The sequence below is a fragment of the Triticum aestivum genome, chromosome 6B (assembly GCF_018294505.1).
Source record: "Triticum aestivum cultivar Chinese Spring chromosome 6B, IWGSC CS RefSeq v2.1, whole genome shotgun sequence".
NCBI classification, from domain to species: Eukaryota; Viridiplantae; Streptophyta; class Magnoliopsida; order Poales; family Poaceae; genus Triticum; species Triticum aestivum.
In genome coordinates, this window is record NC_057810.1 from 728,072,766 (window position 1) to 728,144,854 (window position 72,089).

The window sequence follows — 72,089 nt, forward strand, 5'->3', positions numbered from 1 at the left end:
TGATGTTGAAGAAGGATGGTGGGAACACCAACTTGAAACTGACAAGACATTGCACTAAGTCATTTTCTAACCTTGGTATGATTTCTAGATCAACAATTGAGTGTCCACATACACATCCATCATGGATGGGGCATGCATGAATTATTTGTATTTAGGTAGCTCCCTCCCTCCCTACCGCCCTCCCTCCCGTAATTTGTTAATTAACCACCACATCACCACTGCCGTTTGGATTGATCGATCATAATTAGTCCAAATCAATCTCGGCGTCTTCCTCGTGCAACACGTCGAGTGGTGGATGAGCATTTCCTTTTGCATGCATGTTTATGTCTGCGTCTGCGTCTGTGTTTTTGAAAGAAAAAATGGAATGAAGAAACATTCGTGATTGACAAAATCAAGCAGAGTTGGCAGCTGGGTGAGCTGAAAATGACATGTCTACTATTTCCATGCAATGTGGCATTGTTCGGGAAGCGCGAGGCTCATATATAATAGTCCATCTCGTGCACTTGTTAAGAAATTAATAATTGCACTCCATGTTCCAGCCAACCAACCTCGCCCTCTTAATTCTTAATTCTACTGAGAACCCTAGGTAGCTACTACCTTCTCGTCCTGGTTTATTGGTCCCATACTATTTTATGCCAAATTTTGATAATGAATTTAATTAATAAATTGTAAATGCATGTTACAAAGCGACGATTTTTTATGTTCAGGGATATCGGGCTTACTAAGAGACGAGAGATATCCATTGAGGACATAAGTGAGAGAGATGTAGAAATGGGAAGGATAGCACACTAGGGGTTGGGACATGCGGCTGCGGTTGGGACGTCAAAGGATTCTACGTAGTTTCCACAAGCCTGATCACTAACCAATTCTTTAAAAAGAACTGACGTTGATACTTGAGTATGAATTCAATTCTTTCTAAAAACACACAATGATGCATTATTTCCTATGAATCGACAGTGATACCTCTATATAAATTGCAGATCCAAAGCAACTTGTAGTGGTGACTTTTTGTATCAATGGAACAATAATCTGTGTTGAAAAAAATAAATTTAGCAAAAGTATGTTGCAATAAGATGCACTTATTTAAACACACATGTTTCTATGTGGTGACCCTATGCAAACGTACATCTAAGATCAGATGTATAGATGCTATTTTAACTTACATGCTTATGCATGCATTATTGTGTCATTGGCATCATTACTCTCTATGAAAGGGGGATAGGCTGATGCTTCTAATCAATCAAGTAAAATGCATCGGTCCTTGTAATCAACATCGTTAGTCTTGACAAGCAGTGGATATGCTGATGTTCCTTAATTAATGAAGACAAATTAATGCATTGTTATCATCAACATCCTTAATTTGGACAAGGAGTGCATATGCTGATGCATCTTATAAATTAACTATGAACAAAATGCATGCATTGTTATAATCGACATGGCATAAGCTATGCAAATGGGAGTGCGCTCATACATTTGTATTAATACACACACATACCTTGAACACAAGATCAACGCCACCAGAAAAGCAAAGGTTCTGTTAGGTATAGCAGCCTTTTCTTCCCTAAAGGTTGGCATGCATTTTTTATTATCGCATACATTTTCCATTAAATATTTCAGTAAACTGATTACTGTTTGGTAGCAGATAATGCTTTCGATTATGACATCTTATAGGCTTAGTGCATGTTTCCCATCTCTTTATCAGTTAATATTAGAGATTATTATGACTTATTATTAGTATTATTCTTATTATTATTATAAAAATGAAACACCATGCATGTTTCTCTTGATTATCTATGTATTTCTCCATTATTGACGCTTGTCGTTAATTAACAGTTTCGAAAGGGAGGAAGGCTCGGGTAATTGCGTGATAAGGGTAGTCATGCCTTGTCCGGTGCCTGAATCGTGGCCGGGTTTGATTGGTACTGAACCGAATGCAGCAGTTCAGATCATCCATCAGGAGAGGCCTGATGTCAGAATTGCCTGAGTACTCCCAACAGGAGAGGCTCCATCCCCACCACCACAAGACCAAGTACGCGTCATCATTTACAATGGTGTCGGCCCGGCGCCTAATACATATGTGGTTGTTGCTCCTGCTCCATACATTGGCTAGCTAGCCTGCCTTACATGGCAGGCTATATCTTTTGTGCCTTTATTATTAAAGGCTAGAATCGATTGAATAAAGTGAGCGAGTGTGATATCGATCTCCACACAATAATAATTATAGAAATTCTATGTGGGCATTCCTGAATTATATTGTTTACTCATATATGTATTAGTGTGATAAACCTACAAATATTTCAATGAGTGTAATATTTGGCAATGGAATAATGAATAATGTATTTTATTCTTTTTTCGATGAGTGGCTTGCTTTATCTTGTATGTCTCATAATATTTGCGCCATGTCATACTCAAGTATCAATGTACGTTTTCAGAAAGAATTGAATTCATACCCAAGTATCAATGTCAATTCTTTTTAGAGAACCGATAGTGATAATGCTGGATTTCATGCTGAACATATTGATATATTATATGTTTTTTTCCGACATCGTATGCAAAATTTATAGCCATTTTACTTTTTCATAACACTTTTTTTGCAAAACATGTCCAAATTTAAGTTTTTTAATTTTCCTAACTAGTAGATGTAGTAATATAACTTCATCTTGAAGGATTTTATTTTTTTGAAGTTTTTATCATTTTCTTTTGTTTTTTCCAAAACAGAAATGGCGATACACGCGCGGGGGGGGGGGGGGGGTAGAGTTCGAGACACGAATCCCTTTAGTCCCGGTTTGAGATACGAACCAGGACTAAAGGGCATCACACCCTTTAGTCCCGGTTAGTGTCTCAAACCGGCACTAAAGGTCTAATCTTTAGTTCCAGTTTGAGATACGAACCAGGACTAAAGGGCATCACACTCTTTAGTCCCAGTTCGTGTCTCAAATCGGGACTAAAGGGCTCATTTAAACCGGGACTAATGCCGTTAGCTGCTCGAACCGGGACTAATGCTCACATTAGTCCCGGTTCGTAATGCCACCGGGACTAATGTGTATATTAAGCTGTGACCAAAGCCCTGTTTTCCACTACTGGTATTCCCATTTATCTCGTACCCTTGGAAAGTCATTATATTCGAAGCTGGTAACTGGGATAGCATGTACGGGTCATCTTCAACAGCGGCGTCATGCATGGCACGTGTCTGCAACCAACCGGTGAAAGTTCCCGTTTTTTCACGTGTAATCCAGTCGTCAGACTACTCTGGGTATTTGGAGCGTAGAATATTCTTGTGTTCCTCCATATACGGGGCCACCAAGGCAGAATTTCATAGGAATGTGCAGTGTGCTTGAGTGAGAGAATGCCCATCCATACATATTATTTGTTTCAATCCTAGCGTGCCATTTCCTCCCAGTCTGACTTATGCCGCGATTCAGGAACACCAATCGGCTTTAGGTCAGGAATAAAGTCAATACAAAATTCAATGACCTCCTCATTTTCATGGCCCTTGGAGATGCTTCCTTCTGGCCTAGCACGGTTATGAACATATTTCTTTAAGACTCCCATGAACCTCTCAAAGGGTAACATATTGTGTAGAAATACAGGACCCAGAATGTTAATCTCTTCGCATAAGTGAACTAGGACATGCGTCATGATGTTGAAGAAGGATGGTGGGAACACCAACTTGAGACTGACAAGACATTGCACCAAATCATTTTCTAACCTTGGTATGATTTCTAGATCAACAATTGAGTGTCCACGTACACATCCATCATGGATGGGGCATGCATGAATTTTTTGTATTCAGGTAGCTCCCTCCCTCCCTACCGCCCTCCCTCCCGTAATTGGTTAATTAACCACCACGTCACCACTGCCATTTGGATTGATCGATCATAATTAGTCAAAATCAATCTCGGCATCTTGCTCGTGCAACACGCCGAGTGGTGGATGAGAATTTCCTTTTGCATGCATGTGTATGTCTGCGTCTGCGTCTGTGTTTTTGAAAGAAAAAAATGGAATGAAGAAACATTCGTGATCGACAAAATCAAGCAGAGCTGGCAGCTGGGTGAGCTGAAAATGACATGTCTACAATTTCCATGCAACGTGGCATTGTTCGGGAAGCGCGAGGCTCATATATAATAGTCCATCTCGTGCACTTGTTAAGAAATTAATAATTGCACTCCATGTTCCAGCCGACCAACCTCGCCCTCTTAAGTCTTAATTCTACTGAGAACCCTAGGTAGCTACTACCTTCTCGTCCTGGTTTATTGGTCCCATACTATTTTATGCCAAATTTTGATAATGAATTTAATTAATAAATTGTAAATGCATGTTATAAAGCGACGATTTTTTATGTTGAGGGGCATTGGGCTTAGTAAGCGATGAGAGATATCCATTGAGGACATAAGTGAGAGAGATGTAGAAACGGGCAAGATAGCACACTAGGGGTTGGGACATGCGGCTGCGGTTGGGACGTCAAAGGATTCTACGTAGTTTCCACAAGCCTGATCACTAACCAATTCTTTAAAAAGAACTGACGTTGATACTTGAGTAATACTTCAATTCTTTCTAAAAACGCACAACGATGCATTATTTCCTATGGATCGACAGTGATACCTCTATATAAATCGCAGATCCAAAGCAACTTGTAGTGATGACTTTCTGTATCAATGGGACAATAATCTGTGTTGAAAAAAATATATTGAGCAGAAGTATGTTGCAATAAGATGCACTTATTTAAACACACAGGTTTCTATTTTGTGATCCTATGAAAACGTACATCTAAGATCAGATGCGTAGATGCTATTTTAACTTACATGCTTATGCATGCATTATTGTGTCATCGACATCGTTACTCTCTATGAAAGGGGGATATTCTGATGCTTCTTAATCAATCAAGTAAAATGCATCGGTCCTTGTAATCAACATTGTTAGTCTTGACAAGCAGTGGATATGCTGATGTTCCTTAATTAATGAAGACAAATTAATGCATTGTTATCATCGACATCCTTAATTTGGACAAGGAGTGCATACGCTGATGCATCTTATAAATTAACTATGAACAAAATGCATGCATTGTTATAATCGACATGGCGTAAGCTATGCAAATGGGAGTGCGCTCATACATTTGTATTTATACACACACATACCTTGAACACAAGATCATGGCCACAAGAAAAGCAAAGGTTCTATTAGGTATAGCAGCCTCTTCTTCCCTAAAGGTTGGCATGCATTTTTTATTATCGCATACATTTTCCATTAAATATTTCAGCAGACTGATTACTGTTTGGTTAGCACATAATGCTTTCGATTATGACATCTTATAGGCTTAGAGCATGTTTCCCATCTCTTTATCAGTTAATACCAGAGATTATTATGACATATTATTATTATTATTATTATTATTATTATTATTATTATAAAAATGAAACACCATGCATGTTTCTCTTGATTATCTATGTATTTCTCCATTATTGATGCTTGTCGTTAATTAACAGTTTCGAAAGGGAGGAAGGCTCGGGTTATTGCGTGATAAGGGTAGTCATGCCTGGTCCGGTGCCTGAATCGTGGCCAGGTTTGATTGGTACTGAACTGAATGCAGCAGTTCAGATCATCCATCAGGAGAGGCCTGATGTCAGAATTGCCCGAGTACTACCTCCAGGTGAGGCTCCATCCCCACCACCACAAGACCAAGTACGCGTCATCATTTACAACGGTGTCGGCCCGGCGCCTAATACATATGTGGTTGTTGCTCCTGCTCCATACATTGGCTAGCTAGCCTGCCTTACATGGCAGGCTATATCTTTTGTGCCTTTATTATTAAAGGCTAGAATCGATTGAATAAAGTGAGTGAGTGTGATATCGATCTCCATGCGTTAATAATTATAGAAAGTCTATGTGGGCATGCCTGAATTATATTGTTTACTCATATATGTATTAGTGTGATAAATCTACAAATATTTCAATGAGTGTACTATTTGGCAATGGAATAATGAATAATGTATTTTATTCTTTTTCGATGAGTGGCTTGCTTTATCTTGTATGTCTCATAATATTTGCGCCATGTCATACTCAAGTATCAATGTACGTTTTCAGAAAGAATTGAATTCATACCCAAGTATCAAGGTCAGCTCTTTTTAGAGAACCGATAGTGATAATGCGGGATTTTGTGCTGAACATTTTGATATATTATATGTTTTTTTCCGACATCGTATGCAAAATTTATAGCCATTTTACTTTTTCATAACACTTTTTTGCAAAACATGTCCAAATTTAAGTTTTTTTAATTTTCCTAACTAGTAGATGTAGTAATATAACTACATCTTGAAGGACTTTATTTTTTTGAAGTTTTTATCATTTTCTTTTGTTTATTTCAAAACAGAAATGGCGATACACGCAGGGGGGGGGGGCGGTAGAGTTTGAGACATGAATCCCTTTAGTCCCGGTTTGAGACACGAACTAGGACTAAAGGGCATCACACCCTTTAGTCCCGATTAGTGTCTCAAACCGGCACTAAAGGTCTAATCTTTAGCTCCGGTTTTAGATACGAACCGGGACTAAAGGGCATCGCACTCTTTAGTCCCGGTTCGTGTCTCAAACCGGGACTAATTAAAGGGCTGATTTAAACCGGGACTAATGCCGTTAGCTGCTCGAACAGGGACTAATGCTCACATTAGTCCCGGTCCGTAATGCAACTAGGACTAATGTGTATATTAAGCTGTGACCAAAGCCCTGTTTTCTACTAGTGGTATTCCCATTTATCTCGTACCCTTGGAAAGTCATTATATTCGATGATGGTAACTGGGACAGCATGTACAGGTCATCTTCAACAGCGGCGTCATGCATGGCATGTGTCTGCAACCAACCGGTGAAAGTTCCCGTTTGTTCACGTGTAATCCAGTCGTCAGACTACTCTGGGTATTTGGAGCGTAGAATATTCTTATGTTCCTCCATATACGGGGCCACCAAGGCAGAATTTCGTAGAAATGTGCAGTGTGCTTGAGTGAGAGAATGCCCATCCATACATATTATTTGTTTCGATCCTAGCGTGACATTTCCTCCCAGTCTGACTTATGCCGCGATTCAGGAACACCAATCGGCTTTAGGTCAGGAATAAAGTCAATACAAAATTCAATGACCTCCTCATTTTCATGGCCCTAGGAGATGCTTCCTTCTGGCCTAGCACAGTTATGTACATATTTCTTTAAGACTCCCATGAACCTCTCAAAGAGTAACATATTGTGGAGAAATACAGGACCCAGAATGCTAATCTCTTCGCATAAGTGAACTAGGACATGCGTCATGATGTTGAAGAAGGATGGTGGGAACACCAACTTAAGACTGACAAGACATTGCACCAAATCATTTTCTAACCTTGGTATGATTTCTAGATCAACAATTGAGTGTCCACGTACACATCCATCATGGATGGGGCATGCATGAATTATTTGTATTTAGGTAGCTCCCTCCCTCCCTACCGCCCTCCCTCCCGTAATTGGTTAATTAACCACCACATCACCACTGCCGTTTGGATTGATTGATCATAATTAGTCCAAATCAATCTCGGCGTCTTGCTCGTGCAACACGCCGAGTGGTGGATGAACATTTCCTTTTGCATGCATGTGTATGTCTGCGTCTGCGTCTGTGTTTTTGAAAGAAAAAAATGGAATGAAGAAACATTCGTGATCGACAAAATCAAGCAGAGCTGGCAGCTGGGTGAGCTGAAAATGACATGTCTACTATTTCCATGCAACGTGGCATTGTTCGGGAAGCGCGAGGCTCATATATAATAGTCCATCTCGTGCACTTGTTAAGAAATTAATAATTGCACTCCATGTTCCAGCCGACCAACCTCGCCCTCTTAAGTCTTAATTCTACTGAGAACCCTAGGTAGCTACTACCTTCTCGTCCTGGTTTATTGGTCCCATACTATTTTATGCCAAATTTATATAATGAATTTAATTAATAAATTGTAAATGCATGTTACAAAGCTATGATTTTGGATGTTGAGGGGCATCGGGCTTACTAAGCGACGAGAGATATCCATTGAGGACATAAGTGAGAGAGATGTAGAAATGGGCATGATAGCACACTAGGGGTTGGGACATGCGGCTGCGGTTGGGACGTCAAAGGATTCTACCTAGTTTCCACAAGCCTGATCACTAACCAATTATTTAAAAAGAACTGACGTTGATACTTGAGTATGACTTCAATTCTTTCTAAAAACGCACAACGATGCATTATTTCCTATGAATCGACAGTGATACCTCTATATAAATCGCAGATCCAAAGCAACTTGTAGTGATGACTTTCTGTATCAATGGGACAATAATCTGTGTTGAAAAAAATAAATTGAGCAAAAGTATGTTGCAATAAGATGCACTTATTTAAACACACAGGTTTCTATGTGGTGATCCTATGCAAACGTACATCTAAGATCAGATGCGTAGATGCTATTTTAACTTACATGCTTATGCATGCATTATTGTGTCATCGGCATCGTTACTCTCTATGAAAGGGGGATATGCTGATGCTTCTTAATCAATCAAGTAAAATGCATCGGTCCTTGTAATCAGCATCGTTAGTCTTGACAAGCAGTGGATATGCTGATGTTCCTTAATTAATGAAGACAAATTAATGCATTGTTATCATCGACATCCTTAATTTGGACAAGGAGTGCATATGCTGATGCATCTTATAAATTAACTATGAACAAAATGCATGCATTGTTATAATCGACATGGCGTAAGCTATGCAAATGGGAGTGCGCTCATACATTTGTATTTATAAACACACATACCTTGAACACAAGATCATCGCCACCAGAAAAGCAAAGGTTCTGTTAGGTATAGCAGCCTCTTCTTCCCTAAAGGTTGGCACGCATTTTTTATTATCGCATACATTTTCCATTAAATATTTCAGTAGACTGATTACTGTTTGGTTAGCAGATAATGCTTTCGATTATGACATCTTATAGGCTTAGAGCATGTTTCCCATCTCTTTATCAGTTAATACCAGAGATTATTTTGACATATTATTATTATTATTATTATTATTATTATTATTATTATTATTATTATTATAAAAATGAAACACCATGCATGTTTCTCTTGATTATCTATGTATTTCTCCATTATTGATGCTTGTCGTTAATTAACAGTTTCGAAAGGGAGGAAGGCTCGGGTTATTGCGTGATAAGGGTAGTCATGCCTGGTCCGGTGCCTGAATCGTGGCCGGGTTTGATTGGTACTGAACTGAATGCAGCAGTTCAGATCATCCATCAGGAGAGGCCTGATGTCAGAATTGCCCGAGTACTACCTCCAGGAGAGGCTCCATCCCCACCACCACAAGACCAAGTACGCGTCATCATTTACAACGGTGTCGGCCCGGCGCCTAATACATATGTGGTTGTTGCTCCTGCTCCATACATTGGCTAGCTAGCCTGCCTTACATGGCAGGCTATATCTTTTGTGCCTTTATTATTAAAGGCTAGAATCGATTGAATAAAGTGAGTGAGTGTGATATCGATCTCCATGCGTTAATAATTATAGAAAGTCTATGTGGGCATGTCTGAATTATATTGTTTACTCATATATGTATTAGTGTGATAAATCTACAAATATTTCAATGAGTGTACTATTTGGCAATGGAATAATGAATAATGTATTTTATTCTTTTTCGATGAGTGGCTTGCTTTATCTTGTATGTCTCATAATATTTGTGCCATGTCATACTCAAGTATCAATGTACGTTTTCAGAAAAAATTGAATTCATACCCAAGTATCAATGTCAGTTCTTTTTAGAGAACCGATAGTGATAATGCGGGATTTCGTGCTGAACATTTTGATATATTATATGTTTTTTTCCGACATCGTATGCAAAATTTATAGCCATTTTACTTTTTCATAACATTTTTTGCAAAACATGTCCAAATTTAAGTTTTTTAATTTTCCTAACTAGTAGATGTAGTAATATAACTACATCTTGAAGGATTTTATTTTTTGAAGTTTTTATCATTTTCTTTTGTTTTTTCAAAACAGAAATGGCGATACACGCAGGGGGGGGGGGCGGTAGAGGTCGAGACATGAATCCCTTTAGTCCCGGTTTGAGACACGAACTAGGACTAAAGGGCATCACACCCTTTAGTCTCGGTTAGTGTCTCAAACCGGCACTAAAGGTCTAATCTTTAGCTCCGGTTTTAGATACGAACCGGGACTAAAGGGCATCGCACTCTTTAGTCCCGGTTCGTGTCTCAAACCGGGACTAATTAAAGGGCTGATTTAAACCGGGACTAATGCCGTTAGCTGCTCGAACCGGGACTAATGCTCACATTAGTCCCGGTCCGTAATGCAACCAGGACTAATGTGTATATTAAGCTGTGACCAAAGCCCTCTTTTCTACTAGTGGTATTCCCATTTATCTCGTACCCTTGGAAAGTCATTATATTCGATGATGGTAACTGGGACAGCATGTACAGGTCATCTTCAACAGCGGCGTCATGCATGGCACGTGTCTGCAACCAACCGGTGAAAGTTCCCGTTTGTTCACGTGTAGTCCAGTCGTCAGACTACTCTGGGTATTTGGAGCGTAGAATATTCTTGTGTTCCTCCATATACGGGGCCACCAAGGCAGAATTTCGTAGAAATGTGCAGTGTGCTTGAGTGAGAGAATGCCCATCCATACATATTATTTGTTTCGATCCTAGCGTGACATTTCCTCCCAGTCTGACTTATGCCGCGATTCAGGAACACCAATCGGCTTTAGGTCAGGAATAAAGTCAATACAAAATTCAATGACCTCCTCATTTTCATGGCCCTTGGAGATGCTTCCTTCTGGCCTAGCACGGTTATGTACATATTTCTTTAAGACTCCCATGAACCTCTCAAAGAGTAACATATTGTGTAGAAATACAGGACCCAGAATGTTAATCTCTTCGCATAAGTGAACGAGGACATGCGTCATGATGTTGAAGAAGGATGGTGGGAACACCAACTTAAGACTGACAAGACATTGCACCAAATCATTTTCTAACCTTGGTATGATTTCTAGATCAACAATTGAGTGTCCACGTACACATCCATCATGGATGGGGCATGCATGAATTATTTGTATTTAGGTAGCTCCCTCCCTCCCTACCGCCCTCCCTCCCGTAATTGGTTAATTAACCACCACATCACCACTGCCGTTTGGATTGATCGATCATAATTAGTCCAAATCAATCTCGGCGTCTTGCTCGTGCAACACGCCGAGTGGTGGATGAACATTTCCTTTTGCATGCATGTGTATGTCTGCGTCTGCGTCTGTGTTTTTGAAAGAAAAAAATGGAATGAAGAAACATTCGTGATCGACAAAATCAAGCAGAGCTGGCAGCTGGGTGAGCTGAAAATGACATGTCTACTATTTCCATGCAACGTGGCATTGTTCGGGAAGCGCGAGGCTCATATATAATAGTCCATCTCGTGCACTTGTTAAGAAATTAATAATTGCACTCCATGTTCCAGCCGACCAACCTCGCCCTCTTAAGTCTTAATTCTACTGAGAACCCTAGGTAGCTACTACCTTCTCGTCCTGGTTTATTGGTCCCATACTATTTTATGCCAAATTTTGATAATAAATTTAATTAATAAATTGTAAATGCATGTTACAAAGCTACGATTTTTGATGTTGAGGGGCATCGGACTTACTAAGCGACGAGAGATATCCATTGAGGACATAAGTGAGAGAGATGTAGAAATGGGAAGGATAGCACACTAGGGGTTGGGACATGCGGCTGCGGTTGGGACGTCAAAGGATTCTACCTAGTTTCCACAAGCCTGATCACTAACCGATTATTTAAAAAGAACTGACGTTGATACTTGAGTATGACTTCAATTCTTTCTAAAAACGCACAACGATGCATTATTTCCTATGAATCGACAGTGATACCTCTATATAAATCGCAGATCCAAAGCAACTTGTAGTGATGACTTTCTGTATCAATGGTACAATAATCTGTGTTGAAAAAAATAAATTGAGCAAAAGTATGTTGCAATAAGATGCACTTATTTAAACACACAGGTTTCTATGTGGTGATCCTATGCAAACGTACATCAAAGATCAGATGCGTAGATGCTATTTTAACTTACATGCTTATGCATGCATTATTGTGTCATCGGCATCGTTACTCTCTATGAAAGGGGGATATGCTGATGCTTCTTAATCAATCAAGTAAAATGCATCGGTCCTTGTAATCAGCATCGTTAGTCTTGACAAGCAGTGGATATGCTGATGTTCCTTAATTAATGAAGACAAATTAATGCATTGTTATCATCAACATCCTTAATTTGGACAAGGAGTGCATTTGCTGATGCATCTTATAAATTAACTATGAACAAAATGCATGCATTGTTATAATCGACATGGCGTAAGCAATGCAAATGGGAGTGCGCTCATACATTTGTATTTATACACACACATACCTTGAACACAAGATCATCGCCACCAGAAAAGCAAAGGTTCTGTTAGGTATAGCAGCCTCTTCTTCCCTAAAGGTTGGCATGCATTTTTTATTATCGCATACTATTTCCATTAAATATTTCAGTAGACTGATTACTGTTTTGTTAGCAGATAATGCTTTCGATTATGACATCTTATAGGCTTAGAGCATATTTCCCATCTCTTTATCAGTTAATACCAGAGATTATTTTGACATATTATTATTATTATTATTATTATTATTATTATTATTATTATTATTATTATTATTATTATATTAATAAAAACGAAACACCATGCATGTTTCTCTTGATTATCTATGTATTTCTCCATTATTGATGCATGTCGCTAATTAACAGTTTTGAAAGGGAGGAAGGCTCGGGTTATTGCGTGATAAGGGTAGTCATGCCTGGTCCGGTGCCTGAATCGTGGCCGGGTCTGATTGGTACTGAACTGAATGCAGCAGTTCAGATCATCCATCAGGAGAGGCCTGATGTCAGAATTGCCCGAGTACTACCTCCAGGTGAGGCTCCATCCCCACCACCACAAGACCAAGTACGCGTCATCATTTACAACGGTGTCGGCCCGGCGCCTAATACATATGTGGTTGTTGCTCCTGCTCCATACATTGGCTAGCTAGCCTGCCTTACATGGCAAGCTATATCTTTTGTGCCTTTATTATTAAAGGCTAGAATCGATTGAATAAAGTGAGTGAGTGTGATATCGATCTCCATGCGTTAATAATTATAGAAAGTCTATGTGGGCATGCCTGAATTATATTGTTTACTCATATATGTATTAGTGTGATAAATCTACAAATATTTCAATGAGTGTACTATTTGGCAATGGAATAATGAATAATGTATTTTATTCTTTTTCGATGAGTGGCTTGCTTTATCTTGTATGTCTCATAATATTTGCGCCATGTCATACTCAAGTATCAATGTACGTTTTCAGAAAGAATTGAATTCATACCCAAGTATCAATGTCAGTTCTTTTTAGAGAACCGATAGTGATAATGCGGGATTTCGTGCTGAACATTTTGATATATTATATGTTTTTTTCCGACATCGTATGCAAAATTTATAGCCATTTTACTTTTTCATAACACTTTTTTGCAAAACATGTCCAAATTTAAGTTTTTTTAATTTTACTAACTAGTAGATGTAGTAATATAACTACATCTGGAAGGACTTTATTTTTTTGAAGTTTTTATCATTTTCTTTTGTTTATTTCAAAACAGAAATGGCGATACACGCAGGGGGGGGGGCGGTAGAGTTCGAGACATGAATCCCTTTAGTCCCGGTTTGAGACACGAACTAGGACTAAAGGGCATCCCACCCTTTAGTCCCGGTTAGTGTCTCAAACCGGCACTAAAGGTCTAATCTTTAGCTCCGGTTTTAGATACGAACCGGGACTAAAGGGCATCACACTCTTTAGTCCCGGTTCGTGTCTCAAACCGGGACTAATTAAAGGGCTGATTTAAACCGGGACTAATGCCGTTAGCTGCTCGAACCGGGACTAATGCTCACATTAGTCCCGGTCCGTAATGCAACTAGGACTAATGTGTATATTAAGCTGTGACCAAAGCCCTGTTTTCTACTAGTGGTATTCCCATTTATCTCGTACCCTTGGAAAGTCATTATATTCGATGATGGTAACTGGGACAGCATGTACAGGTCATGTTCAACAGCGGCGTCATGCATGGCATGTGTCTGCAACCAACCGGTGAAAGTTCCCGTTTGTTCACGTGTAATCCAGTCGTCAGACTACTCTGGGTATTTGGAGCGTAGAATATTCTTGTGTTCCTCCATATACGGGGCCACCAAGGCAGAATTTCGTAGAAATGTGCAGTGTGCTTGAGTGAGAGAATGCCCATCCATACATATTATTTGTTTCGATCCTAGCGTGACATTTCCTCCCAGTCTGACTTATGCCGCGATTCAGGAACACCAATCGGCTTTAGGTCAGGAATAAAGTCAATACAAAATTCAATGACCTCCTCATTTTCATGGCCCTAGGAGATGCTTCCTTCTGGCCTAGCACAGTTATGTACATATTTCTTTAAGAATCCCATGAACCTCTCAAAGAGTAACATATTGTGGAGAAATACAGGACCCAGAATGTTAATCTCTTCGCATAAGTGAACTAGGACATGCGTCATGATGTTGAAGAAGGATGGTGGGAACACCAACTTAAGACTGACAAGACATTGCACCAAATCATTTTCTAACCTTGGTATGATTTCTAGATCAACAATTGAGTGTCCACGTACACATCCATCATGGATGGGGCATGCATGAATTATTTGTATTTAGGTAGCTCCCTCCCTCCCTACCGCCCTCCCTCCCGTAATTGGTTAATTAACCACCACATCACCACTGCCGTTTGGATTGATCGATCATAATTAGTCCAAATCAATCTCGGCGTCTTGCTCATGCAACACGCCGAGTGGTGGATGAACATTTCCTTTTGCATGCATGTGTATGTCTGCGTCTGCGTCTGTGTTTTTGAAAGAAAAAAATGGAATGAAGAAACATTCGTGATCGACAAAATCAAGCAGAGCTGGCAGCTGGGTGAGCTGAAAATGACATGTCTACTATTTCCATGCAACGTGGCATTGTTCGGGAAGCGCGAGGCTCATATATAATAGTCCATCTCGTGCACTTGTTAAGAAATTAATAATTGCACTCCATGTTCCAGCCGACCAACCTCGCCCTCTTAAGTCTTAATTCTACTGAGAACCCTAGGTAGCTACTACCTTCTCGTCCTGGTTTATTGGTCCCATACTATTTTATGCCAAATTTATATAATGAATTTAATTAATAAATTGTAAATGCATGTTACAAAGCTATGATTTTGGATGTTGAGGGGCATCGGGCTTACTAAGCGACGAGAGATATCCATTGAGGACATAAGTGAGAGAGATGTAGAAATGGGCATGATAGCACACTAGGGGTTGGGACATGCGGCTGCGGTTGGGGCGTCAAAGGATTCTACCTAGTTTCCACAAGCCTGATCACTAACCAATTATTTAAAAAGAACTGACGTTGATACTTGAGTATGACTTCAATTCTTTCTAAAAACGCACAACGATGCATTATTTCCTATGAATCGACAGTGATACCTCTATATAAATCGCAGATCCAAAGCAACTTGTAGTGATGACTTTCTGTATCAATGGGACAATAATCTGTGTTGAAAAAAATAAATTGAGCAAAAGTATGTTGCAATAAGATGCACTTATTTAAACACACAGGTTTCTATGTGGTGATCCTATGCAAACGTACATCTAAGATCAGATGCGTAGATGCTATTTTAACTTACATGATTATGCATGCATTATTGTGTCATCGGCATCGTTACTCTCTATGAAAGGGGGATATGCTGATGCTTCTTAATCAATCAAGTAAAATGCATCGGTCCTTGTAATCAGCATCGTTAGTCTTGACAAGCAGTGGATATGCTGATGTTCCTTAATTAATGAAGACAAATTAATGCATTGTTATCATCGACATCCTTAATTTGGACAAGGAGTGCATATGCTGATGCATCTTATAAATTAACTATGAACAAAATGCATGCATTGTTATAATCGACATGGCGTAAGCTATGCAAATGGGAGTGCGCTCATACATTTGTATTTATAAACACACATACCTTGAACACAAGATCATCGCCACCAGAAAAGCAAAGGTTCTGTTAGGTATAGCAGCCTCTTCTTCCCTAAAGGTTGGCATGCATTTTTTATTATCGCATACATTTTCCATTAAATATTTCAGTAGACTGATTACTGTTTGGTTAGCAGATAATGCTTTCGATTATGACATCTTATAGGCTTAGAGCATGTTTCCCATCTCTTTATCAGTTAATACTAGAGATTATTTTGACATATTATTATTATTATTATTATTATTATTATTATTATTATTATTATTATTATTATTATTATTATTATTATTATAAAAATGAAACACCATGCATGTTTCTCTTGATTATCTATGTATTTCTCCATTATTGATGCTTGTCGTTAATTAACAGTTTCGAAAGGGAGGAAGGCTCGGGTTATTGCATGATAAGGGTAGTCATGCCTGGTCCGGTGCCTGAATCGTGGCCGGGTTTGATTGGTACTGAACTGAATGCAGCAGTTCAGATCATCCATCAGGAGAGGCCTGATGTCAGAATTGCCCGAGTACTACCTCCAGGAGAGGCTCCATCCCCACCACCACAAGACCAAGTACGCGTCATCATTTACAACGATGTCGGCCCGGCGCCTAATACATATGTGGTTGTTGCTCCTGCTCCATACATTGGCTAGCTAGCCTGCCTTACATGGCAGGCTATATCTTTTGTGCCTTTATTATTAAAGGCTAGAATCGATTGAATAAAGTGAGTGAGTGTGATATCGATCTCCATGCGTTAATAATTATAGAAAGTCTATGTGGGCATGCCTGAATTATATTGTTTACTCATATATGTATTAGTGTGATAAATCTACAAATATTTCAATGAGTGTACTATTTGGCAATGGAATAATGAATAATGTATTTTATTCTTTTTCGATGAGTGGCTTGCTTTATCTTGTATGTCTCATAATATTTGTGCCATGTCATACTCAAGTATCAATGTACGTTTTCAGAAAGAATTGAATTCATACCCAAGTATCAATGTCAGTTCTTTTTAGAGAACCAATAGTGATAATGCGGGATTTCGTGCTGAACATTTTGATATATTATATGTTTTTTTCTGACATCGTATGCAAAATTTATAGCCATTTTACTTTTTCATAACATTTTTTGCAAAACATGTCCAAATTTAAGTTTTTTAATTTTCCTAACTAGTAGATGTAGTAATATAACTACATCTTGAAGGATTTTATTTTTTGAAGTTTTTATCATTTTCTTTTGTTTTTTTCAAAACAGAAATGGCGATACACGCAGGGGGGGGGGGGGCGGTAGAGGTCGAGACATGAATCCCTTTAGTCCCGGTTTGAGACACGAACTAGGACTAAAGGGCATCACACCCTTTAGTCCCGGTTAGTGTCTCAAACCGGCACTAAAGGTCTAATCTTTAGCTCCGGTTTTAGATACGAACCGGGACTAAAGGGCATCGCACTCTTTAGTCCCGGTTCGTGTCTCAAACCGGGACTAATTAAAGGGCTGATTTAAACCGGGACTAATGCCGTTAGCTGCTCGAACCGGGACTAATGCTCACATTAGTCCCGGTCCGTAATGGAACCAGGACTAATGTGTATATTAAGCTGTGACCAAAGCCCTCTTTTCTACTAGTGGTATTCCCATTTATCTCGTACCCTTGGAAAGTCATTATATTCGATGATGGTAACTGGGATAGCATGTACAGGTCATCTTCAACAGCGGCGTCATGCATGGCACGTGTCTGCAACCAACTGGTGAAAGTTCCCGTTTGTTCACGTGTAATCCAGTCGTCAGACTACTCTGGGTATTTGGAGCGTAGAATATTCTTGTGTTCCTCCATATACGGGGCCACCAAGGCAGAATTTCGTAGAAATGTGCAGTGTGCTTGAGTGAGAGAATGCCCATCCATACATATTATTTGTTTCGATCCTAGCGTGACATTTCCTCCCAGTCTGACTTATGCCGCGATTCAGGAACACCAATCGGCTTTAGGTCAGGAATAAAGTCAATACAAAATTCAATGACCTCCTCATTTTCATGGCCCTTGGAGATGCTTCCTTCTGGCCTAGCACGGTTATGTACATATTTCTTTAAGACTCCCATGAACCTCTCAAAGAGTAACATATTGTGTAGAAATACAGGACCCAGAATGTTAATCTCTTCGCATAAGTGAAGTAGGACATGCGTCATGATGTTGAAGAAGGATGGAGGGAACACCAACTTAAGACTGACAAGACATTGCACCAAATCATTTTCTAACCTTGGTATGATTTCTAGATCAACAATTGAGTGTCCACGTACACATCCATCATGGATGGGGCATGCATGAATTATTTGTATTTAGGTAGCTCCCTCCCTCCCTACCGCCCTCCCTCCCGTAATTGGTTAATTAACCACCACATCACCACTGCCGTTTGGATTGATCGATCATAATTAGTCCAAATCAATCTTGGCGTCTTGCTCGTGCAACACGCCGAGTGGTGGATGAACATTTCCTTTTGCATGCATGTGTATGTCTGCGTCTGCGTCTGTGTTTTTGAAAGAAAAAAATGGAATGAAGAAACATTCGTGATCGACAAAATCAAGCAGAGCTGGCAGCTGGGTGAGCTGAAAATGACATGTCTACTATTTCCATGCAATGTGGCATTGTTCGGGAAGCGCGAGGCTCATATATAATAGTCCATCTCGTGCACTTGTTAAGAAATTAATAATTGCACTCCATGTTCCAGCCGACCAACCTCGCCCTCTTAAGTCTTAATTCTACTGAGAACCCTAGGTAGCTACTACCTTCTCGTCCTGGTTTATTGGTCCCATACTATTTTATGCCAAATTTTGATAATGAATTTAATTAATAAATTGTAAATGCATGTTACAAAGCTACGATTTTTGATGTTGAGGGGCATCAGACTTACTAAGCGACGAGAGATATCCATTGAGGACATAAGTGAGAGAGATGTAGAAATGGGCAGGATAGCACACTAGGGGTTGGGACATGCGGCTGCGGTTGGGACGTCAAAGGATTCTACCTAGTTTCCACAAGCCTGATCACTAACCAATTATTTAAAAAGAACTGACGTTGATACTTGAGTATGACTTCAATTCTTTCTAAAAACGCACAACGATGCATTATTTCCTATGAATCGACAGTGATACCTCTATATAAATCGCAGATCCAAAGCAACTTGTAGTGATGACTTTCTGTATCAATGGTACAATAATCTGTGTTGAAAAAAATAAATTGAGCAAAAGTATGTTGCAATAAGATGCACTTATTTAAACACACAGGTTTCTATGTGGTGATCCTATGCAAACGTACATCAAAGATCAGATGCGTAGATGCTATTTTAACTTACATGCTTATGCATGCATTATTGTGTCATCGGCATCGTTACTCTCTATGAAAGGGGGATATGCTGATGCTTCTTAATCAATCAAGTAAAATGCATCGGTCCTTGTAATCAGCATCGTTAGTCTTGACAAGCAGTGGATATGCTGATGTTCCTTAATTAATGAAGACAAATTAATGCATTGTTATCATCAACATCCTTAATTTGGACAAGGAGTGCATATGCTGATGCATCTTATAAATTAACTATGAACAAAATGCATGCATTGTTATAATCGACATGGCGTAAGCAATGCAAATGGGAGTGCGCTCATACATTTGTATTTATACACACACATACCTTGAACACAAGATCATCGCCACCAGAAAAGCAAAGGTTCTGTTAGGTATAGCAGCCTCTTCTTCCCTAAAGGTTGGCATGCATTTTTTATTATCGCATACTATTTCCATTAAATATTTCAGTAGACTGATTACTGTTGTGTTAGCAGATAATGCTTTCGATTATGACATCTTATAGGCTTAGAGCATGTTTCCCATCTCTTTATCAGTTAATACCAGAGATTATTTTGACATATTATTATTATTATTATTATTATTATTATTATTATTATTATTATTATATTAATAAAAACGAAACACCATGCATGTTTCTCTTGATTATCTATGTATTTCTCCATTATTGATGCATGTCGTTAATTAACAGTTTTGAAAGGGAGGAAGGCTCGGGTTATTGCGTGATAAGGGTAGTCATGCCTGGTCCGGTGCCTGAATCGTGGCCGGGTCTGATTGGTACTGAACTGAATGCAGCAGTTCAGATCATCCATCAGGAGAGGCCTGATGTCAGAATTGCCCGAGTACTCCCTCCAGGAGAGGCTCCATCCCCACCACCACAAGACCAAGTACGCGTCATCATTTACAACGGTGTCGGCCCGGCGCCTAATACATATGTGGTTGTTTCTCCTGCTCCGTACATTGGCTAGCTAGCCTGCCTTACATGGCAGGCTTTATCTTTTGTGCCTTTATTATTAAAGGATAGAATCGATTGAATAAAGTGAGCGAGTGTGATATCGATCGCCATGCATTAATAATTATAGAAAGTCTACGTGGGCATGCCTGAATTATATTGTTTACTCATATATGTATTAGTGTGATAAATATACAAATATTTCAATGAGTGTACTATTTGGCAATGGAATAATGAATAATGTATTTTATTCTTTTTCGATGAGTGGCTTGCTTTATCTTGTATGTCTCATAATATTTGCACCACGTCATACTCAAGTATCAATGTACGTTTTCAGAAAGAATTGAATTCATACCCAAGTACCAATGTCAGTTCTTTTTCGAGAACTGATAGTGATAATCCGGGATTTCGTGTTGAACATTTTGATAAATTATATGTTTTTTCCGACACCTTATGCAAAATTTATAGCCATTTTACTTTTTCATAACACTTTTTTGCAAAACATATCCAAATTTAAGTTTTTTAATTTTCCTAACTAGTAGATGTAGTAATATAACTACATCTTGAAGTATTTTATTTTTTTGAAGTTTTTATCATTTTCTTTTTTTTTCAAAACTGAAATGGCGATACACTCGGGGGGGGGGGGGGGGGAGGTAGAGTTCGAGACACGAATCCCTTTAGTCCCGCTTTGAGACATGAACCGGGACTAAAGGGCATCGCACCCTTTAGTCCCGGTTAGTGTCTCAAACCGGCACTAAAGGTCTAATCTTTAGTTTCGGTTTGAGATACGAACCGGGACTACAGGGCATCACACTCTGTAGTCCCGGTTTGTGTCTCAAGCCGAGACTAAAGGGCTCATTTGAACCGGGACTAGTGCCGTTAGCCGCTCAAACCGGGACTAATGCTCACATTAGTCCCGATTCATAATGCAACCGGGACTAATGTGTATATTGAGCTGTGACCAAAGCCCTGCTTTCTACTAGTGGTATTCCCATTTATCTCGTACCCTTCGAAAGTCATTATATTCGAAGATGGTAACTGGGACAGCAAGTGCAGTGCATCTTCAACAGCGGAGTCATGCATGGCATGTGTCTGGAACCAAGCGGTGAAAGTTCCCGTTTGTTCACGTGTAATCCAGTCGTCAGACTACTCTGGTTATTTGGAGCGTAGAATATTCTCGTGTTCCTCCATATACGGAGCCACCAAGGCAAAATTTCATAGAACTGTGCAGTGTGCTTGAGTGAGAGAATGCCCGTCCATACATATTATCTGTTTCGATCATAGCGTGCCATTTCCTCCCAGTCTGACTTATGCCGCGATTCAGGAACACCAATCGGCTTTAGGTCAGGAATAAAGTCAATACAAAATTCAATGACCTCCTCATTTTCATGGACATTGTAGATGCTTCCTTCTAGCCTAGCACGGTTATGAACATATTTCTTTAAGACTCCCATGAACCTCTCAAAGGGTTACATATTGTGTAGAAATACAGGACCCAGAATGTTAACCTCTTCGCATAAGTGAACTAGGACATGCGTCATGATGTTGAAGAAGGATGGTGGGAACACCAACTTGAGACTGACAAGACATTGCACCAAATCATTTTCTAACCTTGGTATGATTTCTAGATCAACAATTGAGTGTCCACATACACATCCATCATGGATGGGGCATGCATGAACTATTTGTATTCAGGTAGCTCCCTCCCTCCCAACCGCCCTCCCTCCTGTAATTGGTTAATTAACCACCACATCACCACTGCCGTTTGGATTGATCGATCATAATTAGTCCAAATCAATCTCGGTGTCTTGCTCGTGCAACACGCCGAGTGGTGGATGAGCATTTCCGTTTGCATGCATGTGTATGTCTACGTCTGCGTCTGTGTTTTTGAAAGAAAAAAGTGGAATGAAGAAACACTCGTGATCGACAAAATCAAGCAGAGCTGGTAGCTGGGTGAGCTGAAAATGGCATGTCTACTATTTCCATGTAACGTGGCATTGTTCGGGAAGCGCGAGGCTCATATATAATAGTCCATCTCATGCACTTGTTAAGAAATTAATAATTGCACTCCATGTTCCAGCCGACCAACCTCGCCCTCTTAAGTCTTAATTCTACTGAGAACCCTAGGTAGCTACTACCTTCTCGTCCTGGTTTATTGGTCCCATACTATTTTATGCCAAATTTTGATAATGAATTTAATTAATAAATTGTAAATGCATGTTACAAAGCTACGATTTTTGATGTTGAGGGGCATCGGGCTTACTAAGCGACGAGAGATATCCATTGAGGACATAAGTGAGAGAGATGTAGAAACGAGCAGGATAGCACACTAGGGGTTGGGACATGCGGCTGCGGTTGGGACGTCAAAGGATTCTACGTAGTTTCCACAAGCCTGATCACTAACCAATTATTTAAAAAGAACTGACATTGATACTTGAGTATGACTTCAATTCTTTCTAAAAACGCACAACGATGCATTATTTCCTATGAATCGACAGTGATACCTCTATATAAATCGCAGATCCAAAGCAACTTGTAGTGATGACTTTCTGTATCAATGGGACAATAATCTGTGTTGAAAAAAATAAATCGAGCAAAAGTATGTTGCAATAAGATGCACTTATTTAAACACACAGGTTTCTATGTGGTGATCCTATGCAAACGTACATCTAAGATCAGATGTGTAGATGCTATTTTAACTTACATGCTTATGCATGCATTATTGTGTCATCGGCATCGTTACTCTCTATGAAAGGGGGATATGTTGATGCTTCTTAATCAATCAAGTAAAATGCATCGGTCCTTGTAATCAACATCATTAGTCTTGACAAGCAGTGGATATGATGATGTTCCTTAATTAATGAAGTCAAATTAATGCATTGTTATCATCGACATCCTTAATTTGGACAAGGAGTGCATATGCTGATGCATCTTATAAATTAACTATGAACAAAATGCATGCATTGTTATAATCGACATGGCGTAAGCTATGCAAATGGGAGTGCGCTCATACATTTGTATTTATACACACACATACCTTGAACACAAGATCATCGCCACCAGAAAAGCAAAGGTTCTGTTAGGTATAGCAGCCTCTTCTTCCCTAAAGGTTGCATGCATTTTTTATTATCGCATACATTTTCCATTAAATATTTCAGTAGACTGATTACTGTTTGTTAGCAGATAATGCTTTCGATTATGACATCTTATAGGCTTAGAGCATGTTTCCCATCTCTTTATCAGTTAATACCAGAGATTATTTTGACATATTATTATTATTATTATTATTATTATTATTATTATTATTATTATAAAAACGAAACATCATGCATGTTTCTCTTGATTATCTATGTATTTCTCCATTATTGATGCTTGTCGTTAATTAACAGTTTCGAAAGGGAGGAAGGCTCGGGTTATTGCGTGATAAGGGTAGTCATGCCTGGTCTGGTGCCTGAATCGTGGCCGGGTCTGATTGGTACTGAACTGAATGCAGCAGTTCAGATCATCCATCAGGAGAGGCCTGATGTCAGAATTGCCCGAGTACTCCCTCCAGGAGAGGCTCCATCCCCACCACCACAAGACCAAGTACGCGTCATCATTTACAACGGTGTCGGCCCGGCGCCTAATACATATGTGGTTGTTGCTCCTGCTCCATACATTGGCTAGCTAGCCTGCCTTACATGGCAGGCTTTATCTTTTGTGCCTTTATTATTAAAGGATAGAATCTATTGAATAAAGTGAGCGAGTGTGATATCGATTGCCATGCATTAATAATTATAGAAAGTCTATGTGGGCATGCCTGAATAATATTGTTTACTCATATATGTATTAGTGTGATAAATCTACAAATATTTCAATGAGTGTACTATTTGGCAATGGAATAATGAATAATGTATTTTATTCTTTTTCGATGAGTGGCTTGCTTTATCTTGTATGTCTCATAATATTTGCGCCACGTCATACTCAAGTATCAATGTACGTTTTCAGAAAGAATTGAATTCATACCCAAGTATCAATGTCAGTTCTTTTTCGAGAACTGATAGTGATAATCCGGGATTTGGTGTTGAGCATTTTGATAAATTATATGTTTTTTCCGACACCGTATGCAAAATTTATAGCCATTTTACTTTTTCATAACACTTTTTTGCAAAGCATGTCCAAATTTAAGTTTTTTAATTTGCCTAACTGGTAGATGTAGTAATATAACTACATCTTGAAGTATTTTATTTTTTGAAGTTTTTATCATTTTCTTTTGTTTTTTTCAAAACTGAAATGGCGATACACTCGGGGGGGGGGGGAGGTAGAGTTCGAGAGACGAATCCCTTTAGTCCCGCTTTGAGACACGAACCAGGACTAAAGGGCATCGCACCCTTTAGTCCCGGTTAGTGTCTCAAACCGACACTAAAGGTCTAATCTTTAGTTTCGGTTTGAGATACGAACCGGGACTACAGGGCATCATACTCTTTAGTCCCGGTTCGTGTCTCAAGCCGAGACTAAAGGGCTGATTTAAACCGGGACTAATGCCGTTAGCCGCTCGAACCGGGACTAATGCTCACATTAGTCCCGATTCATAATGCAACCGGGACTAATGTGTATATTGAGCTGTGACCAAAGCCCTGTTTTCTACTAGTAGTATTCCCATTTATCTCGTACCCTTCGAAAGTCATTATATTCGAAGATGGTAACTGGGACAGCAAGTGCAGTGCATCTTCAACAGCGGATTCATGCATGGCATGTGTCTGGAACCAAGCGGTGAAAGTTCCCGTTTATTCACGTGTAATCCAGTCGTCAGACTACTCTGGTTATTTGGAGCGTAGAATATTCTCGTGTTCCTCCATATACGGAGCCACGAAGGCAGAATTTCGTAGAACTGTGTAGTGTGCTTGAGTGAGAGAATGCCCGTCCATACATATTATCTGTTTCGATCCTAGCGTGCCATTTCCTCCCAGTCTGACTTATGCCGCGATTCAGGAACACCAATCGGCTTTAGGTCAGGAATAAAGTCAATACAAAATTCAATGACCTCCTCATTTTCATGGCCCTTGGAGATGCTTCCTTCTGGCCTAGCACGGTTATGAACATATTTCTTTAAGACTCCCATGAACCTCTCAAAGGGTTACATATTGTGTAGAAATGCAGGACCTAGAACGTTAATCTCTTCGCATAAGTGAACAAGGACATGCGTCATGATGTTGAAGAAGGATGGTGGGAACACCAACTTGAGACTGACAAGACATTGCACCAAATCATTTTCTAACCTTGGTATGATTTCTAGATCAACAATTGAGTGTCCACATACACATCCATCATGGATGGGGCATGCATGAATTATTTGTATTTAGGAAGCTAACTCCCTCCCTACCGCCCTCCCTCCCGTAATTGGTTAATTAACCACCACATCACCACTGCCGTTTGGATTGATCGATCATAATTAGTCCAAATCAATCTCGGCGTCTTGCTCGTGCAACACGCCGAGTGGTGGATGAACATTTCCTTTTGCATGCATGTGTATGTCTGCGTCTGCGTCTGTGTTTTTGAAAGAAAAAAATGGAATGAAGAAACATTCGTGATCGACAAAATCAAGCAGAGCTGGCAGCTGGGTGAGCTGAAAATGACATGTCTACTATTTCCATGCAACGTGGCATTGTTCGGGAAGCGCGAGGCTCATATATAATAGTCCATCTCGTGCACTTGTTAAGAAATTAATAATTGCACTCCATGTTCCAGCCGACCAACCTCGCCCTCTTAACTCTTAATTCTACTGAGAACCCTAGGTAGCTACTACCTTCTCGTCCTGGTTTATTGGTCCCATACTATTTTATGCCAAATTTTGATAATGAATTTAATTAATAAATTGTAAATGCATGTTACAAAGCTACGATTTTTGATGTTGAGGGGCATCGGGCTTACTAAGCGACGAGAGATATCCATTGAGGACATAAGTGAGAGAGATGTAGAAATGGGCAGGATAGCACACTAGGGGTTGGGACATGCGGCTGCGGTTGGGACGTCAAAGGATTCTACCTAGTTTCCACAAGCCTGATCACTAACCAATTATTTAAAAAGAACTGACGTTGATACTTGAGTATGACTTTCATTCTTTCTAAAAACGCACAATGATGCATTATTTCCTATGAATCGACAGTGATACCTCTATATAAATCGCAGATCCAAAGCAACTTGTAGTGATGACTTTCTGTATCAATGGGACAATAATCTGTGTTGAAAAAAATAAATTGAGCAAAAGTATGTTGCAATAAGATGCACTTATTTAAACACACAGGTTTCTATGTGGTGATCCTATGCAAACGGACATGAAAGATCAGATGCGTAGATGCTATTTTAACTTACATGCTTATGCATGCATTATTGTGTCATCGGCAACGTTACTCTCTATGAAAGGGGCATATGCTGATGCTTCTTAATCAATCAAGTAAAATGCATCGGTCCTTGTAATCAGCATCGTTAGTCTTGACAAGCAGTGGATATGCTGATGTTCCTTAATTAATGAAGACAAATTAATGCATTGTTATCATCGACATCCTTAATTTGGACAAGGAGTGCATATGCTGATGCATCTTATAAATTAACTATGAACAAAATGCATGCATTGTTATAATCGACATGGCGTAAGCTATGCAAATGGGAGTGCGCTCATACATTTGTATTTATACACACACATACCTTGAACACAAGATCATCGCCACCAGAAAAGCAAAGGTTCTGTTAGGTATAGCAGCCTCTTCTTCCCTAAAGGTTGGCATGCATTTTTTATTATCGCATACAATTTCCATTAAATATTTCAGTAGACTGATTACTGTTTTGTTAGCAGATAATGCTTTCGATTATGACATCTTATAGGCTTAGAGCATGTTTCCCATCTCTTTATCAGTTAATAACAGAGATTAATTTGACATATTATTATTATTATTATTATTATTATTATTATTATTATTATATTAATAAAAACGAAACACCATGCATGTTTCTCTTGATTATCTATGTATTTCTCCATTATTGATGCATGTCGTTAATTAACAGTTTTGAAAGGGAGGAAGGCTCGGGTTATTGCGTGATAAGGGTAGTCATGCCTGGTCCGGTGCCTGAATCGTGGCCGGGTCTGATTGGTACTGAACTGAATGCAGCAGTTCAGATCATCCATCAGGAGAGGCCTGATGTCAGAATTGCCCGAGTACTCCCTCCAGGAGTGGCTCCACTCCCACCACCACAAGACCAAGTACGCATCATCATTTACAACGGTGTCGGACCGGCGCCTAATACATATGTGGTTGTTTCTCCTGCTCCGTACATTGGCTAGCTAGCCTGCCTTACATGGCATGCTTTATCTTTTGTGGCTTTATTATTAAAGGATAGAATCTATTGAATAAAGTGAGCGAGTGTGATATCGATCGCCATGCATTAATAATTATAGAAAGTCTATGTGGGCATGCCTGAATTATATTGTTTACTCATATATGTATTAGTGTGATAAATCTACAAATATTTCAATGAGTGTACTTTATTCTTTTTCGATGAGTGGCTTGCTTTATCTTGTATGTCTCATAATATTTGCACCACGTCATACTCAAGTATCAATGTACGTTTTCAGAAAGAATTGAATTCATACCCAAGTATCAATGTCAGTTCTTTTTCGAGAACTGATAGTGATAATCCGGGATTTTGTGTTGAACATTTTGATAAATTATATGTTTTTTCCGACACCGTATGCAAAATTTATAGCCATTTTACTTTTTCATAACACTTTTTTGCAAAACATATCCAAATTTTAGTTTTTTAATTTTCCTAACTAGTAGATGTAGTAATATAACTACATCTTGAAGTATTTTATTTTTTTGAAGTTTTTATCATTTTTTTTTCAAAAATGAAATGGCGATACACTCGGGGGGGGGGGGGGGTAGAGTTCGAGACATGAATCCCTTTAGTCCCGCTTTGAGACATGAACCGGGACTAAAGGGCATCGCACCCATTAGTCCCGGTTAGTGTCTCAAACCGGAACTAAAGGTCTAATCTTTAGTTTCGGTTTGAGATACGAACCGGGACTACAGGGCATCACACTCTGTAGTCCCGATTTGTGTCTCAAGCCGAGACTAAAGGGCTCATTTGAACCGGGACTAATGCTGTTAGCCGCTCGAACCGGGACTAATGCTCACATTAGTCCCGATTCATAATGCAACCGGGACTAATGTGTATATTGAGCTGTGACCAAAGCCCTGTTTTCTACTAGTGGTATTCCCATTTATCTCGTACCCTTCGAAAGTCATTATATTCGAAGATGGTAACTGGGACAGCAAGTGCAGTGCATCTTCAACAGCGGAGTCATGCATGGCATGTGTCTGGAACCAAGTGGTGCAAGTTCCCGTTTGTTCACGTGTAATCCAGTCGTCAGACTACTCTGGTTATTTGGAGCGTAGAATATTCTCGTGTTCCTCCATATACGGAGCCACCAAGGCAGAATTTCATAGAACTGTGCAGTGTGCTTGAGTGAGAGAATCCCCGTCCATACATATTATCTGTTTCGATCCTAGCGTGCCATTTCCTCCCAGTCTGACTTATGCCGTGATTCAGGAACACCAATCGGCTTTAGGTCAGGAATAAAGTCAATACAAAATTCAATGACCTCCTCATTTTCATGGCCATTGTAGATGCTTCCTTCTGGCCTAGCACGGTATGAACATATTTCTTGAAGACTCCCATGAACCTCTCAAAGGGTTACATATTGTGTAGAAATACAGGACCCAGAATGTTAACCTCTTCGCATGAGTGAACTAGGACATGCGTCATGATGTTGAAGAAGGATGGTGGGAACACCAACTTGAGACTGACAAGACATTGCACCAAATCATTTTCTAACCTTGGTATGATTTCTAGATCAACAATTGAGTGTCCACATACACATCCATCATGGATGGGGCATGCATGAACTATTTGTATTCAGGTAGCTCCCTCCCTCCCAACCGCCCTCCCTCCCGTAATTGGTTAATTAACCACCACATCACCACTGCCGTTTGGATTGATCGATCATAATTAGTCCAAATCAATCTCGGTGTCTTGCTCGTGCAACACGCCGAGTGGTGGATGAGCATTTCCGTTTGCATGCATGTGTATGTCTACGTCTGTGTCTGTGTTTTTGAAAGAAAAAAGTGGAATGAAGAAACATTCGTGATCGACAAAATCAAGCAGAGCTGGTAGCTGGGTGAGCTGAAAATGACATGTCTACTATTTCCATGCAACGTGGCATTGTTCGGGAAGCGCGAGGCTCATATATAATAGTCCATCTCATGCACTTGTTAAGAAATTAATAATTGCACTCCATGTTCCAGCCGACCAACCTCGCCCTCTTAAGTCTTAATTCTATTGAGAACCCTAGGTAGCTACTACCTTCTCGTCCTGGTTTATTGGTCCCATACTATTTTATGCCAAATTTTGATAATGAATTTAATTAATAAATTGTAAATGCATGTTACAAAGCCAAGATTTTTGATGTTGAGGGGCATCGGGCTTACTAAGCGACGAGAGATATCCATTGAGGACATAAGTGAGAGAGATGTAGAAACGAGCAGGATAGCACACTAGGGGTTGGGACATGCGGCTGCGGTTGGGACGTCAAAGGATTCTACGTAGTTTCCACAAGCCTGATCACTAACCAATTATTTAAAAAGAACTGACGTTGATACTTGAGTATGACTTCAATTCTTTCTAAAAACGCACAACGATGCATTATTTCCTATGAATCGACAGTGATACCTCTATATAAATCGCAGATCCAAAGCAACTTGTACTGATGACTTTCTGTATCAATGGGACAATAATCTGTGTTGAAAAAAATAAATCGAGCAAAACTATGTTGCAATAAGATGCACTTATTTAAACACACAGGTTTCTATGTGGTGATCCTATGCAAACGTACATCTAAGATCAGATGTGTAGATGCTATTTTAACTTACATGCTTATGCATGCATTATTGTGTCATCGGCATCGTTACTCTCTATGAAAGGGGGATATGTTGATGCTTCTTAATCAATCAAGTAAAATGCATCGGTCCTTGTAATCAACATCATTAGTCTTGACAAGCAGTGGATATGATGATGTTCCTTAATTAATGAAGTCAAATTAATGCATTGTTATCATCGACATCCTTAATTTGGACAAGGAGTGCATATGCTGATGCATCTTATAAATTAACTATGAACAAAATGCATGCATTGTTATAATCGACATGGCGTAAGCTATGCAAATGGGAGTGCGCTCATACATTTGTATTTATACACACACATACCTTGAACACAAGATCATCGCCACCAGAAAAGCAAAGGTTCTGTTAGGTATAGCAGCCTCTTCTTCCCTAAAGGTTGGCATGCATTTTTTATTATCGCATACATTTTCCATTAAATATTTCAGTAGACTGATTACTGTTTTGTTAGCAGATAATGCTTTCGATTATGACATCTTATAGGCTTAGAGCATGTTTCCCATCTCTTTATCAGTTAATACCAGAGATTATTTTGACATATTATTATTAATATTATTATTATTATTATTATTATTATTATAAAAACAAAACATCATGCATGTTTCTCTTGATTATCTATGTATTTCTCCATTATTGATGCTTGTCGTTAATTAACAGTTTCGAAAGGGAGGAAGGCTCGGGTTATTGCGTGATAAGGGTAGTCATGCCTGGTCCGGTACCTGAATCGTGGCCGGGTCTGATTGGTACTGAACTGAATACAGCAGTTCAGATCATCCATCAGGAGAGGCCTGATGTCAGAATTGCCCGAGTACTCCCTCCAGGAGAGGCTCCATCCCCACCACCACAAGACCAAGTACGCTTCATCATTTACAATGGTGTCGGCCCGGCGCCTAATACATATGTGGTTGTTGCTCCTGCTCCATACATTGGCTAGCTAGCCTGCCTTACATGGAAGGCTTTATCTTTTGTGCCTTTATTATTAAAGGATAGAATCTATTGAATAAAGTGAGCGAGTGTGATATCGATCGCCATGCATTAGTAATTATAGAAAGTCTATGTGGGCATGCCTGAATAATATTGTTTACTCATATATGTATTAGTGTGATAAATCTACAAATATTTCAATGAGTGTACTATTTGGCAATGGAATAATGAATAATGTATTTTATTCTTTTTCGATGAGTGGCTTGCTTTATCTTGTATGTCTCATAATATTTGCGCCACGTCATACTCAAGTATCAATGTACGTTTTCAGAAAGAATTGAATTCATACCCAAGTATCAATGTCAGTTCTTTTTCGAGAACTGATAGTGATAACCCGGGATTTCGTGTTGAACATTTTGATAAATTATATGTTTTTTCCGACACCGTATGCAAAATTTATAGCCATTTTACTTTTTCATAACACTTTTTTGCAAAGCATGTCCAAATTTAAGTTTTTTAATTTTCCTAACTAGTAGATGTAGTAATATAACTACATCTTGAAGTATTTTATTTTTTTGAAGTTTTTATCATTTTCTTTTTTTTTTCAAAACTGAAATGGCAATACACTCGGGGGGGGGGGGGAGGTAGAATTCGAGACATGAATCCCTTTAGTCCCGCTTTGAGACATGAACCGGGACTAAAGGGCATCGCACCCTTTAGTCCCGGTTAGTGTCTCAAACCGGCACTAAAGGTCTAATCTTTAGTTTGGGTTTGAGATACGAACCGGGACTACAGGGCATCACACTCTGTAGTCCCGGTTTGTGTCTCAAGCCGAGACTAAAGGTCTCATTTGAACCGGGACTAATGCCGTTAGCCGCTCGAACCGGGACTAATGCTCACATTAGTCCCGATTCATAATGCAACCGGGACTAATGTGTATATTGAGCTGTGACCAAAGCCCTGTTTTCTACTAGTGGTATTCCCATTTATCTCGTACCCTTCGAAAGTCATTATATTCAAAGATGGTAACTGGGACAGCAAGTGCAGTGCATCTTCAACAGCGGAGTCATGCATGGCATGTGTCTGGAACCATGCGGTGAAAGTTCCCGTTTGTTCACGTGTAATCCAGTCGTCAGACTACTCTGGTTATTTGGAGAGTAGAATATTCTCGTGTTCCTCCATATATGGAGCCACCAAGGCAAAATTTCATAGAACTGTGCAGTGTGCTTGAGTGAGAGAATGCCCGTCCATACATATTATCTGTTTCGATCATAGCGTGCCATTTCCTCCTAGTCTGACTTATGCCGCGATTCAGGAACACCAATCGGCTTTAGGTCAGGAATAAAGTCAATACAAAATTCAATGACCTCCTCATTTTCATGGCCATTGTAGATGCTTCCTTCTGGCCTAGCACGGTTATGAACATATTTCTTTAAGACTCCCATGAACCTCTCAAAGGGTTACATATTGTGTAGAAATACAGGACCCAGAATGTTAACCTCTTCGCATAAGTGAACTAGGACATGCGTCATGATGTTGAAGAAGGATGGTGGGAACACCAACTTGAGACTGACAAGACATTGCACCAAATCATTTTCTAACCTTGGTATGATTTCTAGATCAACAATTGAGTGTCCACATACACATCCATCATGGATGGGGCATGCATGAACTATTTGTATTCAGGTAGCTCCCTCCCTCCCAACCGCCCTCCCTCCCGTAATTGGTTAATTAACCACCACATCACCACTGCCGTTTGGATTGATCGATCATAATTAGTCCAAATCAATCTCGGTGTCTTGCTCGTGCAACACGCCGAGTGGTGGATGAGCATTTCCGTTTGCATGCATGTGTATGTCTACGTCTGCGTCTGTGTTTTTGAAAGAAAAAAGTGGAATGAAGAAACATTCGTGATCGACAAAATCAAGCAGAGCTGGTAGCTGGGTGAGCTGAAAATGACATGTCTACTATTTCCATGCAACGTGGCATTGTTCGGGAAGCGCGAGGCTCATATATAATAGTCCATCTCATGCACTTGTTAAGAAATTAATAATTGCACTCCATGTTCCAGCCGACCAACCTCGCCCTCTTAAGTCTTAATTCTACTGAGAACCCTAGGTAGCTACTACCTTCTCGTCCTGGTTTATTGGTCCCATACTATTTTATGCCAAATTTTGATAATGAATTTAATTAATAAATTGTAAATGCATGTTACAAAGCCACGATTTTTGATGTTGAGGGGCATCGGGCTTACTAAGCGACGAGAGATATCCATTGAGGACATAGTGAGAGAGATGTAGAAACGAGCAGGATAGCACACTAGGGGTTGGGACATGCGGCTGCGGTTGGGACGTCAAAGGATTCTACGTAGTTTCCACAAGCCTGATCACTAACCAATTATTTAAAAAGAACTGACGTTGATACTTGAGTATGACTTCAATTCTTTCTAAAAACGCACAACGATGCATTATTTCCTATGAATCGACAGTGATACCTCTATATAAATTGCAGATCCAAAGCAACTTGTAGTGATGACTTTCTGTATCAATGGGACAATAATCTGTGTTGAAAAAAATAAATCGAGCAAAAGTATGTTGCAATAAGATGCACTTATTTAAACACACAGGTTTCTATGTGGTGATCCTATGCAAACGTACATCTAAGATCAGATGTGTAGATGCTAATTTAACTTACATGCTTATGCATGCATTATTGTGTCATCGGCATCGTTACTCTCTATGAAAGGGGGATATGTTGATGCTTCTTAATCAATCAAGTAAAATGCATCGGTCCTTGTAATCAACATCATTAGTCTTGACAAGCAGTGGATATGATGATGTTCCTTAATTAATGAAGTCAAATTAATGCATTGTTATCATCGACATCCTTAATTTGGACAAGGAGTGCATATGCTGATGCATCTTATAAATTAACTATGAACAAAATGCATGCACTGTTATAATCGACATGGCGTAAGCTATGCAAATGGGAGTGCGGTCATACATTTGTATTTATACACACACATACCTTGAACACAAGATCATCGCCACCAGAAAAGCAAAGGTTCTGTTAGGTATAGCAGCCTCTTCTTCCCTAAAGGTTGGCATGCATTTTTTATTATCGCATACATTTTCCATTAAATATTTCAGTAGACTGATTACTGTTTTGTTAGCAGATAATGCTTTCGATTATGACATCTTATAGGCTTAGAGCATGTTTCCCATCTCTTTATCAGTTAATACCAGAGATTATTTTGACATATTATTATTAATATTATTATTATTATTATTATTATTATAAAAACGAAACATCATGCATGTTTCTCTTGATTATCTATGTATTTCTCCATTATTGATGCTTGTCGTTAATTAACAGTTTCTAAAGGGAGGAAGGCTCGGGTTATTGCGTGATAAGGGTAGTCATGCCTGGTCCGGTGCCTGAATCGTGGCCGGGTCTGATTGGTACTGAACTGAATGCAGCAGTTCAGATCATCCATCAGGAGAGGCCTGATGTCAGAATTGCCCGAGTACTCCCTCCAGGAGAGGCTCCATCCCCACCACCACAAGACCAAGTACGCGTCATCATTTACAACGGTGTCGGCCCGGCGCCTAATACATATGTGGTTGTTGCTCCTGCTCCATACATTGGCTAGCTAGCCTGCCTTACATGGCAGGCTTTATCTTTTGTGCCTTTATTATTAAAGGATAGAATCTATCGAATAAAGTGAGCGAGTGTGATATCGATCGCCATGCATTAATAATTATAGAAAGTCTATGTGGGCATGCCTGAATAATATTGTTTACTCATATATGTATTAGTGTGATAAATCTACAAATATTTCAATGAGTGTACTATTTGGCAATGGAATAATGAATAATGTATTTTATTCTTTTTTGATGAGTGGCTTGCTTTATCTTGTATGTCTCATAATATTTGCGCCACGTCATACTCAAGTATCAATGTACGTTTTCAGAAAGAATTGAATTCATACCCAAGTATCAATGTCAGTTCTTTTTCGAGAACTGATAGTGATAATCCGGGATTTGGTGTTGAACATTTTGATAAATTATATGTTTTTTCCGACACCGTATGCAAAATTTATAGCCATTTTACTTTTTCATAACACTTTTTTGCAAAGCATGTCCAAATTTAAGTTTTTTAATTTTCCTAACTGGTAGATGTAGTAATATAACTACATCTTGAAGTATTTTATTTTTTGAAGTTTTTATCATTTTCTTTTGTTTTTTTCAAAACTGAAATGGCGATACACTCGGGGGGGGGGGGGGGGAGGTAGAGTTCGAGACACGAATCCCTTTAGTCCCGCTTTGAGACACGAACCAGGACTAAAGGGCATCGCACCCTTTAGTCCCGGTTAGTGTCTCAAACCGACACTAAAGGTCTAATCTTTAGTTTCGGTTTGAGATACGAACCGGGACTATAGGGCATCATACTCTTTAGTCCCGGTTCGTGTCTCAAGCCGAGACTAAAGGGCTCATTTGAACCGGGACTAATGCCGTTAGCCGCTCGAACCGGGACTAATGCTCACATTAGTCCCGATTCATAATGCAACCGGGACTAATGTGTATATTGAGCTGTGACCAAAGCCCTGTTTTCTACTAGTAGTATTCCCATTTATCTCGTACCCTTCGAAAGTCATTATATTCGAAGATGGTAACTGGAACAGCAAGTGCAGTGCATCTTCAACAGCGGATTCATGCATGGCATGTGTCTGGAACCAAGCGATGAAAGTTCCCGTTTATTCACGTGTAATCCAGTCGTCAGACTACTCTGGTTATTTGGAGCGTAGAATATTCTCGTGTTCCTCCATATACGGAGCCACCAAGGCAAAATTTCGTAGAACTGTACAGTGTGCTTGAGTGAGAGAATGCCCGTCCATACATATTATCTGTTTTGATCCTAGCATGCCATTTCCTCCCAGTCTGACTTATGCCGCGATTCAGGAACACCAATCGGCTTTAGGTCAGGAATAAAGTCAATATAAAATTCAATGACCTCCTCATTTTCATGGCCCTTGGAGATGCTTCCTTCTGGCCTAGCACGGTTATGAACATATTTCTTTAAGACTCCCATGAACCTCTCAAAGGGTTACATATTGTGTAGAAATACAGGACCTAGAATGTTAATCTCTTCGCATAAGTGAACAAGGACATGCGTCATGATGTTGAAGAAGGATGGTGGGAACACCAACTTGCGACTGACAAGACATTGCACCAAATCATTTTCTAACCTTGGTATGATTTCTAGATCAACAATTGAGTGTCCACATACACATCCATGATGGATGGGGCATGCATGAATTATTTGTATTCAGGTACCTCCCTCCCTCCCTACCGCCCTCCCTCCCATAATTGGTTAATTAACCACCACATCACCACTGCCGTTTGGATTGATCGATCATAATTAGTCCAAATCAATCTCGGTGTCTTGCTCGTGCAACACGCCGAGTGGTGGATGAGCATTTCCGTTTGCATGCATGTGTATGTCCGCGTGTGCGTCTGTGTTTTTGAAAGAAAAAAGTGGAATGAAGAAAAATTCGTGATCGACAAAATCAAGCAGAGCTGGCAGCTGGGTGAGCTAAAAATGACATGTCTACTATTTCCATGCAACATGGCATTGTTCGGGAAGCGCGAGGCTCATATATAATAGTCCATCTCGTGCACTTGTTAAGAAATTAATAATTGCACTCCATGTTCCAGCCGACCAACCTCACCCTCTTAAGTCTTAATTCTACTGAGAACCCTAGGTAGCTACTACCTTCTCGTCCTGGTTTATTGGTCCCATACTATTTTATGCCAAATTTTGATAATGAATTTAATTAATAAATTCTAAATGCATGTTACGAAGCGATGATTTTTTATGTTGAGGGGCATCGGGCTTACTAAGCGACGAGAGATATCCATTGAGGACATAAGTGAGAGAGATGTAGAAACGGGCAGGATAGCACACTAGGGGTTGGGACATGCGGCTGCGGTTGGGACGTCAAAGGATTCTACGTAGTTTCCACAAGCCTGATCACTAACCAATTCTTTAAAAAGAACTGACATTGATACTTGAGTATGACTTCAATTCTTTCTAAAAACGCACAACGATGCATTATTTCCTATGAATCGACAGTGATACCTCTATATAAATCGCAGATCCAAAGCAACTTGTAGTGATGACTTTCTGTATCAATGGGACAATAATCTGTGTTGAAAAAAATAAATTGAGCAAAAGTATGTTGCAATAAGATGCACTTATTTAAACCCAAGGTTTCTATGTGGTGATCCTATGCAAACGTACATCTAATATCAGATGCGTAGATGTTATTTTAACTTACATGCTTATGCATGCATTATTGTGTCATCAGCATCGTTACTCTCTATGAAAGGGGGATAAGCTGATGCTTCTTAATCAATCAAGTAAAATGCATCGGTCCTTGTAATCAGCATCGTTAGTCTTGACAAGCAGTGGATATGCTGATGTTTCTTAATTAATGAAGACAAATTAATGCATTGTTATCATCGACATCCTTAATTTGGTAGACAAGCAGTGGATATTCTTAATTAATGAAGACAAATTAATGCATTATTATTATTATTATAAAAACGAAACACCATGCATGTTTCTCTTGATTATCTATGTATTTCTCCATTATTGATGCTTGTCGTTAATTAAAAGTTTCGAAAGGGAGGAAGGCTCGGGTTATTGCGTCATAAGGGTAGTCATGCCTGGTCCGGTGCCTGAATCGTGGCCGGGTCTGATTGGTACTGAACTGAATGCAACAGTTCAGATCATTCATCAGGAGAGGCCTAATGCCAGAATTGCCCGAGTACTCCCTCCAGGAGAGGCTCCATCCCCACCACCACAAGACCAAGTATGCGTCATCATTTACAACGGTGTCGGCCCGGCGCCTAATACATATGTGGTTGTTGCTCCTGCTCCATACATTGGCTAGCTAGCCTGCCTTACATGGCAGGCTATATCTTTTGTGCCTTTATTATTAAAGGCTAGAATCGATTGATTAAAGTGAATGAGTGTGATATCGATCGCCATGCATTAATAGTTATAGAAAGTCTTTGTGGGCATGCCTTAATTATATTGTTTACTCATATATGTATTAGTGTGATAGATCTAAAAATATTTCAATGAGTGCACTATTTGGCAATGGAATAATGAATTATGTATTTTATTCTTTTTCGATGAGTGGCTTTCTTTATCTTGTATGTCTCATAATATTTGCGCCATGTCATACTCAAGTATCAATGTACGTTTTTAGAAAGAATTGAATTCATACCCAAGTATCAATGTTAGTTCTTTTTCGAGAACCGATGATAGTGATAATGCGGGATTTCGTGCTGAACATTTTGATATATTTTATTTTTTTCCAACATTGTATGCAAAATTTATAGCCATTTTACTTTTTCATAACACTTTTTTGCAAAACATGTCCAAATTTAAGTTTCTTAATTTTACTAACTAGTAGCTGTAGTAATATAACTACATCTTGAAGGATTTTATTTTTGAAGTTTTTATCATTTTCTTTTGTTTGTTTCAAAACTGAAATGGCGATACATGGGCGGGGGGGGGGGGGGGGGGGGGGGCAGAGTTCGAGACACGAATCCTTTTAGTCCCGGTTTGAGACACGAACCGGGAATAAAGGGCATCACACCCTTTAGTCCCGGTTAGTGTCTCAAACCGGCACTAAGGGTCTAATCTTTAGTTCCGGTTTGAGATACAAACCGGGACTAAAGGGCATCGCACTCTTTAGTCCCGGTTCGTGTCTCAAACCGGGACTAGAGGGCTCATTTGAACCGGGACTAATGTCATTAGCCGCTCGAACCGGGACTAATGGTCACATTAGTCCCCGTTCGTAATGCAGCCGGGACTAATGTGTATATTAAGCTGTGACCAAAGCCCTGTTTTCTACTAGTGGTATTCCCATTTATCTCGTACCCTTGGAAAGTCATTATATTCAAAGATGGTAAGTGGGACAGCAAGTACATGTCATCTTCAATAGCGGCGTCATGCATGGCACGTGTCTGCAACCAACCGGTGAAAGTTCCCGTTTGTTCACATGTAATCTAGTCGTCAAACTACTCTGGGTATTTGGAGCATAGAATATTCTTGTATTCCTCCATATACGGAGCCACCAAGGTAGAATTTCGTAGAACTGTGCAGTGTGCTTGAGTGAGAGAATGCCCGTCCATACATATTACTAGATCATTGCTGGCGCGCGTTGCCGCGCCCGTCTATTTTGACGGTAGAATGATATGATTTGTCATCGATATATGAAGGCAAAATCTAAACAAAACTAAAATGAAAACTGCGGGGAAACTAAAATATGCTAAAATAACATGTTCCACACATTTTTCCCATTTTGTTTTGATATGAGTACTCCCATCAGTAGTAAGTAGAAACTGAAAAGAGAAATACATTTTGTTCGGAATAACATTATTTTACTGAAAATGCCCAACACTTGAACTCTTTTCTATCAGTTTATACATGATGTGATACACTTATTAAGCATCTACACAATCCTACATCTAGAGCACCGGTCAAAGCACGGGCAACTTCACCGTCGAATAAGACTTGTAGTTCATAATATATCAATAAATCGTTTGCAGTTACAATGCGAAGAAGGGGATCTTCCATAGTTGTAGTATTTAGTAGTGACCATCAAATTTAGACATTAGAAAGCTGCAAAATTGTGCACATGAATCTACAATGTGTCGTGATTTGGAGAGGGGCATATGCTGCAAAATCTGAATACTAAAGATATTTGTGTGAAAGGATCTAGCTTTTCGTCCTCGAGGCTACTCATTCCAAAATCCTTTCTATAATTCTGCTGCCCGCGTAAACAAGAACAAGATTATATCCAGGTGAGATTGATAAAACGAGATATAAAGATTATCATTAAATGTGATGCAAGTAATTTGTTATTTGTTATCATCCTACCTTCATGAGCTTGAGTGTTGATTGCAGATCAGCCTTCTCATACCGTAACTTCCAATGTGGAGAACATGGAAAACATAAAATACTGGAATTAAATGATATATTAGTACGTTGAAAAATCATTGAGCTAAGAAATATAGCAATCAACAATACTCAAATGCGAGAAAACTTCTCTTTGGTACTCAATACTCATAGGTTTAGAGAAAGATAATCCACCGGATGATGGCAACATGAATTTAAGATGACGATAAGACTCTTGTATACTGTGCAATATAATTAACTAATTCCAGCATATATAGTCAGTATTTGCTTTCTACTGTAAAAAACATACCTGTTGATTTGCTTTTAGTTGCTTAATCTGCAAAAAAGGGGAAGGAAAATGCAGGAAAATACAAATTGAAAATACAAAAAGAACGTGAAAATACTATCTTCTAGAGGGAGAGGTCAATATAAAGCTTGCATTGCAAAGTAAGCAATCCAGCATCACGTACTTGCACTGTAATTAAGTTGCTGCTCGCACGGTGGAATTAAGTCACCATTATGAAATATTAATAAACCTGAAATACAAATTCATCACACCCAATATTATTTCATCCAAATGCAAACCAAGAGAAGTCACCTCATGTGGATGGTCTCTGTTTGTGGGAAATCGGCTTAGCGACAGAGTGATACACCCTGGCATGGCATTTCTGAAATAAAGAACAATTAATCTCCGCTTATCAGATAAATGGAAATAAACAAACACATAAGAAACAGACAATTCACAAAAAATTATGATAAAGAAAAACTCTGTTGATGTATATTTTATTATGAGAAAAGGTGTTATGGCTTGCATGAAACAGAAGTGAAAGGAATCACAAAATATAAAAAAGGAATAAAAAAGTAATGAGCATATATGGCACTTTCATTTGGATTGAAGGGATTTCAAATGGCATACCATGAGAAGCAAATGGTCTGATGGCTACAAATCCTAACCAAGAACAGTTTGTTCAAACCCCGCGATAGGAAATGGGAAAATAAACCATCAAACATATCTTTTAGGGGGGTGACGGAGTGAAAGACAGGTATAAACTGAAGCACGTTCGTATGAATTTGAAACCTGATTTCTGGTCACCAATGGCAAGGTAGCAACACGTAGAAATAACGAAATGGTTTAATTAAGGCAAGTAAAATACTTAGGATTTATCACCTTACTTTCATAACAGTAATTATTGAAGAGGGAATTTGAGTTAAACATCAGTACAAATAGGGTATTTAGTCTTCAAAATATTAGGTTTACAGAGAAAATTATTAGGTTTAGAGAGGAGAGTAGAATCAACAGAAATAATTGCCTCGGCGCTAATATATTTAGTAGTAACAAGTGTAGAATGTATGTACACGCAGGATTAGTTTGAGGATTTTAGCGCAACGATTCGAGGCGAGACTAACAGTAAATCTGACGGCCGAAAACGTCCCAAAGTGGTGATCCAAAGGCTGAAAATGTTAATAGCCTCAAAGGGCTGGAAAGATGCTCAGTTATAATATATCTAAATTTGTTTCGATCCTAGTGTGCCATTTCCACCCACAACGAAAACGATGGGTCCTAGCAAACACAACGATTCGAGGCGAGACTAACAGTAAATCTGACGGCCGAAAACGTCCCAAGGTGGTGATCCAAAGGCTGAAAATGTTAATAGCCTCAAAGGGCTGGAAAGATGCTCAGTTATAAAAACGAAACACCATGCATGTTTCTCTTGATTATCTATGTATTTCTCCATTATTGATGCTTGTCGTTAATTAACAATTTCCAAAGGGAGGAAGGGTCGCGTTATTACGTGATAAGGGTAGTCATGCCTGGTCCGGTGCCTGAATCGTGGCCGGGTTTGATTGGTACTGAACTGAATTCAGCAGTTCAGATCATCCATCAGGAGAGGCCTGATGTCAGAATTGCCCGAGTACTCCCTCCAGGAGAGGCTCCATCCCCACCACCACAAGACCAAGTACGCGTTATCATTTACAATGGTGTCGGCCCGACGCCTGATACATATGTGGTTGTTGCTCCTGCTCCATACATTGGCTAGCTAGTCTGCCTTACATGGCAGGCTTCATCTTTTGTGCCTTTATTATTAAAGGCTAGAATCGATTGAATAAAGTGAGCGAGTGTGATATCTATCGCCATTGTAACGCCCGGATAATTATGCTATAGTAAAACTCTGTATTGATGCCACGTCACCTTCGTTATTGTTGCTAATCTTTCATTAGTTCAAAACCGGTCCAAAAAAATCAAAATTCAAAATATGACAAACAACAAAAGTTTTCAAACATCAAAACAAAAATGTTCGGGCAGTGCCAAATATTACACAGGTAATTATGGTGGAGTAAACACATTTTTAGAAACTGACTAAATACTTTAAAATGAAATAAAACAGAAAAGAAAAATAAAGAAAAGAAAGAAGGAAAGAGAAAGAAAAACCCCCCAAACCCCCTGGGCCAACTGGCCTAGCTAAACCAGCCTGGCCGGCCCACCTGGCCCATCCGGCCGAACCGGCCCGCCTCCCCCTGCCGCCTCCCTTCCCTGTTCTCCCGACCCGGGTCGGAATATGGGCGCATCCCCGCCGCACCCTCTCGCCGGCGACGACGAGTGGATAAGGACGCCGACGCCGCGCCCCTCGGTCTCTCCTCCCACTCGCCCCCACTCTTCCCTCGGCCCCCGCGCCTCCCCCCTCAGATCCACCTCGCTCTCTCCCTCGTTCCCCACCACGTCCGAACGCCACCATGGACCCGCCATCGTGAATCGCGCGGCCACAGCCATCGCCTCGCCGTGCCTGTGTGTCCGTCGTCACCATCGTCGTCCTCCTCGTCGACTGGTGGCCACAGCTGGAGCTCGGAGGCGCTGCTGCAACGCCCCCCCCTTCTTCCACATCTCCGCTCGCCGCCGTTCTTCTTCATCTCCGACCACGCCCCTGCTGCTACTAAACTACCACGGGCCATCTTGCGTGCCGCACGGTGAGCCCCTATTCCTCTCCCATCTCTCTGTCCCCTCTCGCGCGCCCTCTAGCGCCCCCTACCACTATGGCCGAACCTACTGCCGCGCGAGCTCGTCGCCGGCATGGCCGCGGTGACCTTTTGGTCCCGTGCGTGACCCCGTTGCATTCGCGGCATCGTGTAGACGCCGTAGACGCCACACGCTGTTCGTTTAGCGCATCGTAACTCCGAACCCGTCGACGACCGAACTCCGGCGGACGCCTCTCTGCTCGCTGTCGCCGCTCCGGTGCGTCTCCGGCGTCGCCACCACCCTTACACGTTCGAACGAGCCCAGGCGCACGGATCCGTGCCCTGTGCAAAATTTCCGGCGAACTCCGGCGGGTCTGCGCCGTGCCTTTGGTCGCCGGCGGCGAGAGCCGGCCCTGCTGACCTGGCACCGCGGGTCCCACCACTGGGTCACCGAGTGGTGGGCCCAGGGCCCCCCTGTTGACCAGTTGACTGAGTCAACTGCTGACTGGGCCGCCCCTGTCTCACTGACCTATGGGCCCCACCTTAATAAACAAATAAAAATAAATAGATAATTTGCTAATTAATTAAATTAGTTAATTAAACACTAACCTCTCACTGACTACCGGACCCACCCGCTAATTAACCCATTTAGTTAGGTTAAACCCCCCTGTTAGTGTCCTAACAATGACATGTGGGTCCCACTGGACCCACCTGTCTGTTTTGACTGGTCAACCGACCGGTTGACCTGCTGACATCACTCTGATGTCATGCCTGCATCATCATTCACTATTTTGGATAATGTTGGATTTAAATGAATAAATAAAATCAGAAAATGATTTAAATCTTTAGAAAATCATATATTTTAATCCGTAACTCGGATGAAAATACTTTCTACATGAAAGTTGCGCAGAACGACGAGACGAATCCGGATAGGCAGCCCGTTCGTCCGCCACACGCCCGTAGCATGCCGAACACGCAACTTTCCCCCTCCGGTACCTCCGCCCGAGAACGCGGAACCCCGGGGATACTTTCCCGGATGTTTCCCCACATTCGTCGGTACCACCTACTACCGCGATTGGGCACACCTAGCATTGTTACTTGTCATGTTATGCATCGATATGCATCTGTTTGCATGGTATTCATTGTTTCTTCCCCCTCTTCTCTCCGGTAGACTATGAGGCCGACGCTGCTGCTGCCTAGTTCAACTACCGAGTTGACGACCCCTCCTTCTTGCCAGAGCAACTAGGCAAGCCCCCCTTGATCACCAGATATCACCTATTCTTCTCTATACTACTTGCATTAGAGTAGTGTAGCATGTTACTGTTCGGTTACTCCTATTCTGTTGCATAGCCTGTCATTGTTGCTACAGTCATTGATACCCTACCCGCAATCCTAAATGCTTAGTATAGGATGCTAGTTTATCATCATTGGCCCTACATTCTTGTCAGTCTGCCTTGCTATACTATTGGGCCGTGATCACTCGGGAGGTGATCACGGGTATATACTATACATACATACATATTATACAGATGGTGACTAAAGTCGGGTCAGCTCGTTGAGTACCCGCAAGTGATCTTGATGTGGGGGCTGAAAGGACAGGTGGCTCCATCCCGGTAGAGGTGGGCCTGGGTTCCCGATGGCCCCCGACTGTTACTTTGTGGCGGAGCGACAGGGCAGGTTGAGACCACCTAGGAGACAGGTGGGCCTGGCCCTGGTCGGCGTTCGCGGATACTTAACACGCTTAACGAGATCTTGGTATTTGATCTGAGTCTGGCTACTGGCCTATATGCACTAACCAACTACGCGGGAACAATTATGGGCACTCGGCGTCGTGGTATCAGCCGAAGCCTTCGTGACGTCAGGGATCGAGCGGTGCGCGCCAGATTGGACCGCCTAACGTGACTTCCTTAGTAATGGAGGTTGCTAGGTCTGCTTCCGGCCGCCCACGCAACGTGCAGGTGTGCAATGGGTGATGGGCCCAGACCCCTACGCGCATAGGATTTAGACCGGCGTGCTGACCTCTCTGTTGTGCCTAGGTGGGGCTGCGACGTGTTGATCTTCCGAGGCCGGACATGACCCAAGAAAGTGTGTCCGGCCAAATGGGATCCAGCGTGTTGGGTTATGTGGTGCACCCCTGCAGGGAAGTTAATCTATTCAAATAGCCGTGATCTTCGGTAAAAAGACGACTTGGAGTTGTACCTTGACCTTATGACAACTAGAATCGGATACTTAATAAAACACACCCTTCCAAGTGCCAGATACAACCCGGTGATCGCTCTCTAACAGTGCGACGAGGAGAGGATCGCCGGGTAGGATTATGCTATGCGATGCTACTTGAAGGACTTCAATCTACTCTCTTCTACATGCTGCAAGATGGAGGCTGCCAGAAGCGTAGTCTTTGATAAGACTAGCTATCCCCCCCTTATTCTGGCATTCTGCAGTTCAGTCCACCGATATTGCCTCTTTACACATATACCCATGCATATGTAGTGTAGCTCCTTGCTTGCGAGTACTTTGGATGAGTACTCACGGTTGCTTTTCTCCCCCTTTCTCCCCCTTCCCTTCTACCTGGTTGTCGCAACCAGATGTTGGAGTCCAAGAGCCAGACGCCGCCGCTGCCGACGACTCCTACTACACCGGAGGTGCCTACTACTACGTGCTGCCCGCAGACGACGGCCAGGAGTAGTTAGGAGGATCCCAGGCAGGAGGCCTGCGCCTCTTTCGATATGTATCCCAGTTTGTGCTAGCCTTCTTAAGGCAGACTTGTTTACTTATGTCTGTACTCAGATATTGTTGCTTCCGCTGACTCGTCTATGATCGAGCACTTGTATTCGAGCCCTCGAGGCCCCTGGCTTGTATTATGATGCTTGTATGACTTATTTATGTTTTTAGAGTTGTGTTGTGATATCTTCCCGTGAGTCCCTGATCTTGATCGTACACGTTTGCGTGCATGATTAGTGTACGATTGAATCGGGGGCGTCACAAGTTGGTATCAGAGTCGACTGCCTGTAGGAATCCCCCTTCCACACTCCTTGGCCGAAGTCGAGTCTAGTCACTACTAAAATTTTACTAACTTGGTTGTGTGCCTTACGGGCCCACGTCGCCATTGGGTGGTATTAGGATCTTTTACTCCTCGACCTTTACTCTGGGGCTCTGAGCTCTCTCCTACTCGGGTTAAACGAATTTACTAACTCTAACATTAGGATCCCGTTACCACGTTCACCCCAGAGTTGGATAAGCCATAGTTATTCTGTAGGATAGTATTTTGAATAGTACCCACATTGTCATTTGACTCCATTGAAACATCTTTGTTTTCAGATGAAACCCACGAGGCAGGTCGTGCGCCACATGGCGGCCATTGGTGCCTCAGGATCACATGCTGTGCTAGCTAAAATGATGACCTATCTGGGTTATCGCTGGCACCCTGAGTACACCGTCTATGAGGAGTACCAGGACTTTAACCAGGAGCAGTACCGTGCCATCGTCCACCTCTACTCTCGGGAGTATGACTCCACTACTGTGCTGCACACCGCTCATGGTGTTGGAGTGACCATCGAGATGGCAGTTCACGATGCTGCCTATGCTGCTCTGACACGTCTTCGTGGAGAGTATCAGGCGTTGGACATTTCCCCTTTCAGGCACATTGCTATCGCATCCGACATTGGTGCGAAGGGGTACTACACTGCTGCCTACTCCACCGTCACTCGAGAGCCCTTCCACCAACAGAGCCTGGTTCTGCATGCTGATGGGTTGGACCGAGCTAACCGAGCTCTTCACCACGAGTTGTACACCACTCGTCGGCACCTTTACAGGTCTCTGACGCTGTTGCGCCCCTTTGTTCTATCTAGACAGCTACCGCATTCTGCGATGTACCCAGCTAGGACCGTGATGCCCGACGGTGTCGGTTGGCCAAAGGTGGGAGGCTACTCTCCCGCACTTGGTCCTCTTCTGCCACCTGAGCGTCGGGCTCTACACCAGAGTATCCGCGGCCCCCAGGCCGCTGACGTGGACTATCCGTTGCCTCACTACCAGTTGTCAGGCTACGACTACCTCCAGAGTACCTCCTGGGACTGATGTAGTCTTGCTTATTAGTATTAGATGCATTCGCCGCGAGCCTGCGTGCCGCCTATGATGACTTAGTCTATGTACTGAACTTTGTGTACTGAACTCTTTGTCCGACCCCTTTTGTAAGTTATGCCGACTACTATGTGGTATCTGTCGTGCTCCTTTCATTATGCATGTTTCATCATGAATGACTCTTGTCTATGCAAATTTCTCAATGTTGAACTACCCCTGTTATATATTAGCAGGATGGTTAGACCAGCTGGTCGTGGTCGTGGCGGCAACGCCCCACCACCGCCTGAGTACATGGCTGGTATGGTCCAACAACTCGAGATGAATCGCCAGTTCATGGAGAATATGATGGCTCAGTTCCCTCGCCCCAATATGAAAGAGCAGCCAGCCCAAGTGACTCTGCAGGATTTCATGCGCCTCAACCCAACCGTGTACCGCAGCTCAACTCAGCCGCTGGATGCTGATGACTGGCTCCGTGACATCACCTATGAGATGGAGTCTGCTGAGGTAGCCCCTGCCCGCTATGTCACCTTTGCTTCCTTCTTTCTAAAGGGACCCGCAGCTCAATGGTGGGACAGCCACAGGCATACTCTGCCAGTTGGGACAATCATCACCTGGCCAGACTTTCAAGCTGCCTTCCGTGCTTGCTTTATTCCTCAGGGGATCATGGACAGGAAGAAGCGTGAGTTCCGCAACCTCACCCAGGGCAACAAAACTGTGGAAGCTTATCAGCGGGAGTTTCTGGACTTGTCCCGCTATGCTGAAGAAGACATTGCAACTGATGCACGTAGACAGGAGAAGTTCCATGATGGCCTTCAAGCTGACATCAAGCTCGCACTTCTGGTGCATGACTTTGCCGATTTCGCCACCTTGGTGAACAAGGCTATCAATGTCGAGACTGGTCTGCAGGAACACCAGAGCTCTCACAGGCGCAACCGTGACACGGGCTCATCTTTGGGCCCGCCCTCGCAGAAGCGTAAGATATGGCTCCCGAATAGCATGTACCGTCCAAATGCACCTGCCCCAAGGCAGACCTATGCTGCACCTCGTTTGCCTCCTCCACCATCTAGGCAGCCAAGGCTTCCAGCTCCACCACCTGGAGCACCTGTTCCCACTCCCAATAATGGTCTGTGCTACAAGTGTGGTCAACCAGGTCACCTTGTTAGGAACTGCTATCAGAATCAGAACCAGAATCAACTGGCCCTTCCAGCAGCTGGCCGTGGAAACAACCAGGCCCGCAACAACAATGCCAAGTCCTATGGTCGTGTTCATGCCAACCACGTTGATCTAAACGAAGCTCAAGACTAGCCTGCTACCGTGATGGGTACTCTTCTCGTAAATTCAATACCAGCATCCGTTTTATTTGATACAGGTGCATCGCATTCATTGATGTCAGAAGATTTTGCATGCTTGCACGACAATAAATGTGAGGACATGAACGCTTTGCTATTAGTGCACACCCCTGTGGGCCAATGTCGGACCTCCATGATTTGCAACGACGTCCCTGTTGAAATCGAAGGACTAGAATTCCTTGTCTCTCCCATCGTACTGAAGTCCTGTAGCATTGATCTCATTCTGGGAATGAATTGGTTAAAAGCGCATACTGCTTCTATCGTTTGCGCCACCAAGACCGTCCATCTGCTACACCCTTCTGATGAAATAATAAGCTACAATGCTCGTCTGGTTCAGAATGCCGAGGCAAGGCTCTATGCATTGAATGCATTGAACGCCGCACCACTCGAGGGCATTGAAAACATTCCTGTCGTGCGTGACTTCCTCGACGTCTTTCCTGAAGAACTCCCAGGGATTCCCCCTGCTAGAGCTGTCGAATTCATCAACTTGAAACCAGGCACCACTCCTATAGCCAAGCGACCCTACAAGATGCCGCCGCATGAACTCCTTGAGCTTAAGGAGGAAATCGACAAATCTCTTCGAAGTGGTTTCATTCGCCCTAGTTGCTCTCCTTGGGGAGCACCTTCTCTCTTTGTCAAGAAGAAAGATGGGACAAACCGATTAGTCCAAGACTACCGACCTATAAACCAAGCTACCATTCAGAACAAATACCCTCTTCCTCGGATCAATGATCTATATGATCAACTGGCTGGTTCGTCAGTGTTCTCTAAACTCGACTTGAGGTTGGGTTACCACCAGATCCGTGTTCCTGAAGAGGATATCCCAAAGACTGCCTTCGTGACTCGTTATGGTTCATATGAGTACACCGTCATGTCTTTCGGCTTAACCAATGCTCCAGCCACCTTCTCCCGACTGATGAACTATATATTCATGGATTACCTCGACAAGTTCATCGTGGTGTATCTGGACGATATCCTGGTATTTTCCAAGAATGAAGAAGAGCATGCTGAACATCTTCGTCTTGTGCTGGAAAAGCTACGAGAGCATCAGCTATATGCCAAGTTCTCCAAGTGTGAATTCTGGCTACCCGAAGTGACCTAGCTCGGGCATGTCATCTCTAAGGATGGTATTCCCGCCAACCCTGAAAGAGTCCAGGCTATTCTTGATTGGACTCCTCCGAAGAACGTTAAGCAAGTCAGAAGTTTTCTCGGTCTCACCAGCTATTGCCGTCGATTCGTCGAGAACTTCTCCAAGATCGCCAGGCCTCTGACTAACCTGTTGCATAAGGGCGTCAAGTTCCAATGGATAGACAAATGTCAGGAAAGCTTCCAGGCACTCAAAGACAAGTTGACTTCTGCCCCAGTACTAGCTCCACCTGATACTAAGAAGGACTTCGTCATTTACTGCGACGCTTCTTGTCAAGAATTAGGCTGTGTCCTAATGCAGGAGTGCAAAGTGATTGCCTATGCCTCTCGTCAATTGCGCCCTCATGAAGAGAACTACCCAGTTCACGACCTCGAGCTCGCTGCTGTTATCCATGCACTAAAATAGTGGAGACATTACCTTCTCAGTAATCGTTGCGAGATCTTCACCGACCACCAAAGTCTGAAGTATCTGTTTACTCAGCCAGACCTGAACCTCCGTCAGCAGAGGTGGATGGAGATTGTTGCAGACTTTGACTTGGGTATTTCCTATACACCAGGCAAGGCTAATGTAATGGCTGATGCCTTGAACCGCAAGTCTTACTGCAACCACCTCCAGATTCACAAAGTTCAGCCCTCACTTGTTGAAGAATTCAGAAAGCTGAACCTCCATATTGTTCCTCCGGGTACACTCGCTCCCCCTCCTGAGGAGTTTCATAAGATGAATCTCCGTGTTGTTTCCCAGGGTTCCCTCTATACCCTGGCTGTCGAACCCGATCTCGTGAGCTCCATCAAGACCATACAGGGATATGACTCTGAAGCCCACAAGATTAAGCGCGACCTCAAAGAAGGAAAGCACTCTTTCTTCACTATTGCTGATGATGGCGCCTTGTACTTCAAAGGCCGCCTAGTGGTGCCGTGTAAGGAGGAAAACCTGAATATGACTCAGAAGGTTATGAAAGAAGCTCATGATACGCCTCTATGTATCCATCCTGGTAGTACAAAGATGTACCAGGACATTCGTCAAAGATTCTGGTGGTCTAACATGAAGCAAGACATTGCTCGCTATGTTGGTGAGTGTGACATTTGCCGTCGTATCAAAGCAGAACATCAAAGGCCTGTTGGAACTCTGCAACCTATCTCTATTCCTGAATGGAAATGGGACCATGTTGAAATGGACTTCGTCACTGGATTCCCCAAATCGCAGAAAGGTAATGATGCTATTCTTGTCGTCATTGACCGGCTTTCAAAATTTGCACATTTTCTGGCTGTCAAGGAAACGATCACTGCTAGTCAGCTGGCAAACCTCTACATGTCCAGAATTGTCTCGCTTCACGGTATTCCATTAGTAATCAGTTTAGACCGTGGCAGCTTATTCACTTCAAGATTCTGGGCAAGTTTCCAAGAAGCTATGGGGACTCACTTATCTTTCAGTACTGCGTTTCATCCGCAGTCACAAGGGCAAGTTGAACATGTCAACCAAGTTCTCGAAGACATGCTTCGAGCTTGTGTTATTTCCTTCGGCAAGAAATGGGAGGAATCTCTCCCGTATGCTGAGTTCTCTTATAACAATAGCTATCAAGCTAGTCTGAAGATGGCCCCCTTCGAAGTGTTATATGGACGAAAGTGCCGAACCCCTCTGAACTAGTCAGAAACTGGGGAACGTTCACTCTTCGGTCCGGATATTATCCAACATGCCGAAGAAGAAGTTCGCATTATTCGCGAGAATCTCAAGACTTCTCAGTCACGTCAAAAGAGTCAGTATGACCGTCATCATAAAGACATGGTCTATCAACCTGGCGAAAAGGCCTATCTTCGCGTTACACCAATGAAGGGTGCTCACCGCTTCGGGATCAAGGGAAAGCTAGCTCCTCGCTATATTGTCCCATTCACTATTCTGGAAAGGCGTGGAAAAGTGGCATACCAACTGGAGCTTCCGCCGAACCTTTCTCAGGTTCACGATGTGTTCCACGTGTCACAGCTCCGTCGTTGCTTCAAGGACCCAATCCGAGGAGTGGATCATGAAGTGCTCGAATTACAACAGGACCTCTCCTATAAAGAGCATCCGGTCCGCATTCTTGACCAAGCTGAACGCCGCACACGTCAAAAGGCAATCAAATTCCTCAAAGTTCAGTGGTCGCACCATTCTGAAGATGAAGCCACTTGGGAACGCAAGGATCGTCTGCGCAAAGAATACCCCGCACTGTTTCCTTCTACCTCTTAAATCTCGGGACGAGATTTCTTGTAGTGGAGGAGATTTGTAACGCCCGGATAATTATGCTATAGTAAAACTCTGTATTGATGCCACGTCACCTTCGTTACTGTTGCTAATCTTTCATTAGTTCAAAACCGGTCCAAAAAAAATCAAAATTCAAAATATGACAAACAACAAAAGTTTTCAAACATCAAAACAAAAATGTTCGGGCAGTGCCAAATATTGCATAGGTAATTATGGTGGAGTAAACACATTTTTAGAAAATGACTAAATACTTTAAAATGAAATAAAACAGAAAAGAAAAATAAAGAAAAGAAAGAAGGAAAGAGAAAGGAAAACCCCCCAAACCCCCTGGGCCAACTGGCCTAGCTAAACAAGCCTGGCCGGCCCACCTCGCCCATCCGGCCGAACCAGCCCGCCTCCCCCTACTGCCTCCCTTCCCTGTTCCCCGACCCGGGTCGGAACAGGGGAGCGTCCCTGCCGCACCCTCTCACCGGCGATGACGAGTGGATAAGGACGCCGACGCCGCGCCCCCTCGGTCTCTCCTCCCACTTGCCCCCACTCTTCCCTCGGCCCCCGGGCCTCCCCCCTCAGATCCACCTCGCTCTCTCCCTCGTTCCCCACCACGTCCGAACGCCACCATGGACCCGTCGTCGTGAATCGCGCGGCCACAGCCATCGCCTCGCCACGCCTGTGTGTCCGTCGTCACCACCGTCGTCCTCCTCGTCGACTGGTGGCCATAGCTGGAGCTCGGAGGCGCTGCTGTAACGCCCCCCCTTCTTCCACATCTCCGATCGCCGCTGTTCTTCTTCATCTCCGGCGACGCCCCTGCTGCTACTAAACTACCACGGGCCATCTTGCGTGCCGCACGGTGAGCCCCTATTCCTCTCCCATCTCTCTGTCCCCTCTCGCGCGCCCTCTAGCTCCCCCTACCACTACGGCCGAACCTACTGCCGCGCGAGCTCGTCGCCGGCATGGCCGCGGTGACCTTTTGGTCCCGTGCGTGCCCCCGTTGCATTCGCGGCATCGTGTAGACGCCGTAGACGCCACACGCTGTTCGTTTAGCGCATCGTAACTCCGAACCCGTCGACGACCGAACTCCGACGGCCGCCTCTCTGCTCGCTGTCGCCGCTCCGGTGCGTCTCCGGCGTCGCCACCACCCTTACTAGATGCGCCTCTGCGCGCTAGTTCGAACAAGCCCAGGCGCACGCGGATCCGTGCCCTGTGCAAAATTTCCGGCGAACTCCGGCGGGTTTGCGTCGTGCCTTTGGTCGCCGACGGCGAGAGCCGGCCCTGCTGACCTGGCACCTCGGGTCCCACCACATGGGTCACCGACTGGTGGGCCCAGGGCCCCCCTATTGACCAGTTGACTGAGTCAACTGCTGACTGGGCCGCCCCTGTCTCACTGACCTATGGGCCCCACCTTAATAAACAAATAAAAATAAATAGATAATTTGCTAATTAAATAAATTAGTTAATTAAACACTAACCTCTCACTGACTACCGGGCCCCACCTGCTAATTAACCCATTTAGTTAGGTTAAACCCCCCTGTTAGTGTCCTAACAATGACATGTGGGTCCCACTGGACCCACCTGTCTGTTTTGACTGGTCAACCGACCAGTTGACCTGCTGACATCACTCTGATGTCATGCCTGCGTCATCATTCACTGTTTTGGATAATGTTGGATTTAAATGAATAAATAAAATCAGAAAATGATTTAAATCTTTAGAAAATCATATCTTTTAATCCATAACTCGGATGAAAATACTTTCTACATGAAAGTTGCTCAGAACGACGAGACAAATCCGGTTACGCAGCCCGTTCGTCCGCCACACGCCCGTAGCATGTCGAACACGCAACTTTCCCCCTCCGGTACCTCTGCCCGAGAATGCGGAACCCCGGGGATACTTTCCCGGATGTTTCCCCCCCATTCGTCGGTACCACCTACTACCGCGATTGGGCACACCTAGCATTGTTACTTGTCATGTCATGCATCAATATGCATCTGGTTGCATGGTATTCATTGTTTCTTCCCCCTCTTCTCTTCGGTAGACTATGAGGCCGACGCTGCTGCTGCCTATTTCGACTACGGAGTTGACGACCCCTCCTTCTTGCCAGAGCAACCAGGCAAGCCCCCCCTTGATCACCAGATATCGCCTATTCTTCTCTATACTGGTTGCATTAGAGTAGTGTAGCATGTTACTGTTCGGTTACTCCTATTCTGTTGCATAGTCTGTCATTGTTGCTATAGTCATTGATACCCTACCTGCAATCCTAAATGCTTAGTATAGGATACGAGTTTATCATCATTGGCCCTACATTCTTGCCAGTCTGCCTTGCTATACTATTGGGCCGTGATCACTCGGGAGGTGATCACGGGTATATACTATACATACATACATATTATACAGATGGTGACTAAAGTCGGGTCAGCTCGTTGAGTACCCGCAAGTGATCCCGATGTGGGGGGCTGAAAGGACAGGTGGCTACATCCCGGTAGAGGTGGGCCTGGGTTCCCGACGGCCCCTGACTGTTACTTTGTGGCGGAGCGACAGGGCAGGTTGAGACCACCTAGGAGACAGGTGGGCCTGGCCCTGGTTGGCGTTCGCGGATACTTAAAATGCTTAAGAGATCTTGGTATTTGATCTGAGTCTGGCTACTGGCCTATACGCACTAACCAACTACGCGGGAACAGTTATGGGCACTCGGCGTTGTGGTATCAGCCGAAGCCTTCGTGACGTCAGCGACCGAGCGGCGCGCGCCAGATTGGACCGCGTAACATAACTTCCTTAGTAATGGAGGTTGCTAGGTCTGCTTCCGGTCGCCCACACAACGTGCAAGTGTGCAATGGGCGATGGGCCCAGACCCCTGCGCGCATTGGATTTAGACCGGCGTGCTGACCTCTCTGTTGTGCCTAGGTGGGGCTGCGACGTGTTGATCTTCCGAGGCCGGACATGACCCAGGAAAGTGTGTCCGGCCAAATGGGATCGAGCATGTTGGGTTATGTGGTGCACCCCTACAGGGAAGTTAATCTATTCGAATAGCCGTGATCTTCGGTAACAGGACGACTTGGAGTTGTACCTTGACCTTATGACAACTAGAACTGGATACTTAATAAAACACACCCTTCCAAGTGCCAGATACAACCCGGTGATCGCTCTCTAACAGGGCGACGAGGAGAGGATCGTCGGGTAGGATTATGCTATGCGATGCTACTTGGAGGACTTCAATCTACTCTCTTCTACATGCTGCAAGACGGAGGCTGCCAGAAGCGTAGTCTTCGATAAGACTAGCTATCCCCCCCTTATTCTGGCATTCTGCAGTTCAGTCCATCGATATTGCCTCTTTACACATATACCCATGCATATGTAGTGCAGCTCCTTGCTTGCGAGTACTTTGGATGAGTACTCACGGTTTGCTTTTCTCCCCCCTTTTCCCCCTTCCCTTCTACCTGGTTGTCGCAACAAAAAGTCGGAGTCCAGGAGCCAGACGCCACAGCCGCCGACGACTCCTACTACACCGGAGGTGCCTACTACTACGTGCTTCCCACTGACGATGGCCAGGACTAGTTAGGAGGATCCCAGGCAGGAGGCCTGCGCCTCTTTCGATCTGTATCCCAGTTTGTGCTAGCCTTCATAAGGCAAACTTGTTTACTTATGTCTGTACTCAGATGTTGTTGCTTCCGCTGACTCGTCTATGATCGAGCACTTGTATTCGAGCCCTCGAGGCCCCTGGCTTGTATTATGATGCTTGTATGACTTATTTATGTTTTTAGAGTTGTGTTGTGATATCTTCCCGTGAGTCCCTGATATTGATCGTACACGTTTGCGTGCATGATTAGTGTACGATTGAATCGGGGGCGTCACAGCCATGCATTAATAATTATAGAAAGTCTATGTGGGCATGCTTGAACTATATTGTTTACTCATATAATGTATTAGTGTGATAAATCTACAAATATTTCAATGAGTGTCCTATTTGGCAATGGAATAATGAATTATGTATTTTATTATTTTTCGATGAGTGGCTTGCTTTATCTTGTATGTCTCATAATATTTGCGCCATGTCATACTCAAGTATCAATGTACCTTTTCAGAAAGAATTGAATTCATGCCCAAGTATCAATGTCAGTTCTTTTTCAAGAACCGATAGTGTTAATGCGGGATTTCGTGCAGAACATTTTGATATATTATATGTTTTTTTCCGACATCGTATGCAAAAGTTGTAGCCGTTTTACTTTTTCATAACACATTTTTGCAAAACATGTACAAATTTAAGTTTTTAAATTTTCTAACTAGTAGATGTAGTAATACAACGACATCTTCAAGGATTTTATTTTTTGAAGTTTTTATCATTTTATTTTGTTTTTTAAAAAACTGAAATGGTGATACACAGGGGGTGGGGGCGGTAGAGTTTGAGACACGAATCCCTTTAGTCCCAATTTGAGACACGAACCGGGACTAAAGGGCATCACACCCTTTAGTCCATGTTTGTGTCTCAAACCGGCACTAAATGTCTAATCTTTAGTCCCAGTTTGAGATACGAATCGGGACTAAAGGGCATCGCACCCTTTAGTCCCGGTTCATGTCTCAAACCGGGACTAAAGGGCTCCGAGATTAATGCCGTTAGCCGCTCGAACCGGGACTAATACTCACATTAGTCGCGGTTCGTAATGCAACCGGGACTAATGTGTATATTGAGCTGTGACCAAAGCCCTATTTTCTACTAGTAGTATTCCCATTTATCTCATACCCTTGGAAAGTCATTATATTCGAAGATGGTAATTGGGACAACAACTACAGGTCATCTTCAACAGCGGTGTCATGCATGGCACGTGTCTACAACCAACCGGTGAAAGTTCCCGTTTGTTCACGTATAATCCAGTCGTCAGACTACCCTGAGTATTTGGAGCGTCGAATATTCTTGTGTTCCTCCATATACAGAGCCACCAAGGCGGAATTTAGTAGAACTATGCGGTGTGCTTGAGTGAGAGAATGCCCATCCATACATATTATTTGTTTCGATCCTAGCGTGCCATTTTCACCCAGTTTGACTTATGTCGCGATTCAGGAACACCAATCGGCTTAAGGTTAGGAATAAAGTCAATACAAAATTCAATGACCTCCTCATTTTCATGGCCCTTGGAGATGCTTCCTTCTGGCCTAGCACGATTATGAACATATTTCCTTAAGACTCCCATGAACCTCTCAAAGGGGAACATATTATGTAGAAATACAGGACCCAGAACGTTAATCTCTTCGCATAGGTGAAATAGGACATGCGTCATGATCTTGAAGAAGGATGGTGGGAACACCAACTTGAAACTGACAGGACATTGCACCAAATCATTCTCTAACCTTGGTATGATTTGTAGATAGATTACCTTCTGAGAAATTGCATTGAGGAATGCACATAACTTCACAATGACTAATTGAAAGTTTTCCGGTAGAAGCCCCCTCAATGCAACCAAAAGCAGTTGTGTCATAATCACGTGGCATTCATGAGATTTTAGGTTCTGGAATTTTTTTCTCTGCCATATTTATTATTCCCTTTATATTCGACGAGACGCCAAATGGGACCTTCATACTAAGCAGGCATTCAAAAAATATTTCCTTCTCTTCTTTAGTAAGGGTGTAGCTGGCATGACCATGATGTATGCTGTCTTTTCTATGCATACCTTTCTGGTCCTCCCGTACCTTCAGTGTATGTTTTGTCTTCCCATACACGCCCAAGAAGCCAAGCAGGGTCATGCAAAGATTCTTTGTCACGTGCATTACGTCGATTGCAGAGCAGACCTCTAGGTCTTTCCAATAGGGCAGGTCCCAAAATATAGATTTCTTCTCCCACATGGGTGCACGTCCGTCAACGTCATTCAAAATAGATTGTCCGCGAGGACCCTTTAAAAAATTACCTTCAAATTCTTGCCATATCATGTACATCATCACCTGTACGGTGGCGAGGCTTCGTCCGGTGAAGGAACAACATGGGGGAGAGAGAGATCAATAACTGAGTGTCCACGTATACATCCATCATGGATGGGGCATGCATGAATTATTTGTATTCGGGTAGCTCCCTCCCTCCATATCGCCCGCCCTTCCTTAATTGGTTAATTAACCACAGCATCACCACTGCTGTCTGAATTGATTGATCATAATTAGTCCAACTCAATCTCGGCGTCTTGCTCGTGCAACACGCCGAGTGGTGGATGAGCATTTCCTCTTGCATGCATGTGTATGTCTGCTTCTGCGTTTGTGTTTTTGAAAGAAACAAATGGAATGAAGAAACATTCGTGATCGAAAAAATCAAGCAAAGCAGGCAGCTGGGTGAGCTGAAAATGACATGTCTACTATTTCCGTGCAATGTCGCATTGTCCGGGAAGCGCGAGGCTCATATATAATAGTCCATCTCGTGCACTTGTTAAGAAATTAATAATTGCACTCCATGTTCCAGCCGACCAACCTCGCCCTCTTAAGTATTAATTCTACTAAGAACCCTAGGTAGCTACTACCTTCTCGTCCTGGTTTATTGGTCCCATACTATTTTATGCAAAATTCTGATAATGGATTTAATTAATAAATTGTAAATGCATGTTACAAAGCGACGATTTTTGATGTTGAGGGGCATCGGGCTTACTAAGCGATGAGAGATATCCATTGAGGACATAAGTGAGAGAGATGTAGAAACGGGCAAGATAGCACACTAGGGGTTGGGACATGCGGCTGCGGTCGGGACGTCAAAGGATTCTATGTAGTTTCCACAAGCCTGATCACTAACCAATTATTTAAAAATAACTGACGTTGATACTTGAGTATAACTTCAATTCCTTCTAAAAGCGCACAACGATGCATTATTTCCTATGAATCGACAGTGATACCTCTATATAAACTGCATATCCAAAGCAACTAGTAGTGATGACTTTCTGTATCAATGGGACAATAATCTGTGTTGAAAAAAATACATTGAGCAAAAGTATGTTGCAATAAGATGCAATTATTTAAACAAATAGGTTTCTATGTGGGGATGCTCTGCATACATACATCTAAGATCAAATGCGTACATGCTATTTCAACTTACACGCTTATGCATGCATTATTGTGTCATCAGCATCGTTACTCTCTACAAAAGGGGGATATGCTGATGTTTCTTCATCAATCAAGTAAAATGCATGGGTCCTTGTAATCAACATCGTTAATCTTGACAAGCAGTGGATATGCTGATGTTTCTTTATTAATGAAGACAAATTAATGCATTGTTATTATCACATCCTTAATTTCGACAAGGAGTGCATATCCTGATGCTTCTTATAAATTAACTATGAACAAAATGCATGCATTGTTATAATCGACATGGCATAAGCTATGCAAATGGGAGTGCACTCATACATTTGTATTTATACACACAAATACCTTGAACACAAGATCATCGCCAGCAGAAAAGCAAAGGTTCTGTTAGGTATAGCAGCCTCTTCTTCCCTAAAGGTTGGCATGCATTTTTTACTATCGCATACATTTTCCATTAAATATTTCAGTAGACTGATTACTGTTTGGTTAGCAGATAATGCTTTCGATTATGACATCTTATAGGCTTAGAGCATGTTTCCCATCTCTTTATCAGTTAATACCAGAGATTATTATGACATATTATTATTATTATTATTATTATTATTATTATTATTATTATTATTATTATTATTATAAAAATGAAACACCATGCATGTTTTTCTTGATTATCTATGTATTTCTCCATTATTGATGCTTGTCGTTAATTAACAGTTTCGAAAGGGAGGAAGGCTCGTGTTATTGCGTGATAAGGGTAGTCATGCCTGGTCCGGTGCCTGAATCGTGGCCGGGTTTGATTGGTACTGAACTGAATGCAGCAGTTCAGATCATCCATCAGGAGAGGCCTGATGTCAGAATTGCCCGAGTACTCCCTCCAGGAGAGGCTCCATCCCCACCACCACAAGACCAAGTACGTTTTATCATTTACAACGGTGTCGGCCCGGCGCCTAATACATATGTGGTTGTTGCTCCTGCTCCATACATTGGCTAGCTATCCTGCCTTACATGGCATGCTTTATCTTTTGTGCCTTTATTATATTAACGGCTAGAATCGATTGAATAAAGTGAGCGAGTGTGATATCGATCGCCATGCATTAATAATTATAGAAAGTCTATGTGGGCATGCCTGAATTATATTGTTTACTCATTGTCGGGGAAACTGATCCACGAACACCTATGGGACCAGCGGACCGAGCCCCTTTCGGTTCGGCAGGGGGCGGAGATCGCACGAAGAGCAGATCGAGGCGAAGCACACGAGCAGTTTACCCAGCTTCGGAGCTCTCCGGAGAGATAATACTCCTACTGCTGCATGTCTGGTTGTATTGTGTTCTTGCTCGAGAGCGCTGAGTGCTACAGTACACTCGAGAGCGAGCGTGAGTGTGTTCTGGCTTCGAACCCCCTCTCTACGTTGCGTATGGGCCTCCTTTTATATGCTCAAGGGCTCACCGACAGGTGGCAACTCATGCAAGGGTAAAAATGGAAAAGTGTTGCGGTTGGTACAACTACCTGCACAGTGTATCCTACCTAACCCTGACGGCAGGGGACAAAGGCATTAAATGTCCGTCTGTGTCGCCCAAACAGTGCAGAAAAGGACCGCCAGGGACACCACCGCTTGCCACGATGGCTATCTTGTCATCGCCGCTCGCCACTGCGCACCGCTGGCTGCACAGCCTCTCGCCACGCGCGCCTGGAAAGGCCCCAGGGCGACACGTTGGTGGATGTGCTGGAGCGCGGGTGCGGAGTGGTCGCTTGCCGTGGCAAGTGCCTTGCCGCGGTCGTTGTCTTGTCGCGCCCGGAAGCTTGTCGCTCATCGAGCCTTGCCGGGACGCGTGGCGCGACGCGGTAAGTTCCTTGAGATGCCTTGGTTGGCCTTCCTGGCAAGCTCCTCTTGTCGGGGCCTTGTCTCCTTGGCTTGAATACTTTGGTTGGCCTTCCCGGCAAGCTCCTCTTGCCGGGTCCTTGTCTTGAATACTTTGTTCTTGAATGGCTCCAAAGGAACCACGGAGGACTTGCCGTGGGGTGCTGCGACTGCCCGTGCACAAGTTCGGGATACTAGGGTACCCCTACTCTAGTGCACCGACGGGAGCCCCCGGGCCTGGGCCACACACGGTGCCGAGCGCTGTTGGGCCAGGCCCAAAACAGGGCACGGGCACGCGCGGCCTGGGTTTCGCCGTATCTCACTCCGTATCCGCCGCGCCCTCCCGAATGGCACGCGTCGAATGCGGCGTCGTGGGAGAGATCGTGGGTGGTTTCTTTATTCAGAAAGGCGTAATGTCCACCCCCTCCCTCTTTATAAGCAGAGGAAACAGGGGCAGTTCGCCCATATCGCCGGTTGCTACCCCAAAATCTCCGCCGCTCCTCCCTTCTTCCCAAAGCCAAAAGAGAGCAGCGCTCCGCCCCCCATCGCCATCAGTACCACCAACGCCGTCGACCTCTCCCACCACCTCCGCCATGGCTCCGAAAGCCGACAAGGGGAAGGGCGTGAAGTCGGCCGAGGCGCAGCGGCTCACGGCGCTGCGAAAGGAGCGGGCAATCCCCCCCCCCCCCAGCTCGCCGCGAAGGAGCTGAGGGAGTACTACTACCTCTTCTGGTCGATGCAGACGCGAGCACATCCGTGCACGAAGGTACTCTCAGCTGCCGCTTCGGAACTGGCTCCGAATGGGTATCCCTTCTTCGCGCTATTCTTCTACTGCGGGCTCTGCCCGCCTTTCTCTGAATTCTTCTATGATATCATGAACACCTACGGGTTCCATCTCCTTGACTTCACCCCCAATGTCGTTCTGACCATGGCAGTTTTCGCACATCTCTGCGAAAACTTTGTCGGAGTCTATCCCAATGTAGCCCTTTTCCGCCACTTCTTTATGCCTCGGGTTGAGAGAGGAGAGCCCTTATCTGGTGGAATCGCCTGGATCTCGAGGACCGGCAAGAGGGAAGCCTATCTGAAAGGAGAGCTCTGCAGCAAGTGGGATGAGTGGAGAGCAGATTGGTGGTGGATTGTCGAGGAGAACCCGCAGCCATTCACCGCCCAGCGCCAAGCCCCTGTAGTGCACGGCAACGATTGGAGTAGCGTGGCCCCGGAAGACGCTAGGCTGAAGATTGCCGTCACCAGGATCCTACGCCTCAGACTTGCCGGGCTCACTGTAGGCGCCGTTGGTGCAGACTTTCTCCACCGCCGCATCGCCCCCTTGCAGGAGAGGAGGAGACCCGCCTGGGAGTTCCAAAACGCGGCGGATATCATGAGGCTGCGCCCGGGCCTCAACTTCAACTTTACCGTCTTGGAACTAGATGCAATGCTCTTGGAGCTGTTATAGCATGATCCTGAGCATCCCGGAGCATTCAGGTTGCCGAGGAGCGTCGTTCCATTGTGCAACAATTCCTCGCTCGACCGCATCCGTGCAATGATGCCGCTGTGCGACTCACATGGAATCGTCCCCACTTGGCAAGAGCCTGCCGACGATGTCGTGCAGGAGTTCTTTGACGGGTTGGTGGAAGTTGCGGTCCGCCCCGATGAGCAGAAGAGCCTCACCCGTGACACCACCGATGACGAGATGCAGCGCATCGCCACCAGGCTGGAAGAGGCGGCAGCAGCCGCTGCCGCAGGCCAGTTTGGATTCACAGTGGAGGAGGCAGAGGCAGCAGAGGCGGCAAGCCTTGCCGAGCGAGAGGAGCTTGCCGGCGAGGAAGAGCTTGTCGGGCCTGAAACTGAGTCGAGCGAGCCTGCCGAGGGCGCGGGCGACTCGTTGAAGATCGGCTCCTCCTCTTCCCCACCTTCAGCCAGCCCGCCGCAAGCGAAGCCCCCAGCTCCACCAAGAAGGCGTCTCCGCAAGGCCGGGGACATAGCGGGGCGGCAGACGAGTCAGCAGCCGATGCGCCGCGCGACACGCTCTACCGCGGCAAGCACTATTGCCGCGGGAGCACCTCACACCGCTGCAGCAACTGGAGCGGGGTCCTCTCGCACCACCGCCACTGCCCCCGCCAAGCGGCCAAGGGGAACTACTCCTCCGCCTCGTCGCGCCGGAGGCGAGCCGGACTTCGACCTCTCCGCGCTCAGCTCCGACGAGGAAGAAGAAGAGTAAGATTCTCTGCTGTACTTGTAGTTCTTCAATTCTTGTTGTTTTGTCTTGTATCTGACTTGCTTCACTCTGAACCCATTCCTTTTCAGGACGCTGGCCCAGAGAGCGGCGAAGAGAGCCAAGGCCCCGGTGTTTGTCATCGAGGATGAACCCACCGCGACAGCAGGGGATGTGCCTGAGACTACCCTGTCGGACTCGGCAACTACTCCCCAAATCAGCCCCCAGCGCAGCCCCCAGTGTAAGTATATGGTTTACTTCTTACTGTTAGGTGGGTATGGGTGCTCTTTATTTGCTGATATCTTGATTGCTGGGTTGTGTAGGAGCAGAGCAGCTTCACCAGGAGTGCCCGGAAGCCGCTCCCGAAATGCTATCTGCTTCAACTACACCGCCAAGGGAGGATTCCCCGGCAAGGGAGCGTTCTCCGGCAAGGGAGAATTCTCCGGCAAGGGACAGTTCTCCGGCAAGGAATAGCACCAGCGACCCTCCGGTGGTGGAGACCACGACTGTGGATCCCAGTACAGGTAATCCTCTTGCCTGAAAACTTCCCTTGGGTTCTTCTTCTTCTGATTTTCTTTTTGAATATTTGCTTGACTTTTCTCCCTCTTCCGGTCGTCAGATCCTTCTGCCACAGAGCCAATGGAAACCGAGGTCGCCGGCAAGGAGAACGCGCGTGGCAACGCCGACGATGCCGTGGCCACCGAAGAAGGAGCCGGCGCTGATGAGCCCGCCGGAGAGGAGGCCGCCAAAGCTGCCATCGCAGAAGCTGGCGAGGGATCCGGCGATCGCACTAACGGCCCTGAGGCCGCAGGAGCGCCAGGCGCTACACCGACCGCCGATCCCTCCGCCGCTGCCGCAGCGTCAGGCTCCGAAGAGCCCCAGCCCGGCGCCTATCTGAAGGCCGGCGATGGTATCTTCATCAAGCTCCCCTGGGCGTCAAGCTCCAGGGCGCCGGTCAAAGGAGAAATCCTGGACGGAGAGGTGCTCGCCTCCGCTAGGCTGACGCTGGTCGACGCGCCAAGGAGCAGCAGCGGCGAGCCTGAGGAGGAGCGGCTGCTGCGGAAGCTGATGTCGCTCTACCGTGCCCGACAAGCCAAGCTGGAATCGCGAGAGGCGCTTGTCGCGAAGGCGGGAGTGGATATTGAGAAGCGTGCGGAGGAGCTCCGGGGTCTGAGGCAGGAGGCTCTCCGGTTCCTGTCAGAGGAGCGGGAGCAACTCGCCGAGGAGCGGAAAGCCTTCCTCCTCGAGAAGGCGGAAGCTGAAGAGCAACAGCGGCTGGCTGCCGAGAAGCTATTTGCGCAGGAGGGTGAGTTGGCGCAGCGCAAGGTTAACCTTGACAGCCATGAGGAGGAGCTTGCCGCGCCCGAGCAATCAGTTGGCGGGGCTCTAAAGGAAGCAAAGGATGCTGCCGCAACTGCCGAGGCCGCCAAGAAGGAGCTGGAGACGAAGGTGGCGCAGCTGGAGGCCGATCTCAAGGCGAGCGGAGAGGAGCTTGCCGCGCTCAAGCTTGAGCGCGAGAAGGATGCTGCCGCCCATGGCGAGCTGCAGGGTCTTCTTGCCGAGAGGAGCAAAGAGCTAAGCGCCGCCAAGGACTCCAACGCTGATCTTGAGCTGAAGCTGGCCACCTTGACCCAGACGCTGGACGGTGCCAGGGAGCGGGAGGTGGCCTTGACGGAGAAGACCAAGGCCGACGTGGCACTGCTGGCAAGTGCCGCCGCCGCCCAGAACACCTTCAGGGAGAATGTGGAGCACTGGACGGAGGGTCTTGTGGATGTTGCCGCCGCCATCGACGGGGAGCTGGCGCAGCTGGGGATGAAGGATCTCGGGTACTCCTCCGATGAGCGCCTCCAACCCAGCGCCAAGCCCAGCTTGTTCTTCAAAGGCGTGGGGACGGTGCTCCAGTGACTCCGGGAGAGGATCCCAAAGCAGCTGGCCGACGAGTCGCGCAAGATCTGTGCGGGAGCTCTTCAGAAGGTGCTGGTGAAGGTGGCCTTCCACAACCCAGGCCTCAACCTCACCAACGTCCTCAGGTCCTTGCCGTCGGACGCTGATCTGGAAGCGCTCAAGGCCCTTGTCGCACCCATTGTGGACAAGGTGAGCGGGATCAAGAGGGTTGAGGGCGATCGCGTAGATTAGGCCGCCCGTTTTCTCTTTTCCTTGTCGCTGTTGGTCATGTCATGAGAACACTCTGTTAGAGCTGCGACAAGCTATCTTGTAATATAACTCTATTTTGGATATCGATTGCTGTGTTATTCCCTCTACTTAATTCCTTCCTTTGTATGTTTTTGCCCTACGCTTTTAGGGAACTTGTCGGCGCAGGCACCTTGGCCGCGAGCGCTGAGTGCGGAACGTCAGCAGCCTGCTAGTGGTGCCGCTACCGACAAGAAACCTTGTCGCAACTAGTCGCAGCTCACTTAAGTTGTTGAGCGGACTCGAAACAAAGTAAGGGCGCAACTAGCTACGAGTTGGTTCCTCCGCGCACAAGTTTTCCATACAAAGCACGGTCGTTCGAGGAAGATAACTTAAAAATTAAAAAACTGATTGCTCAAACTTTGGCAACTTAGCTTTTCTGTCATTTGCTTCCCGGTAGGGCGAAACTTTCTTGAATGACGCCTGGTCCACACCATTATCTTCTCCTTTCCCCCCGGAAAACTTGTGGGCGAGGGAACCTTCCTTTCTCTGAGAAAAAGAAAGAAGAGAAAATGAAGATATGGAGCCTTACGGCTCGTTATTGCTTACCGGGGGTAGGCGCTGCACAAAGTGTCAGATAATACATGCAAAAAAGAGAAAGCATGAAATTGACAAGATGTGCGGAGCACATGAGCTTTATTTATGCACGGGGTCTGCGCTCGGCTTTGTACGAAGGATTACATGCAACATCGGCAAGACTTGTACAAAAGGTGGTTGCCGGAACAGGTTCCGGCAACCGCGCCCTACGGGTAAAACTTACGAAGATGCTCAATGTTCCAAGAGTTGCTCACCGGAATGCCATCTTCGGTCTCAAGGCGGACAGCGCCAGGCCTAGTGACTCGTTTCACCCGGTAAGGGCCTTCCCACTTCGGCGTCAACTTGTTGGAATTCTTGGCGGACTGAACGCGCCGAAGAACAAGGTCTCCTTCCTCGAAACTTCTGGCATTAACTTTGGGGCTATGGTAGCGGCGCAAAGCTTGCTGGTATCGAGCAGCTCGTACAGCGGCCTGAAGACGGTCTTCCTCAAGGAGCAGCGCGTCATCTTGTCGCAGCTGCTCTTGCTCAAGCTCATCATAAGCGAGCACTCGAGGTGACCTGTATACGAGTTCCATGGGGAGAACTGCCTCTGCTCCATAGACTAGAGCGAAAGGTGTCTGGCCAGTGGCTCGATTTGGCGTCGTTCTGATCGACCAAAGAACCACTGGCAGCTCCTCAATCCAGTTCTTTCCGCACCTGTGCAGCCTGTCGAAAGTTCTGGTCTTGAGCCCGCGCAGCACTTCAGCATTTGCCCTCTCCGCTTGACCGTTGCTTCTCGGATGAGCAACAGAAGCGAAGCAGACCTTGGAGCCAAGATCTTGGACATACTACATGAAGGTGCGGCTCGTGAATTGCGTGCCGTTATCGGTGATGATCCTGTTACGGATCCCGAAACGGCAAACAATCGACCTGAAGAACTTGACTGCTGACTGTGCTGTCACCTTCCTCACTGGTTCCACTTCCGGCCACTTTGTGAACTTGTCGATTGCAATGTACAAGTACTCAAAGCCCCAACAGCTCGGGGGAAGGGGCCGAGGATGTCGAGCCCCCATACCGAAAATGGCCAGGATAAAGGGATCGTCTGGAGAGCTTGAGCTGGCTGGTGTATTTGCTTGGAATGGAACTGGCATGCTTCACACTTGGTTACTTGTGCAGTTGCATCCTGGAGGGCTGTCGGCCAAAAGAAACCTTGCCGGAACGCTTTGCCGGCAAGTGCTCTTGCGCCAATGTGGTGACCACATATGCCTCCATGTATCGCTGCCAACAGCTGTTGTCCGTCTTCCCGGCGAATACACTTCAATTTCACACCGTTGAGTCTTCTTCTGTACAGTATGTTGTCGACAAACTTGTACATACTTGACTGCTGGGCTACTCTTTCCGCTTCTTCTTGCTCTTCGGGAAGTTCTCCTGTCTGAAGGAAATGGACAATCTGCTGTGCCCATGCTGGAGCTTGCGGCTCGACAACAAGGACTAAAGGCACATCTGCTGCTGCGGGAACATCCGCTTCTACGGCGAGAACTTGCGGCTCAGCCGGAGCTTGATGTTCCCCAGCAAGCTTGCCGGAGCAAAACTTGTCGGGAGTGTCTGCTTCAACGGAACAAACCCTAGGGCTTGCTGGAGCAGACTGCTCCTCAGCACTCTTGGTGTTGATCTTGGGGACCTTCTTGGCGGCGGCTTCGGGGAGCTCTGCTGGAAAATAGTCACCAGAAATCAACTTCCTCTTCTTGCTCTGTCCAGTTGATGGCGTTACAGACGGTTGAATCAGCTTGAGCACAAAAATCCCTGGTTCCACAGGTAACTTAAGTGCGGCGCACTTTGACAGGCCGTCGGCAATGTCGTTCTGAGCTCTTGGAACATGTTCCATCTGTAGGCCGTCAAAGTGCTCTTCTAGCTTTCTCACTTCATCGACGTAAGCTTCCATCAACGGACTCTGATAATTCTTGTTCACTTGGCGGACAACAAGCTGTGAGTCACCCCTGACAACGAGCTTCTTGATTCCAAGGTCTGCTGCGATCCTGAGATCGGCAAGCAAACCTTCATACTCTGCAGTATTGTTCGTTGCTTGCTCCTTGGGAAAGTGCATCTGGACTACGTACTTGAGGTGCTCTCCGGTGGTTGCAACAAGTAGCACGCCTGCATCGGTGCCTTGCAGCGAGAAGGCACCATCAAAGTACATCAGCCACTCTTTGCTTGCTTCCTTGGCGGGGATGCTCGTTTCTGAAATTTCTTCATCTGGTGTTGGCGTCCACTCTGCTATGAACTCTGCCAATACTCTGCTTTGGATCGTTGAAGTGCTCTCAAACTTGAGGCCAAAGCTTGACAGTTCCTGTGCCCACTCGACTATCCTACTTGTTGCTTCTGGATTTTGCAGTATCCTCTTCAGCGGAAAACGAGTGACGACTGTGATCTCATGTGCTTGGAAGTAATGGCGCAGCTTTCTGGATGCCATGAGAAGACCGAAAAGCAATTTCTGCACACCAGAGTACCTTGACCTAGCCCCCTGCAGAAGGGAACTGACAAAGTAAACTGGGCGCTGCACCATTCTCTTCTGCATCTCCTCACGCGGCTGCGTAGATCCATCTTTGTCGAGACCAGAGCTTGTCGACGAAGCCCCCTGCTTGTCGCTGGATGCATCTGCCGTGGTTGCTGGCTCATCATCCGCCTCCCTCTCCGCCACTAACGCAGCACTAACCACTTGATTGGTTGCCGCTATATACAGCAGCAACTTCTCTTGTGGCCTAGGTGCGACAAGTGTTGGAGTGGAGGACAGGTATCTCTTCAAGTCCTGCAGCGCAACCTCCGCTTCTGGAGTCCATTTCATTGGACCTACCTTTTTCAATATTTTGAAAAATGGCAGGGCGCGCTCAGCAGACCTAGAGATAAACCTGCTGAGAGCAGCCACGCAACCGGCAAGTCTTCGTACATCCTTGACGCGCTTTGGTGCTTCAATCTGCTCAATGGCTTTGATCTTGTCGGGATTGGCTTCAATTCCCCGCTGAGACACGAAGAACCCGAGAAGCTTGCCGGAGGGGACTCCAAACACACACTTCTCAGGGTTAAGCTTGAGGTTGATCTTGCACAGATTTGCAAAGGTTTCGTCTAAATCTTGAATCAGAGTCGCCTTGTCCTTGCTCTTGACCACTATGTCGTCCATGTAGGCTTCCACATTTCTATGCATTTGTGGCTCAAAAGCGACATGGACTACTCTTGCAAATGTCGAACCAGCATTCTTTAAACCGAAAGGCATCCGTATGAAACAATATGTGCCACATGGGGTGATGAATGCGGTCTTCTCCTCATCTTCTTCTGCCATGAAGATCTGATGGTATCCTGAGTATGCATCAAGAAATGAAAGCAAATCACATCCGGCCGTGGAGTCAACAATCTGGTCAATGCGCGGCAAGGGAAATGGGTCTTTGGGACAAGCTTTATTGACATCGGTAAAGTCGATACAAAGTCTCCATTTCCCGTTAGCCTTGCGCACGACTACAGGATTGGCCAACCACGTATGATGGAGCACTCCTTTGACAAGGCCTGCTGCTTCCAACTTCTTGATTTCTTCTACGATGAATTCTTGGCGCTCCACTGCCTGTTTCCTGACTTTCTGCTTGACGGGCCGCGCATGAGGACAGACGGCAAGATGGTGCTCGATTACTTTCTTGGGAACACCGGGGATGTCAGAGGTTTGCCACGCAAACACGTCGACGTTCGCCCGCAGGAAAGCAACGAGCGCGCTTTCCTATTTAGGGTCGAGAGTGGCACTGATGGTGAAAGTACCACCAGTTCCGTCCTCCTTGGCGGGCACCTTCTTGGTTTCTAGTGGAGCTACCATTGTCTTCTTACACTTGCCGGTGGAGCTCGATGGTGCGTCCTCGATGGTAGCGCGGCACTCCAAAGAGGTGCGCTTGCCGCAGTGGGCATCAGAGCTCTTACCGGACTTGGTCTTCTTCTTCCCCTCGGGAGCTTCAACGGCAAGTGGCTTGCGACTTGTTGCGGCTGCTGCTTCCCGGTAGATCTTGTCGGCGCAGATAAGAGCATCCTTCTTGTCGCCAGGGACAGAGATGACACTTATCGGGCCGGGCATCTTCAGCATGTTGTATGCATAGTGAGAGGCTACCATGAATTTGGCGAGTGCTGGACGGCCGAGTATCCCATTGTAAGGCAATGGAAAGTCAGCAACGTCAAAAGTGACCCTCTCAGTCCTAAAGTTCAGCTCACTGCCAAATGTCACCGGCAGCATGATCTTTCCCTTCGGCTTGCTCCTTCCCGGATTGATTCCTTGGAATGTGCCGGTCTCTTCGAGCTCGCTGTCAGGGATCTGGAGCTTCTGGAGTACCGCGGAGGAGATCAGGTTCAAGCCGGCCCCACCGTCAACTAGCATCTTAGTGACCTTGAGGTTGCGGATAGTTGGTGAAACCAACATCGGCAAGCACCCGACCGCAGTTATGCGATGAGGGTGATCCTCAATATCGAAGACGATAGGCGTGCTGGACCATTTCAGAGGCCTGCGTGACTCGATGGGTGGCTCTGCTGCATTAACTTCCCGCACCCACTGCTTGAGCTGGCGGTGTGAAGTATGCAGAGAAGCACCACCGTCAACGCACAGGACCTCTGTGGCTTTCTAGAACTCCTGCTCGTCGGCCTCGTCATCATCCATATCTTCGTCGTCGTCGTCATCTTCATCCTTGTCGCGGCCGCGGGGAGGTCTGTCTCCTTGTCGCTGCTTGGCCTTGCCGCGGCGTCCTCCTCGGCCGGGGCGTTTCTTGCCGGCTTCTCCAGCACCTTCCTGGGCCTTCTCCTTGTCGCGTCGCTCGTATTCAGCCTTTTGTTGCTCAACAACTTGCTCGACCTTCTTGCAGCTCTGGAGGTCATGGCCCTTGGTGCGGTGGATCTTGCAGTACTGCTTGCTGGTGCTGTCCTGTTTGTCGGCGACCGCCACAGCCTGCTCGCCGGAGGTACCAGCTTTGGCTTTCTTGGCGCCACCTCCATTGCCGGACTGCTCAACAACTAGCACATCTTTTCCCTTCTTCTTCTTGTTGTTCCGCCGCCGGTTTTTCTTTGCCGGGGCAGCATCCTCACTATCAGATCCTCCTGCTACTGTATTCTCTCCGGGGAGTTTCCTCCCTTTCTCAGCACGTGCACACTTGTCGGCTAGGGCATATAGCTCACTGATGTCTCTGATCTTGCACATCGCCATCTCCTCCCGCATCCTGCGGTTTCGCACGTTCTGATGGAACGCGCTGATGACCGCGGCAGGGTGGACATCTAGAATGTTGTGCTGTACATGGCTGAATCTCTGAATATACTTGCGCAGGGGCTCTCCTTCCTTCTGGGCGAGCAGATGAAGGTCGCTCTCTTGGCCATGGGGCTTGTGGCCGCTTGTAAAGGCACCGACAAACTGATGGCATAGGTCTGCCCAAGAGGATATGGAGTTACCCGGCAAGTGCATGAGCCAGGATCTGACATTGGGCTTGAGCACCAGCGGGAAGTAGTTGGCAAGGATCTTGTCGTCTCGTCCCTCGGCAGCTTGCACCGCGATGGTGTAGATGCTGAGGAACTCCGACGGATGCGACTTGCCGTCGTACTTCTCTGGTACATCTGGCTTGAAATTCTTCTTGCTGGGCCACTAGACTTGCCGCAGCTCACGAGTGAACGCAGGGCAGCCTACCGCGTACGGCAGGTCGCTTGGTTCCCCTGGCGCATGCATGTCGACAGAGGGCCCAGCGCGCTGGTCTGATTGACGCCGCGCTTCTCTTCGGCGCTCGATGCGAGTACGAGCGTCTTCGTGTTGTCGTTCGTGAAGAACTTGGCGCTGATCGCGACGAGCTTGTGGATCCGATGATGCTGTGGAGTCGCTGTCGAGGTGGATCCGGCGAGTCGGCGTTCTTGGCCTTCGGGGTGGAGAGTGCATGGTGGTTGCACCCCCACCGGTTTCGTCGCCATCGTCTCGCGCCTGGCGGTCCTGCCGCGGCAGCGATGTGCTCGGCTGCCGCGGAGTGTCGCCGTTGGCGAAGCCGATGAGACTCTGAATGGTGGCCCTCCATTCGTCGGTCTTGTCTGCCGTTGGAGGGTAATCCAGGAGCAGTTGAGCTCGCGCCAAAGCTTCTGCTGGAGTGGTGGGCGGCAGTGGCGAACGGTGCGAGGAGCGGGATATGCTCGGACTTCTAACTATGTTAGAA

At 44.5% G+C, this 72,089-nt stretch overlaps 1 protein-coding gene across 1 annotated transcript; it reads left to right on the forward strand.

Moving 5' to 3' along the window:
• Positions 1 to 23,860: 23,860 nt before the first annotated feature.
• LOC123139818 (uncharacterized) lies at positions 23,861 to 24,339 on the forward strand. Its single transcript, XM_044559513.1, has one exon. The coding sequence runs from the start codon at positions 23,861 to 23,863 to the stop codon at positions 24,089 to 24,091; it is 231 nt and encodes a 76-aa protein (XP_044415448.1). The 3' UTR covers positions 24,092 to 24,339.
• Positions 24,340 to 72,089: the final 47,750 nt, after the last annotated feature.

What these genes read in the sequence shown, in the direction of transcription:
- LOC123139818 (XM_044559513.1), top strand. Translation starts at nt 23,861, where the DNA reads ATGCCTGGTCTGGTGCCTGAATCGTGGCCGGGTCTGATTGGTACTGAA.